We start from the raw sequence: 72,089 nt of genomic DNA on the forward strand, positions 1-72,089 counted from the left end.
CCCTGGCTTCACTAGTTTGTTAGGGTGAAAGTATATAAAGTGATTAACTTGGACATCAACTGGGCGTTCAACTCGAGGCCAACTGGTGCCTACCATGCTTCCTTCCTTCCTTCGTTAGGATAAGATAAAGACTCGTTGTACTCTCAGTGGCTGGCTGCTAACGGTAAGTTGGTTAACTTAAGCCTTTTTCAGATTAGGGCTATGGCCGCATACACATTTGCTTATTGGCAGTCGTTCCAATCATAAGGTAAGTTAAAGAGTGAATATTGCGCTGTACCCGCCCCGATTCCTGGCTAAAGTGTTGGGTATTTTTCATGGGAAAATACCAAAAACCAAACAAAACTAAACACACTCCACAGAGGCAATGCTCTGTTTCATTTCTTCCAGGACCTTTGCACAGCGAAGCTATTAAGACAAATATATTCATAACAGTTCATTACACAGCCATAAAACATTTCTATTGATTTAAAAACAAAACTGTTACAAACTTCATCCTCTGCGCAGAGAGGGATTCACTGGAGAAACTCTGTCTCCTCATTTCTGGTCTTCCACTGCTGTGGGTATTACAACAACAATTTCTTGCTGCTCCTATGTTTTACAATGGCGAATAAAACCATTACATCCCTGTTTTCTTTAACTTCTCGCACTGCTATGCGTTCAATACATTTCCATGAACAAAAAAATTACAGTCCTGTTCTAGTTGAGCCCTTGCACTGTTGTGCATTCTCCATATAAAGAAAACGGGTTTATCACCGCGCGCAGGCATATATCACAATACATTTCCATAAAAAAATACAACACACCACCTTGCGTAGCCACCATACATATCATTGTTCTCTCTTGCGCATCCCATGGGCAGCCTCAATGCACACCAAAAAGATACAACACGCGCAACCACCACTACACATAAAAACTACCGCACGCGGGCTTCTTTTTCTACAACATATAAAAAACATATATATTAAAAAACATATAAAACCATATGCCCATAACCATATTAAAGGGCCTTCACCAAAAACTACGAACAACACTTAATATTCATTAATTCTTCCATCCAGTGGTCAAACCAAAAACTTACATTCCACGCAAAAAATTGATTTGACGTCATGCCGGTGCCACGTGTTGCCACCACAACGCATCAGACCCGGTCGTTAACTTCCGCGCAGGTTTGTGCAGATCTGCGCCTGCTGAGACGATCCGACGCATTTCGCACAACGTCACGGGCAAACGAATCGACCCTTAACATCCGGGGAGCAGGCAGTTTGGCTGTTGTACAGTGGACGCGTGGCGCCTCCTGATTGTGTCGGGGCCCCTCCTGCTGGTACAGCCTTCTGCCAAAGGCGATGCGGGGAGACCGGGCCGGTTTTCCAAAACCGCTGAGCGGTTGAAATTAATATTCCAACACTCCCCTTTAATTTCAACTGCTGGGCATTAGGACATACCCAAACACTTCCTCTCGTAGAGGGATTCCTCAGTACTGCTGTTACAAAGATATCATCCTCACATAGAGGGATTCACCAACTGCTTCTGATGCAGTTCACAAACAAACAAAGTTGTCTTCCTCTTAATAGAGCGATTAACCTGAAACTGTGCTTAAGAGCACCTTCCTCATGACAGAGGGATTCACCATTACAAAGTGCTGAAGAGCACCTTCCTCATGACAGAGGGATTCACCATGTGACTGTGCTTAAGAGCACCTTCCTCATGACAGAGGGGTTCACCATTACAATGTGCTGAAGAGCACCTTCCTCATAACAGAGGGATTTACCTGTTATAAAAAAACATCTTCCTCTTAACAGAGGGATTTACCAAACAATGCTAAAGAGCATCTTCCTCTCAACAGAGGGATTCACCAAATGACTGCTTCAAATGCAGTTCCAAAACAAAAAATCATTGCACTGCTGTGTGTGCAAACTCATTACAATGTTCTTTTATGCTGATGCATATTCTCTGCTGCACTGTTGTGCCATCTTCTTTACTGTGTCTACCCCACACTGCTGTGTCTACACTTGCACTGCTTGTGCACTTTTCAAAGACAAAATACTCTGTCTTTTCTGGAACAATTACACTGCCCCAACTTACAAATTTACACTGTTGTGTGTAAATATTTCTTACATTCATTACAGTTACATATACTGCTGTAAAGAAAAAAATTTCTTTTACATGTGCTGTTGTCCATTACCTTTCATTTCTTCAACAAAACTTCATGCTGCTGCATTTTCTTATTTGCATTGCTGTGTAAAAACACATTTCTTCATTCTCTCTTAGTTCTGGTTTCATTTTCTACGCACTACTGTGCTTCTCCTTCTTGCCATCACGCTGCTGCCTTCTCTTATGCACTGCTGTCCATACCCATAACCATAGACTCTGTCATCCTTGGATTTTTATTTGCTGCTGTGTTGCCTCTGCAATTTGCACTGTGGCTACCTTTTGTTTCATCATACTGCTGTGTGCCCATACACTAACTCTTTACTCTCCATTACTTGCACATAGAGAGAAATCATCCTCATGCTGTTTTGCGCTGCATTCTCCACACAACAAAAAAAATTAACACGGGTTGTTGCCTTTTCTTTTACACCCTTGCTTCACACAATCTTAGTCTTCATTCATTTTTTTATTTACACAATGCACTGCTGTGCAGTTCCTTTCATTTTTCTGCTGCCACACATTATCATTCACCCATGTGAATTAAAAATCTGTTGTCCCTGTTTTTCTTTATGCATTTCTTTGCATGCTGCATTGCATATGAAGAAAAACATTACATTTTTTTTACTGCTGTGTATTGTACTCACTCTCCTGTGAGTATGTTCTCTCACATTACATAGAAGGAAACTACCTTCCATTGCTATGCATTACAATGCATGTGCTCCATAAAAAAATTCAAGCTGCTGTTTTATGTTCTGTCTTCCCACTGCTGTGAGGGTCTCCATGCTTTGCATACTTTTCTTATTGCGCTGCTGCACTTCACATTTGAGGGCTGCCCCTTTTTCTTCTCTGCTTTTATGGCAGATTTAACTTCATATTTTTCCCTTATAGAAGGTCTTCATCAAAGAGTGACTGTTAAGACAGTTCAGCAACAAAAAATTACAAGCTCCCCTTTAATGTGTGCTTGTCTTCTTTTGGCAGACTCTTCTCAAAATAAATTTAGATCAGTTGGGGAGTTCAAGGGGCTTTCACACTGTATTACCTTCCTTCTCCATACTTGTGTAACTTTCTTCTTTTGCATGGGTCTAGCTTGTGTAAGAGCCCATGTCAAGTTACAATCTCGTGCCATATGCCCAATGTTATGACACTTGAAGCATTCAACTTTATTCATGAATAAGAATTCATGATTTCTTCTTGTGAAATTATTCCTTGGAGATTGTCGGGGACCACAACATCTATCTCCATGAAATGCTCTACAGTCTTTTGCCATATGACCAAAGTTTGAGCAAGAATAACAATAACCATAAAATGAACTTTGGTACCTGTGAGATGGAGGTTTCCTTGATGCACTTCTGAAGCCTTGATGCCTTGAGATCCTTTGATGATAACCATTGCCTCTTGCCTCTTTGACATCAGCTGCCTTTCTTCTTGGAGCTGGTTTTCTGCTTGGAGCAGGATTTCTTCTATTGCAGCCTTCATTTTTCTCCTTGCCTTTGCTGGAACTAGGAGCATCACCATCTCTTTCTGGCTTCTTCACATCTCCTTTGCTTAAAGCATCCTCATCCTTGTTTGAGGGTTCACCTACATACCCAAGTCCTGATTTATCAGATGGAGATCTGTGATAGCTGAGCATGTCATCCAAAGCTTGAGAGCTCTTCATGATCTTGTTCATCCCTTCAACCTTCTTCCTGAGGAGGACAATCTCTTCTTCTAACTTTTCACATTCATTATTTTTCTTTGCTAGTTGTCCCTCAGTTTCTTCCTTGCTACGAGTAGCTTCAGCTGCTACTATTTTGAAGGAGATAATATCTGTCTTCATTTTGGAGATTTCTTCATCTTTTGCTTGACTGCTCTTCATTTTCTTTTCAGCTCCTTGTGCCTGCTTCTTGGCTTCTTGTAGTTCGGACTTAAGGGAGGAGACCTCTACCTTGTACTGTCCAATCTCTTCCACAAGCTTAATCACTCTCTTGTGTCTTTGTTCAAGTTGACTTGTCAAGGCATCTGCCTGCTTCTTTGCTTCATTCAGTTGATTTGTCATGGATATGACTTCTTCATGATGTTTCCTCTTGCATTGATCAAGCTCCTTCTTAAGCTTGACTAGCTCTTCATCCCTTTCTTTTACTTGAAGTTTGATGAGGTCAACCTTCTCACATTCAGCTTCTATGATGGGTTCAGAATTTTCTTCTTGACTCATTGTCATGGTCAGTGCTCCCTTTGCATGAAGGTCATGCAGTCTGTCCCATATATCCTTTGCTGATGTATATTTTCCTAGATTCCTCTTCACAGAATCAGGCAGTCCATCCAAGATAGTCTTTGCTGCTTGTGCATCATACTCCATGGATTCTTTATCCATCTTGCTAACATCAATCACTGATTCCCAGATTTCACTCCCTTGAAACTGTAAGAAAGCCCTCATTTTTATTTCCCATATATCAAAGTTCCCATCGAACCTTGGAACCTCAAATACAATGCTTTCAAATAGATTGCCTTCTAGTTTAGTAGAGGAGGGAGACACATTTTTAGCAGGCTTGGAGGCTTTCTTCTTTGACCTTGCCATTCTTATCTAGGCTTTAAATACTTGACTGTTTTTTTTAATCACTGACTGTTTCTATAACAGTATCACAAAGGAAAGCTTGAGGAATACCTTAATCCTTTTCGCTGAGGCTTCACACTACTGGAGAGGTTTGACTGCTGCAACAACACCTTCCTTCAGCTTCTTTAACTTCTTTAAAGAGCCTAAGCCAGCTCTGATACCACTGTTGGGTATTTTTACATGGGAAAATACCAAAAACCAAACAAAACTAAACACACTCCACAAAGGCAATGCTCTGTTTCATTTCTTCCAGGACCTTTGCACAGCGAAGCTATTAAGACAAATATATTCATAACAGTTCATTACACAGCCATAAAACATTTCTATTGATTTAAAAACAAAACTGTTACAAACTTCATCCTCTGCGCAGAGAGGGATTCACTGGAGAAACTCTGTCTCCTCATTTCTGGTCTTCCACTGCTGTGGGTATTACAACAACAATTTCTTGCTGCTCCTATGTTTTACAATGGCGAATAAAACCATTACATCCCTGTTTTCTTTAACTTCTCGCACTGCTATGCGTTCAATACATTTCCATGAACAAAAAAATTACAGTCCTGTTCTAGTTGAGCCCTTGCACTGTTATGCATTCTCCATATAAAGAAAACGGGTTTATCACCGCGCGCAGGCATATATCACAATACATTTCCATAAAAAAATACAACACACCACCGTGCGTAGCCACCATACATATCACTGTTCTCTCTTGCGCATCCCATGGGCAGCCTCAATGCACACCAAAAAGATACAACACGCGCAGCCACCACTACACATAAAAACTACCGCACGCGGGCTTCTTTTTCTACAACATATAAAAAACATATATATTAAAAAACATATAAAACTATATGCCCATAACCATATTAAAGGGCCTTTACCAAAAACTACGAACAACACTTAATATTCATTAATTCTTCCATCCGGCGGTCAAACCAAAAACTTCCATTCCACGCAAAAAATTGATTTGACGTCATGCCGGTGACACGTGTTGCCACCACAATGCATCAGACCCGGTCGTTAACTTCCGCGCAGGTTTGCGCAGATCTGCGCCCGCTGAGACGATCCGACGCATTTTGCACAACGTCACGGGCAAACGAATCGACCCTTAACATCCGGGGAGCAGGCGGTTTGGCTGTTGTACAGTGGACGCGTGGCGCCTCCTGATTGTGTCGGGGCCCCTCCTTGATCCAGGTGGATATTGGTGGCCACCCGCTAATTCTACTTGGATCCCCTCTAGTGCTTCTTACAATTTTTATCAGTTTCCTTAATTATAGCACAGTTTACTATTTTTAGCAGTTTTTCGGGTCCTAAACTTCCGGAGCCGTTTTGAGGCCCTAAACGACGTTTTTTGGGAAATCCACCGCCAGCGATTTTTGTGATAAAAATCATCTTTTCCGTCGTAGTCCTCGGAGAGATCTTTCCAACGGGCTATCATGCACGTCAAACGGAGATAGTATGACCAATTCGCGACCCCGGGAAGTTGATGTACCAACTTACCCAAAAACGGGGCCCACAATTTGGCGTTTCATCTTCTAGGGATTGGTTTTGGAATGTGAAGGGTTTTCCATTGTTTCTCAACAATAAATAGGCCCTCGAGCCTCATTGTAACACAGTTCAAAACAGTTCAGAGGCATGTAGCCACCACATCTCTTCTCAGAGATAAGCTACCATCGCCCTAGCTGGTTCATTTCCATTTCTGTTTGTAAGCATATTTCAGTATTTTACAGTAATGAATTGAGGTATTATTTCCGCTGCATATCTGTCTTTATGGTTATCTCTGTATTTTATTGCGTTCCTGTTTAAATCCGGATCAGTGGTATCAGAGCGGTCTGCTTTTCTTCTTTGTTTTTCTTTGCATGTCCCCAACAAGGTCGGGATATAAGGAGTTAGGGCTTGAACTGGTCGAACCTTTGCAAGACCAGCCTCGCAAATCCCGACGGCCTCCCATGGCGGATGAAAAGAAATACGAGGGGGCAGGAGATCCTATCAAAATCTTGCTCGAAGAAGCCCTCGAGCGACAAAGGAACGCGATGATGGACAACTTTGCCCAAATCCTTCAGCGGCTACCCAGGGGCGACGCATCGGTTTCCAACAGCAACTTTGGAAACGCCACACCATTTAAGGTACAAGTTAATTTTGAAATCCCCATATTCGAGGGCCAGATAGACGCAGATGCCGTCGATAAATGGTTAAATGTGCTAGAGGGTTATTTTTCTGTTCATGATTTTTCCAGTCGGGAAAAGATTATTTTCGCTCTTCTCAAAGCAGCCCCCCACGTCAAGGATTGGTGGGAAACCTACTGCGAACAGAAAGATGAAAGTACAGGTTCACTATTTTCAGTCACACCGACTTGGGATTCATTCCGAGATGCCATCAAGGAGCAGTACTACCCTGTTGGAAGCTATGAGGATCAATACATAAAGTGGACCACGCTACGGCAGGGAAGGGACCAAGACGTACCAGAGTTCACCAATATTTTCCATACCCTTCGCACAAAGTTGGGTATCAAGGATACAGAGCAGCATTTGGTACTCAAATACCGTGGCTGCCTACACAGATACATCCAGGAAGAGATGGAGTTCTTGAACATCTCCTCACTCGGCACAGCATACCGATACGCTGTCAAAATCGAGCAAAAGTTCAAACAGAAGAAGCGAGACTTTGGATCTGCAAATCCAAAGCCCAAAGGACAAAGCCAAGGCGGGGTGACCCAAGACAACCCGTCGAAGCTACAAGAAAAGAACAACACCACGAAGCCGAAGAAGGACACAAGAAAGTGGTGTGAGTTCCACAAGAGTCCCACTCATAACACAAGTGAGTGTCGGACCAAGCAATCGCTGGTGGCCGAGTTGAAGGCTTCCGAATCAGATGCATGTTCCGACTCTGAGTCAGAACCCGACAAGGGGAATGACAAAGGGAAGCAGATTATTGATGCGGATCCCAGCGCCACTGTTGCTACTGCCAAGATCCAGAAAAATGAGCCCGAAGATCCAGAGGAGGGGGAACGTCTTTTCCACTCACAGATGTGGGTGAAGGGTTCGCCGCTGCAATTCGTTGTCGATAGTGGCAGCCAAAAGAACCTCATTTCAGCAGAGGTCGTGAAGCGGTTGGGCCTACCAACTACACCACACCCACAGCCGTACAGTATCGGTTGGCTTCACGAAGGACGAGATCTCAAAGTTCGCCAGCAGTGCCGCCTTCCCTACAGCATCAAGCCCTTCACAGACGAGGTATTGTGTGATGTTACACCTCTGGATGTTTGTGATGTACTATTAGGCCAGCCATACTTGTGGAGGCGACATGCTGTGTATGAGTCAAGGCCTCGCGCTGTCATCATTTCTTTGGATAATTCATTATACAGGATACCGGAGGTAGCCCCACCTACCGCCACCTCTTTGATCACTGCTAAGAAAGGCAGCGAGCTCATCTCACAGACTAGGAAATTTATTTTCTGTCTGGTTCGTTCCTAATGTAAGGGGAAGATCGTTGCTACATCCATGACCCCCGCGAAGGGTTCCTCCACACAGCAGCAGCAACAGAGGGATACAGTCATGACAGAACACAGGAACAACTTTTCGTTACCTGGAGGGGTACCACACAAGTTTCAGGTGGGCGATAAAGTTTGGTTACATCTGCAGAGGGAGCGCCTTACCAGAACCCATCAGAAACTCAGACCACTTCGACATGGTCCTTACACCATTACCAAAGCTATGGGAGACAATGCATTTGAGCTCAGCATTCCCCCATTCCTTGGCCTGCACCCGGTGTTCAATGTCGACCGCCTTCGGCCATACTTTCCACCATTACTAGACACGTCTGACATTGCAGAACAACTCACACCCACAGAGTTAAATCCAGCTTGCATGAAACAAGTTGCAACTGATCGGATCATGGACACACAGATCAAGCACACTCGCCAGCAGAATATCCAACTGTATCAAGTTGTCAAAGCAGGACAACTCCTTCACCAGGGCAAGTGGCTCACCAGGGACCAAGTGCAGTAGAAGTTCCCTCATCTCATGGAGGAACTCAACACAATGGGGATCATTGCTTCCTAAGGGGGGAGGAATGATCCAGGTGGATATTGGTGGCCACCTGCTAATTCCACTTGGATCCCCTCTAGTGCTTCTTACAGTTTTTATCAGTTTCCTTAATTATAGCACAGTTTACTATTTTTAGCATTTTTTCGGGTCCTAAACTTCCGGAGCCGTTTTGAGGCCCTAAACGACGTTTTTTGGGAAATCCATCGGCCAACGATTTTTGTGATAAAAATCGTCTTTTCCGTCGTAGTCCTCGGAGAGATCTTTCCAACGGGCTATCATGCACGTCAAACGGAGATAGTATGACCAATTCGCGACCCCGGGAAGTTGATGTACCAACTTACCCAAAAACGGGGCCCACAATTTGGCGTTTCATCTTCTAGGGATAGGTTTTGGAATGTGAAGGGTTTTCCATTGTTTCTCAACAATAAATAGGCCCTCGAGCCTCATTGTAACACAGTTCAAAATAGTTCAGAGGCATGTAGCCACACATCTCTTCTCAGAGATAAGCTACCATTGCCCTAGCTGGTTCATTTCCATTTCTGTTTGTAAGCATATTTCAGTATTTTACAGTAATGAATTGAGGTATTATTTCTGTTGCATATCTGTCTTTATGGTTATCTCTGTATTTTATTGCGTTCCTGTTTAAATCCGGATCACTCCTGCTGGTACAGCTTTCTGCCAAAGGCGGTGCGGGGAGACCGGGCCGGTTTTCCAAAACCGCTGAGCGGTTGAAATTAATATTCCAACATAAAGCAATAGGTTAGGTAGTGGTCAGATTCTTGTTCCAGAAACACGCGTATTCTGGGTGGTCACGTAGGTTCGATTTGGCCAAACCTGTAGTGTCGATTCAGGCCATAGAAACATGCATATTTAGGCCTTATGCATTAACCATCATCAACATTTTTATCCTACTCGTTTCTGTTACCCTGTTCCATTCGATCAGGTGAGACACTTTCAATTATCGATTTGAACTTTTAAATAAAGGCACTAAAAGATATTTCTATGACATCTGGCTATATTAAACTGTTTTTTCTCATTTATATTATTGTTTCAGTTTTCATCTGCATTTTGACTGCTTTTTCCCAATATCAATTGAGTTGCATTCTTTTCACCTCGAGTACTGGTTCTGCTGTGCAGTACGCAGGATACAGCTCATTCATAGTTTCACTGCGGGAGCAACTTTACATCTATTAACGATGCCGAGGGATAAAGCAAGCTTTCACCCGCAAAGATGTTTGTTCCTTGGAGATTTACTTGCATCGTCGTGTTATAGTTTAGAACTTTTACTCTCTTTCCTTTCACCGGGGACCAGAGGCCTCTGCTTACGCTCCGTGCAGTATAATCAAATTGCATGAGAGGGTTGTCCGGGAAGTCCCCAGAGAACACTCCTTTCATTCCAAAATGTTGAGCTTGAAGAATTGAAGTAGTTGTTGGGAGGACAAAGGATACGCTATTCATACTCGCCGTAAATCTTGCTCCGTTGGGACCTCCACAAGACTGTCCTAGATAGTTAATCAATCCTAGACCGATGGTGTAGAACAGATTCTGGTCCACACTCTGAGGAATGAAGACAGGGTGGTCGTGTGAGGCCAAGCTTCTGAGAGCATTGGCCAACTTAGTGGTAGTCTGAGTGTCATTATAAGCTGGAAGATTAGGCAAAGTTGGAACTGATGTACTGCTAGAACTTCCCTCGTATTCTAAAATCGCAATGGTAGTGGTGTTATCGAAGGGAACTCCTTGGCCACTGGAATATGCTCGAGCAGCCATGTAATATCTACCTGTAGATTGATCAGCAGTGACAAGTACGTCTGTTGTCTGCCCGGGGCCGAGCATCAGAAAATTCGTCTGGAAAGGCTTGGTTCACAACATTGGGGGCAGCTCCTGTTTGGGTTGCTTGGTTCAACAACATCCATAGGATTCCTATTCCACCATTCTCCTTTGAGTGCAAACAGGGCCTGGCATTAAAATCAAACATAATTGAATATTGCCAACTGCAGATTAAAAAATTAGAACCAGTGGTAGTATACCTAGAAGAATGGGAACCTCGCCATTAGGTGTGGGAAAGGGATAAGTAGCAACCGGGCTTGGGGAGATGATTAAGGCTCCATAGACAGTAGCTCGAAGCCATGAACTGTGCGCATGCCACCATAGAGTCCCTTCTTGACTAGTGATGGTGAATCTATAAGTGTAACTACCCCCGGGCAAATGGGGCACTGGGTTATAAATTCAGGCCCATCGGACCACCTAGTGCGGAATTGGTGCACTCCGTGCCTGCAAATACCATATAATCCTTTTCTCTCTTATTCTCTGTAATTAAAACTGTAAAATGCATCTCTGCGCACTTACCATGACATGACTCTGACTAAAATGCTTTAATATATAAATCTTGTTCTCTCTGATTGAGACATACCAGTGGATTGTAGCGTTATATTCGGCATTGTTGTACACTTTGATCATAAGAGTGTCCCCGTTGGTGACATGGAGAGTTGGACCTGGAAACTGACCATTACCGGTGATTATATTGTGTGTCCCACATAGCCTATTTACTGATGTCGATTGGAGCTGAATGTATAGTTAACCACGTCCACAGCATTAGTCTAATGATCAAAGAAGCGTATTTAATATAAATAAAATAAATCATAATTACATAAAATATTCTTAAAACTCTATACAAAACTTTGAAATTATTTTTAAATTCTTTCTTGAATTCAATTAAGATATATAAATCAAGATACAATCAAGAATCCAACTGAGAAAATGCGTAAGTGAAAAATAATGAAGATAAGAAGGCGTACAACGAATGTCTCAGTCATTAGTTTCGCGGAAGCCATAGCAGTTAATAATGTCAGCCACACGGCCATCAAGACATGTTGATTAACATTTCCATTGCAGTTTGATTCACTTACCCACTAGGTATATCCAATAAATGAGCAAACGGAATAGTTTTATTATATTGCACTATTTCGACTTCAACTTCAAACTTCAGAAACTATGTATTGGCTGCGACTGATTTGAGAGAAGAAAATAGACATGGATAACGAAAGTAAGAAGATCAATTATTTATAAAACCCAATTACCAATTGCAATCAGTTTAGTGATTAGTCTACGTTGAAGTTGATAGAGTTTGTTAGAAAAGGTTGAAGTTGGTAAAGTTAGGCATTGATTTGAGTTCCAGAATGATCAAGATACAAACTTCGTACTGGCATTAAACGATCAAAATACAAAGTACTTGACATCGACGGTGACTGGAGAAGAGGTGATATGCAAGCATTTGAACATCACCCAACTAGCTTATGCAAGGATAATACGTTTTTCAAGTGTCTAATGGTCCCCCTAACATCCATTAATATCATTAGTGAAAGTCGACTAAACACTTTAAAGATTGTAGATTCCATAATAGTAAATGTATCATTGTCTCCACTCCACCATAATAATAACAGCGAAACCTATAAATCATGATTCTCTGCCTTGAAACAAATGTTAAAGTTTTGACAAATAATCCAGGCTACATCGCGATTCTTCCCCAGGTTTTTCCGTTGCGTTAAAATGTAGGCATCATTCCGTCGACTTTGTTTGTCAGTTTAATATTTAATCGAAACACCTATTAATTCAACCCACATTTCCAATCTTTTGTATAAAAAGTACTTGCTTGTGGATGAAGGCTTTGGACTTTCACGCCTTACGCTAAGGATTGGGAAAGATTCGTTACAGTTTCAAGCATGGACACCTATGTTCAATGCCTTTATGTTTATCGCAAGCTTAAACGCGACTTCTTGCAAATGCTTGTTCCACAAGATATCGGTAAGATGATTCACCAGCTATCCCTCGTGATTATTGCAGCTCATGTCAAACGTTGTTGCTGAAACCCATAATTATTAATTTCCGTTGATCTCAAGCAATTTCATTACAGCTGCTGAAACACATTATTATTACGGAGTTGTCTATAACGCGACTTTTTGAAAGTGTTTTCGGCGGATTTTTCCGGTCGAAATCCGGCAGGAATTATTGGAATCGCAAGTTTGATAGCTAGTTTCGAAAGCGTCCCAGGGTTTTTCAGGGTGCTGAATCCAAATATGCAGTTAAAAAACCATTTTAACTGCAAGAAATCAAGATTTGACTTCAATTTCTTCGCCGGATTCCGTGGCCGGAATCTTCAAAAAGTCGCATTATAGACAACTCCTTATTATTACTAGTGATTTCAAGCATAACTACTACAGCCACAAATGACGGCAACCAATAAATCCCAGGCTATCGGGCCATAAATGAACGGCGGCTGTATACGCCGACCGTTCGATTTTGCTCAGGCCGAAATCGAACGGTGGGCGTATACCGCCGCCGTTCATTTATGGCCCGATAGCCTGGGAAATATGGCTCGCCCACAAATGACTACTACAGCCACAAATGTTTTGGAAGTTTGTGCGTGTACGTAGCTTTCTCCAATTGCCTCGTTTTAGATAACATTAAATATCTCACGCATGCAATATTCTCTTGCATATATGAAGTGATATTTATGATCGTTTCTAAGTTATTAATTAGTTGGTATTGGTGTAATTTTTCAAATTTCTCTAATTGGTGTAATTTTTCAAATTTCTCTAGTTCACATTACCCTTGATAAATCTTCTGCCAACTAGTTTTCATGTGTTTTAAAATGTCATTTGCATGATGCAGTAGTAAAGAAGATCCCTCACACTCAGCCGTTGAAACACAGAAGATCCCTCACACTCAGCCGTTGAAACACCTGTGCCTCAGAAGGGGGCACTAAAGACGGAGCCCCACTTCGCTCACATGTAAGTACTCCTAGAAATCCCCTCTCAACTAGATTTTGGTATGAATCTATTTATTTAACTGCACATTCACATTCTAATTATTATAGTAATGGCTTGTGATGATTAACTTTCAGACACATTTTTTTCATTCCTTCATGCGATTAGTCTATTTTAACTAACTTGATTCTATTCTTCTACATACTTGTGTAGGTCTGTTCTCTGTAACAACCGAGATAGATTCGGCAAAAGGTTAGTAGTTCCTTGCTTGTATTTCCTATTTATTTCCGTGGCATGGTTGCATCTTCAAGATGGGTTTCTAAGCAAGATGAGTTCTTCTCAAGCGAGCGTGTTTGAAGATATCTACATGGATCTTTGGACATGGTCTTCAATTCTCTAAATTGGCAATTGGCTCCATGGTATGTTTGCATCTTCAAGATAGGTTTTTGAGCAAGATGAGCTCTTCGTTTCGTCATTTTTCTAGGGGAGCATGAATCATTTCTTGATTGCATATCTGCTTCTAATCAGCGGATATGTCTGAATGTCTTCCTTGCCATTTTTATTGGGCAAGTGACAAGACTTCCCGCCATTGCGAGACACAACCTTCGATTATAAAGTAGAGGGCGCATAAAGTACCTTGGCCTATAATGCAAAAACTCTGATCAGATTGCCACTAGGGGAAATCTTAGGCAGATCCTATTTCCAGAACTGGGTTGTCCAATTTTGTTTCGTCGCAGGACAACGTTGCAGCTTTTGAAGTTGACATTCTTCTTTATGTGTGCCAGCATGAAGCCTCCCAAATGAAGGCGGTCTAAGAAGGCCAGAAAAAGGGTCACTATCATGTCTTTAACTGGTCATCGTCTTTATTTTCTTGTTTTTTCAAATGGAAATGATTGGTTTGCGCAATCAAAACTGTGGAAGACTGTGGAACACTGGCGTTTATATTTGCTACTTCTTTACTTTTGAATGGGGATAATGCTCTGGCATTGCAGGGCTGGGTTTTGTTTTTTGTGGTTCTATTATGGCTCATGAATGGATGTGTTTATGGATTGAAATTTAAGGAAAATATGGGTTTACTGTAGCCTATGAATGGGATGCATCCAAGCATTGAAATTTCAGAAGTTGGATTTATTGTGCATATGAAATGGCATGTGTTCATGCTTTTGAAATTTTACTAAGAGAAAAGAAAAGATGGATTTGGTACTGCATATGAATGAGATGTATTCATGCATTGAAATTTCATTGAGAAGACGTAAAAGTTGGTTATTATAGCATCTGGATGGACTTATTCATGCATTGAATGCTCATTAAGAATCGATAGATTGCAGGCTCGGGCATTGCAGGGCTGGGTTTTGTTTTTTGTGGTTCTATTATGGCTCATGAATAGATGTGTTTATGGATTGAAATTTAAGGAAAATATGGGTTTACTGTTCCTTATGAATGAGATGCATCCAAGCATTGAAATTTCAGAAGTTGGGTTTATTGTGCATATGAAATGGCATGTGTTCATGCTTTTGAAATTTTACTCAGAGAAAAGAAAAGATGGATTTGGTACTGCATATGAATGAGATATATTCATGCATTGAAATTTCATTGAGAAGACTTAAAAGTTGGTTATTATAGCATCTGGATGGACTTATTCATGCATTGAATGCTCATTAAGAATCAATAGATGGCAGGTTTGTGACAAGGTGATGCATTTATAATATGGTATTTACCCTAATTACAATGTGTTTATGCATTGAAATTTCAACAGAAGATGGGTATATGAATGAGATGCATAGATGCTTTGGGAATCTTTTGCTACATTTTCCAATGGATTTGAGTCCTAAATGTGTGCTGAAACGGTAAAGTTATAACTATATTATATATATAAAAATTCTGCCCAAGCAAAGTAGGTTGGCTCCTCGGATATCCACTCTTGTCAATATGTTAAACCCTACAAGCAAGCAAGGAGAGCTATGTTTTTCCTCTCCTCGAAAATATAAAAAAAAATATATGTGTGACTGAGACCTAACTTTATTCGTTGTTTGCCCTAATTTGAAAATTAAATGTTGAGGACCAGAAGTCTGACCAGTTCTGTTTCCTCATCTTCTATTTGGTATTTTCCCTAAGGAAGGCAACCAATTCCTGATCTTCTAATCACTATCATTCATAAGTCATTTCTCGAGGACGACCTGGGGAAAATTTCCAGGGATTGTGGTGTCTTTAATGACTATCCTGGTCACTGGCATATTTTCAACATTGTCGGGATAAATTTATTAATTCAGCTTTACATATCTGGCCTTTGAAAATAATAAAAAAAATGACATTCAGTCTTAAAAACTCAATCAATATATCAGATGTTTGAATAATGCAGTAGATTCCTAACTATAATTGCTTGTTAATTTAAATCTTAGATCTGAACAATAATTTGTAAGAAAGATCAGAGAACTAAAATAAACAATAGATTTATTTGGAAAATTACTTGGAAAAACCACTTTAACTTTTATGTTAAATAAAAATTTACAACGATTTACAATTCTGTCAACTCCAATCTTTTTGTCTTGTCAGGGATACATATAATTTTTAATCAATATTATATATAAATAATTAATAATTTAGTCAAATATTATTAACACAGTAGCATGTGCTATGAACCAGTCTCCAACAAGATCAAAACCATCACTATAAACTCTTCCAAAATTTTCAAGAATACATAATATTATATTATTTTTATTTTATTTATTTATTTTTACACATATTAAACACTAGTAAAAGCTTCAAGGAATAGTTTCTATTGTTAAGTTTCTTTCCAATTGAGGAATTACTAAATCAAATCTTTTAGACATCCTTGAGTTAGGTCTAGACAGATAAATCTGCCCAAAATCTTACCCATCAGAAAATCCAAACAAGATTAGGCATTAGGCCTTTGAATAGGCTACAACTTGTTCAGTAGTTTGTCTACGTTCTACACACGCTACATTTGCTTATTATGTTTTGCCTTTCTGAATGCAATATACAATTATGGTTTTCAATGAAATATATTGGTAGGGGATAATCATGGTGGTTATTGCCTTGGTCACTAGCAAGCTTCGTATATGCTTGGCCATCTATAGAGTTTTCTTGATTTTATGTAATTAACTTAACCTCTTGATTTTGGGTAATTAACTTACTCTAAAATGAAATAAGACATTCAATGCGTTCTTTGTAAGATAGATATCCAGTCCAAGAATACAAGGTTTTCCACAAACCAATTAACTCTTCTAGAAAAACTAAACAATTCCAATTTAATAATCCTATCGGCCTCCTCGGCCTCCCTTTGTACCTTTTGGGACAATCACTAATTATATATATATGAGATATACAATCGCATTGATCAGTCCCAATCCATTGCAAATCCCAACCCTCCCACTGAAGCCCAAGATGTCTCACCCCACAACATCGATCATGCCATCTGCCTTTTTAAGTTCTCGTGTAACTAGGATGGTGTGCACAAATATTGTCAGACAAAGCCACGCTAAATTATTTGCGATTAGAGAATCCAGATGCTTAAAAAATTATAGCGCAGCACCCAGATTATACAAATTTCTGCCAGCGGTTTCCTTTTTCAGGTGTTTTGAAAATTGGGTTTTCAATAATAATGTATACTAATGATTACACAAATTGCCGTCAGGGGTTTTGTTTTTCAGGGGTTTTGAAAATTGGGTTTTCAATAATACTGTGTACCAAGGAATGTTGGAGAGTTGTAAAAATGGAAAGGCCAGAACAATGGTTCGGCACAACTCCACATTAATATCGATCTCCCATCTTCCATGTATCTGCCTTCAATCCAATAAACAATTACTTAATTGATTGAGGGGCATCAAAAAACACCACCGTTGAAGGGCAGATCTTTGAGGCAGATTCCTACTCATCATCCCTTCTTTCCACAAGCCAGGATATCCTCGCCACTGTTTAGAGCGCCAAAATTCCTTCGGGTCTCTATTTGACAGCCCACATCTTTACTCAGCACTCCTCTTACACCTTTCAAATTAATCAACAAGACAGTCACTGGGTAGGTCTGTATTTCTATCCTGTTCCAGATAGTAGCTATGATCTTAAATCTACAATATTTTCTATTACAATAAATCGATTCATTCTCTTGCATATATGGAAACAGGTACAGGCCACTGGATCGATCATTAGAATTTCTAGATCGATTCTTGTTCTTCGAATTGATTGAACTCTGATGCCTTAGTTGCATATTTGTTCTACGTTTTCACAGGAAATGCGGCAGTGATTCACCAACAGTTAGGAATTCAGGGTTGAATTTGGATACATTGATGGATCTCTTCAATAGCTCACCCCTGCTAGCAGAGAAAGAGAAGGATCGACGGATGGAGGAGGATCTCATCAATAGCTCGAGTTGAGACCCTTTCCGACAGAAAACCGCGGATATTGAATTCAAGGAAGAAACCATATGGATTGGCTTAATGACTTCTTCTTCTAATTATTTTATATAAAAAGTCCTTATTGTATTTAAGGAATTGCTAAGAAATCAATATTGAACTTGAAAAGAGGAGGGCACCACCACTAGCAGCCATTGATGTATATTAAGCATCAATTTACTTTGCACCTACTCTCGCACCTCCATCAACACCATCACCAGTAGAACCATCGGTGGAACCCTCAATAGAGCAGGCAGCAACAATGGTAGGGCTAGAGATAGAGGCAACTACAAAAACAGAGACAACGGTAGTGTCGATGGACGAAAATCAAGATTGGGATGAAAGGTCAGGTGGTAGGGCCAAAGATAGAGGCAGCTACAAAAACAGAGACAACGGTAGCGTCGATGGACGCAGATCGAGATTGGGATGAAAGGTCGGGTGTTCAATGGGGATATTATTAAGTTCTGGATCGAAAAGAAGAGCCTATTTTTAGTGGCCGGGATAAAGAGTCGAATGCTTGAGCTGAAGAGCCTGATGCGAGTCTGATGCTCCTAAGTGAGATGAATATTCTTATGCTCGTGTAGAGGGCCAAATTTGGATGTTAGTAATAAAGATTGAGATTCTCCAAAGGAAACGAAAAGCCCTGTTTTGGACTTGCCACGAAACATCGATTTGTTCGATGCTTATTTTGGTGAATAAATAGTGAAAGGAAAGATGAGCAGAGAGCACTGGCCAACGAGATGACCCTACAATATTCTCTACTCATTTCTTTCTTATTTCATTTGATAGACTCATCGAAAACATAATTAATTTTGACTATTATTATTTTTTACTATTCCCGTGACAAAGTACACAGTTACAATGAATTACTCGTGCAGATTCACTGACATAAATTCTTACGGAGCTCCAGATATCAGTGTCATAGATGAATAATTGGAAGTGGGTGCATTGATTTCCATGACACAAATCTACTATATCACCAATTCCTCCTACTCCACTACTGTGTTCATGCCTTTTGACGGGCCAATTTTCATAAAATCCATACATTAGTGCTTAAAGGAGTAATAACTTCTCTCTGGTAAGTTCATAAACTTCTAAGAATTTTCTTTTGGCATTTACGTTTCAAAACTTAATGTATTTTGATTTTATATGAAAGTTATGTTCTTGTTGGAGATAGAGTAGATTAAGGAATATTGACTGGTAAAAGTTTATGCCTATTTACTTGCTTGATACCTTTAAATGACTTCATGGAAGTACCTATTCTTTAATAAATACAATATAAAATTGGTACTCATTGGTCACTGGATTAAAGTTAATTGAAGCATGTTTCTATATGTGGACTACATTCAAATGCCTCCTCCACCATGCTTGGAATATTCCCTTAGAGATGTTTTGGGGAAGTAAAATTGTGCTTAGTCACTTATGATGAAGAAAGTGTTATAAAGGACATATGGGCAAATTTTTGCAATGCGTACGATCTCCTTGGTTCTTGTTTTGTATGAAGCATGTTGACCATCAATCCTAGAATGGATGCAGTAGGCATCAAAAACTACAATGGGAACATAACATATTGTTTTGATAATTGTTGGAGGCCAACTTGCAATCTGAACATTGCATGAATTTAGGCTCCAACAGAAACATCAACCCTACATTCTAATCTATTCCAAGTAGCTAAAGCATTTACAATATTGTCACATTGTAACTCTCTTTAGGCTTATTTTGAAAACCCTAAACTCCTTGAACACATGAGGAGGTTGACCTCGATTATATATTTCAGTGAGAATCTAGAGGGAGAAATTTTTATTCTCCCCAAATTTTGCATTGTTGTGATGGTGGCACAACCTATTTTCCACCCTTGTTTTTTTGTGGCATGACTCGTGCCTTATTGCATAAGTTACATTATTCAATAAGCATATTCAAAAATAAAACTAGTGGCATAAATCATAATTCCAATAGGCCATGTTTTCTGACTACTTATGTATTTACACTGTATTCTCTCTTTCTCCAGATCCAGGTGATAATTGGAAGACAGCCAAAACCCAACTATATGTTGGACAATTTGCCTTTGAAAGAGTAGTGTCATTCTGATAAGAGGAGGGAAACATAATTATTCTTCTAGTTATTTGAAGTTTCTAAATAGAAATAGAAAGTACCAAAGTGAGGCCTGCAAGCAAACCATCAAGTCAATATAGATTCATATTCAAGACTAAGGTTATGATCATCATCATGTCTCAACACGCTTTCTTTGACTACCATTTTTACTTTGGAGGGGATGGGATTGAGATTCCTACAACCTACACATACTTGGGGTTCAAGTCTTAGGAGTCTAGTTTAGATTGAGGCATGCTTTCTATCCCCAAATTAATAAGGAATATGTCTTTCTTGGCTCAAGAGATAGTGTTGTAGGACATCTCGTTCAAGATGTACCACTTTGGACATGATCATCAGAGCCATAACCCTTTATGGCTTCAAGGTGTGGGGACCTAGCCTTCTTTGGGTTAATTGGGTTAGGATAGAGAGATTCTAAACCATTATATTACAATGCTTCATCTCCTAAAAACATGCAATTCCTCAGTCTATCATCTAGGTGGAGTTCATGGTATTTCTTCAATAGACCACCCCCCCCTCCCACTTGGTGTAATTGTTGTGGGCTCTTCTTAATTTCTTCAATTATTGGCCATTTCTATCAATCGATTTGCCCTTTTTAGGTAACCTTTAGACACTCTAGGTGATCTCCTACTATCTAAATAAGACTCAACCTAGGAGATTAGAGAGGATATCTACAAGCTACATCCAAATCACTTGAATTTCCCTACTCGAGGGCATTAGCTTGAATATGTCATTTTATTATTTTGAGTGCTTTATGTAGCTAAGTGACCCTTATTGTTAGGCCTATCTATACTAATAGACATTGGATGCACAACCTTATGATTCCCCTTGGTTCATTCAGAGTGGGCTCCCACTAGCTTTGGTTTGAGATAGCTCACCACACCACACACCTCAAAAGGAATTTTCAGCTATGTCACTTACAAGAGATCAAGTTGGAGGATCACATTGTCTTCAATTGTTCCATCTATTAGGAGATAACGTTGTTACATATTTATTTGATCTATTCTTGACTGATAACACTTGTTGTTTGGTTGTTTTCTCATGATTCACATCTTATTCATCAGTTTTCAAGTTTTGTTTGTTTCCTAGAGTCTATAGCCCAAGGACTAGGCACTAGGTCTTTCTTAGCTTTCCATTTTAAATCTTAAAATACAAAAACAATATCATTGTGCAAATCTATTTTTTTAGCATTTAAAGGACAGTTCTGTAGGCTTCTCAGGGATTCCTCCCTTCTGTTGGAGGAGAGTTGGCCTTAAGTGAGAAGGATGATCACCAAGGTGACAATGGGTGATATCCTCAAGTAACTTTGGGGTTTGTAGTTGATAATTGAACTTATTTTTTGAAGCACAGATTTTAGAGGTAACAATGAAGTGCTTTTCTCCTTGGATTGATGGAATGACTTTAAGCACTTACTCCATTTGTTAACAAACCATACTTTGGTTGATGTTATGGCTCTTTTTATTTTGAGAAAGAAGCTGCCATGAGATATTTGAAATCTTCTCTGGCTACATCAAAGGTTAGATCAGAGGAAGAGAGGGAGCCACCCCTCCTCAGAGAAGTCATGGTTGTCCCTAAGAAAAGATAACTTGAGAGAGAAACCCTAGTTTTACATGATGTCATCTGTATTAATTGTAGGATTTGAACAATCAAATCTAGCTTTAACAAGATATGCCAGATCATTTTCGAACATGCTCAATACTCCCAACTGTAGGTGGGAATTATCTCCTTGAAATGTTGTGGGCCTAATTTTCCAAGGGAAAACAATGGCACACAACTATGATTCCAAGGATTTATATTCACAAGCATTTCCCTTTCTAAAAATGCTTGTTTTTCACCTTAATTTTTTTCCTTAAATTTCATTTTTTTACATCTACTTAGAATTGTGGGTGGGCCCCATGGCATGAAACTGGAAATAATGATAAAAAACAAAACAATTAAGCAACTATATTTTTATTTGAAATAAAACTATCCTAAAAACTATGTTCTACCTTCTTTCCTATCATATCATATACAATTGATTTGTGGTCTTTGATTGAACAAAAAACTATATTTTCCCATTTTTTTTCTGGGAACTGCCATGAACCTTGCCATTGAAGCCACTAAACTCTAATGATAATCTTCATCTGACGTTCTTAAGTCATATGACATATAGATGCAACTATGGCTAATATGTGTGTATACATACACACAATTTCCTTGTTTCTTAGGAATTTGAAAATATATTTTAATTTGTACCTTCTGGGAATCTAGATTGTGCATCATTTCCACATTCTAGGTGGTAGGATTGAATTAACCAATAAGTGGTCTAGTTTTTTATATCTGCTAAATAGCTTATCAACTTCTTAAAAACTCAAATTTAAATCGATTTCAAATTGATGAGTTCTATAACCCTAGAATTCCACTACCATGATTTTGGCCCAATCCTTAGCATGTAACCACTACTTACACATCTTCAAGTGAGCTAGTTCTAACAATAAATATAGCAACCTGATTCCAAAATGTGAAGGTGTCACTTGGGACAATTTTTAACAATATCTTCTCTATTTCTCTTAGCCACCTCAAGATCCTTGTAGATAATTAGTCACTTATCTCCAAAATGAAGAAAATAGTACTCATCATAATATGACATGCTTATGCATATGCCAAAGTACACAAATGCAAGTTGAGTTTGTCCTATCTCTTGACAACTCTCTTCTTGATTTGATTAGTGGGCTATAATATCTGATGATCTATTGAACTCTTTTGAGTATGTTATCGATGTCCTTATAAACATCTCCATACAAGACACATTTGTTTCAAGGAATCAAATCATATCCACTACTTTCTCCTAAAAAGAAAAATGGCAATAACACTCAGCAATAATTGTGTTTGATGGCTTTGATAAAACACAAACCATTTATCCTGAAAAGTCTCGTGTTTGTTGTGACATCAGTCTACCATAGTTAGAAGGTAGTTCCTATCTGACTTTCTCAATATGCTAGATAACAAGTTCTTATTGAAATGCTTTGCAAATTTCTAAAGAAGAATACAAATGAAGAAGATTTGTAGGTTTGACTATAATGATCAAAAATTTATTTCTTTGAGTTGTATGAAAAGGATTTTTATGTAGACGTTTCTTTTCAAAGTTTGTAGCTCACTGCCCAATGAGATTGTGAACTTCAACCATTGTTATAGGATGTTGAATTTTGATGAAACATTTGTATTTTTTATATTCTCATCTTTTGCACATCAGCTGTTAATATAGGGGTCCTATAGATTTTTCTATCATATATGAGAGTTGAATTTAATAGATCTTTTATTATTAAATGATCTTAGATTCTCAGGCTTTAGTTAGCTTTGTACTTGCAGGGGAACTACCCTCGAGATTGTTTTCCTTGGTTGCAGAAGAGGTATTGTTGTTTGAATATATTAGTGCATTCTTTGAGATTGCAACAATGTTTTTTTTCCAAATGTTTGACTATGGCAAGGAAAAGTTTTCATATTTCTATTAAAAAGAAGAACAATTGTGTTCTTTTGTTTAGTCAGCATACAAAGTGTAGTTTTTTTAGGTTGCAAATAATATACTTAAAATCTGTGTATTGCTATTAGGATTCAGGAAATTTACATAAGAATGATTCACAATATATGGTGGAACGCATTACAACACTTGTAAATTAAAGAATTTATAATTATGGTACCTATGATATTTCTCCATTAACAACAGGAGATGTGCTTGCAATGATAGATAGAGGTAAATCTAAATGAGGGCCCCATGGTTGGCACTAGGTTTTAGAACCCATTGAAGGGACAAAGGGGCAACAGAATGTGACAAGAACCTGCAATGTTATTTGTCTAGATTGTAAGTCCTTACCTTTTCTTTTGTAAATGTGGTTGCATCTTTTCTCTTGGTCACCAAACCAACTTTTCTCTTCATGTTTGCCTGCTATTTTTTCCCTTCCTGTCTCTATTTTTTTATGTTGCAAGGAGAAACCTTGTAGTAACTATATGAAATGTTCATACCTTTGTTAGTTGTTATTATTTAAGTTGCACTAATTTCCTATGAATCAATGTCTACTATATGTTTCCTACTTGCATCAACTAATCAACCTACATAGATCCATCGTAACTATGGATTTTTAAGGACTAGGTGGGACCAAAAAGGATTTAAAATGCAAATCTCTTTGTGCTTCAAAGATCTAGAGTTAAGATGGATCTGTGCTAGAATCTATCTCTCTATATATCAGTTTTTAAAAGTAATCCAAAACAACTCAGACTTGGTTAACTTGGATGAGTTGACTGCCGACCATATCAACTTGGCCATATATTTAGTTTGGAGGCCCAGTTGGTGTCGAACCAGTCAAAGCATGGCTCAGCCAGTTTGGAAACAAACTGACCCTAGTCAACCAAGTAAAGGGACCTACCCCACCCATCCATTTGCATCAGACCTCCCTTAATGAGCATGTGGAGTTTTGGAGCAACATTGAAGAGCAGTGATCTGTCCCAGCCAGGTATACCCTAAGTTTCATACTTTCAACCCATTACCAATTTGAACTTTAAATTTTTTAGTATGAAATTTGCATAATTAGAAGTTAAGATAGGGTTTTCAATGTTGCATATTTGAATTTGCAGATTGGAATTTTACCATGCCCCCAACAGTCAAAGACCTTGCATGGATACATGTTGATCTTGCCGATGAGTATTATATTGCAATAAATGCATTGATAGGTGGGGGAGACTAGTTGCAAGAATTCTTGGCTAGTATAAGAGGTTAAGTTTCCCCGAGCATTGCCCCATTAGAGGCGTTTGGACAAATTAGATTGGATCTACAAAATCAACTTGTGAAATTTAATGAAGATAATGCTAGGAAAAAAGAGATGGATGTAGTATGTTTTTTAGATTTTAGAGTCTAGATGGAATTTAGGGCCCCATTCATCAATAATTATGTATTTTTTTGTTGACATATATTTTGCTTAGTGCCATTTTGAAATTTTGTGAGATATTCAAACTCTATATGGTATGTGCATGAGAAAACTTCATATATTTTTTCTCTAATGGCTTAGAATCTTTAAAAATGATTTTTAATCAATACCTAAGTATTTTAAGTACTTTTTAGTAATTAGATCAACTTGAGTCAATTTGAGTCTAAGTGGGAGTCCAAGTTGACCCATGAATGATTCCAAGTCTAAGTCTGAGTTGGAGTCCAAGTTGACACTTGACTGATTCTGAGTTTGAAAACATTGATCTATACACACACATAAATATATTTTTGGTATTTTATTTAAATTTTCTTTTTTACTTTATGAATTTTAATTTTATTTTTGTTTTAATTTACATGTGTTACCCATGGATGTTATAATCTCATACCCACTGGGCTGTAGAATGCACCTAACTTCTCTCAGTGTTATAATTCATTTCTAGTGAAGCTTCTACAATTGGTGTACATTTCTTATTCCAGTTTTTAGTGTACTGCAATATGTGAGCCATTCCACATTTCCAACACTTTTTCATGTTACAGCCTTTTGCAATTTTGATTAATAAGACCAGCCTATTTTTCAGATTTCTTAGAGGAGACCAATTGTAGCTTTGGGTTTATTGGATGAAGGAAAAGTTCTTTTGGGTGTGTTGGCCTGCCCAAATTTTCCCTAGACATCTATTAGCATCAATGCTCACCCTTCAAATTATCCAATTGGTTTTCTTTTTTTTTTGCAAGAAAATGAGCTGGCACTACTGTGAATACATTGGATGGTTATATATAACGTAAAAGGGTGGGTAACACATTCATTTTTAGCCAAGAATAATCTTTTGTTGGGATTGATATTAACACCATAGTTGATATTTTGGCTTTATTTCCATCTGATATTCAAAGTTGATTTAATGTACTTTTTCATAGGTGTATGTTGCACAAAATATTGTCACCATGACATTTTGCAATCAGTGTGAGTCTATCACCACTCATACTTTCCTCCTTTGCAAGTATTAAACCTCAGCTCTTTATGTCGAGCCTTGAAAAATAAGAGAAAGCCCTTAAAAATCTCTAAAACTCTGGTTCCGCACTTTCTCTTAGAATTACTTGCGGTCTCGCACCCCTTGGTCATGTCCCCTGTGGACCTGCCCGCTCTGTTTCTGTGTAATGGGTGCAGACCCCTGTAAAAGTAAAAAAGGTGCAAGTACATTCTTAAAAACTCACTTTGGGTTAATTATGGAAGCTTCTAGAGGGAATCTTGAGGTGGCAAGTTTGCTCCTTTGATGTTCATGCATCCCATAACTAAAGGAGCTAACCCCTTGATGTGAGGAGCTTATCCCTTTGAAGGAGGACTCTATCCCTTCATAGGTGGACCTGTAACTTCCTTCCTCTGCACTATAAAATGAGGCATTGGGCTGGTTACTAAGAAGGTTGAAAGCTGAATATTTTTGAGGGTAAATGCTATTGGAATTTAGACTTCCTAATTGAGCTTGAGAGGAGAGATTACATACCTTTTGACCTCATTGGGAAGAGTGTGAAGCTTGTCAAAGTAGAGGAGATTCTTGCTTGGACCCTGGGAGGAGCTTGTACAACATCAAGGCACCAAGGTTATAAAGTTCTTCTTTGTTTAAAGTTAATACAATCAAGTTTATCTTTCTCAATAAGTCGTCTCTTATGGTTTATTTCATGGATTCCTTGATCACCATGATGAATATGATTTATTATATTGTCTATGCAGGTGTTATTTGATGTGTGCTTGTTTGTGTTTGCAGGTTCTCAAAAGGAAAATCGTTTAGATGGTCGAAGCGTGGCTGCCACAAACTAGTGTTGGACTAAAGGTAGGGTCTAAAACACCTCTTGGTTTTTATTTATAAATCACAATATTTAGAGAAAGGTAGAATTTGCTTGTTTTGCTTGTCGCTAAATCTCTGTAGATACTAGGGAGATCAGTCTTGTCTGCAAGAACGATTTATCTGGCCGACAGTGTATGTAAGTGCCATATAAAAGTCTGAAGAAGCACCTTTCTTTGAATCATACAAGGAAACACATTCAATGCATGACTTGACAACTGCAATAGCGAAGGTATTTTTCCATCAAGTTCAAGATCTTGTGATATTCCTTTTTGCAGTTGGCAAATGGAACTTTGTTAATGAGTTGGGATCTACCTTTTCTTAGAGGCCATGATGAAGAGGTATCTCTTCCATTAAATTCATCCAATACTTGCATCTTTCCTCCTTTGTTGAGATAGGCCACAACCATGGGTCATCAAAGTTGCTAGGACTTCCACCCACTTTTGGATGGGGTAGATAACTCCATTGGCCACATTAATTCAGTAACATGTCTTCAGGTAGTTTTGAACCTGGTTTTGTGCACTGAAAGTTCTTTGATTTAACCACTTGACCATAACCCACCTGAGAGGATTTTGAGTAGTTTTCTTCAATTGTTTTAATATAGAGTTTAGCAGTTTATTTACTATATAAAATGTGAGATTCATATGAAAATATCCTTGACAGATCCTAGGTGTAAAAGCACCACGAGTTAGAGTAAATAGTCAGGAGGAAAAATATGGAGCAATGACAAGGGGTGATGGAGAAATATATCTTCACTTTCCTAATCTAGTCTATAGTGAAAAGATTTGGGATCATGCAGTTGGTTGCATTGTAATCCAAGGTGATTCTAGAAATTTTATTCTTTCTAAGCATTTTTTGAATTGTTCCTTTTCAGCTACTTATTCCCATGTGGTACGTTCAAATTGCAACCATGTTTTTTTTCCAAATGTTTGCCTATGGCAAGGAAAAGTTTTCATATTTCTATTAAAAAGAAGAACAATTATGTTCTTTTCTTTAGTCAGCATACAAAATGTAATTTTTTTAAGTTGCAAATAATATACTTAAAATCTGTGTATTTCTATTAGGATTTAGGAGATTTACAGAAGAATGATGCACAAGATATGGTGGAACGCATTACAACACTTGTAAATTAAAAAATTTCTAATGATGGTACCTATGATATTTCTCCATTAACAACAGGAGATGTGCTTGCAATGATAGATATAGGTAAATCTAAAGGAGGGCCCCATGGTTGGCACTAGGTTTTAGACCCCATTGATGGGACAAATGGGTAAGCCATGAGAATGTGATAGGGACCTATAATGTGCTTTATCTAGATTGTAAGTCCTTACCTTTTCTTTTGTAAATGTGGTTGCAAGTTTTCTCTTGGTCACCAAACCAGCTTTTCTCTTTGTGTCTACCTGTTGTATGTTCCCTTCTGTCTCTATTTTTTTTATGTTGCAAGGAGAAACCTTGTAGTCACTATATGAAATATTCATACCTTTGTTAGTTGTTATTATTAAAGTTGCAATAATTTCCTATGAATCAATGTTTAAAATATGTTGCTACTTGCTTCAACTAATAAACCTGCATATATCCATCCTAACTCTAGATTGTTAAGGACTAGGTGGGGCCAAAAATGATTTAAAATGAAAATCTCTTTGTGCTTCAAAGACCTAGAGTTAAGATGGATTTGTGCTAGAATCTATCTCTCTATATATCATTTTTTAAAAGCAGTCCAAGTCAACTCAAACTTGGTTAACTTGGATGAGTTGATTGTCGACCATATCAACTTAGCCATATATTTAGTTTGGAGGCCCAGTTGGTGCCGAACCAGTCAAAGCATGGCTCAACCAGTCTGGCAGAAAACTGACCCTAGTCAACCAAGTAAAGAGACCTTCCCCACCCCTCCATTTGCATCAAACCTCTCTTATTGAGCATGTGGAGTTTTGGAGCAACGTTGAAGAGTAGTGATTTGTCCTAGTCAGGTATACCCTAAGTTTCATACTTTCAACCCATTACCAATTTGAACTTTAAAGTTTTCAGTACGAAATTTGCATAATTAGAAGTTAATATAGGGTTTTCAATGTTACATATTTGAATTTGCATATTGGAATTTTACCATGCCCCCAAGAGTCAAAGACCCTGCATGGATCCATGTTGATCTTGTCGATGAGTATTTTATTGCAATAAATGCATTGGGGGGTGGGGTGGGGGAGACTAGTTGCAAGAATTCTTGGCTAGTATAGGAGGCCAAGTTTCCCCAAGCATAGCCCCATTAGAGGAGACTGAACAAATTATATTGGAACTACAAAATCAACTTGTGAAATTTAAGGAAGACAAGACTAGGAAAACAGAGATGGATGTAGTATGTTTTTCAGATTTTAGAGTATAGAGGGAATTTAGAGCCCCATTCATCAATAATGATGTATTTTGTTGTTGACATGTATTTTGATCAATGCCATTTTGAAATTTTTTGAGATATTCAAACTTTACATGTTATGTGCATGAACAAACTTTATATATTTTTTCTCTAATGGCTTGGAATCTTTAAAAATGATTTTTAATCAGTGCCTAAGTATTTTAAGTATTTTTTAGTAAACCAAGTCAATTAAATCAAATCAGCTTGAGTCAATCTGAGTTTGAGTGGGAGTCCAAGTTGACCCACGACTGGTTCCAAGTCTGAGTCTGAGTTGGAGTCCAAGTTGACACTTGACTGATTATGAGTTTGAAAACATTGATTTATACACACATAAATATATTTTTGGTATTTTATGTAAATTTTCTTTTTGACATTATGAATTTTAATTTTATTTTTTGTTTTAATTTACATGTGTTACCCATGGATGTTATAATCTCATACACACTGGGTTGTAGAATGCACCTAGCTTCTCCTAGTGTTATAATGCATTTCTAGTGAAGCTTTTACAATTGGTCTACATTTCTTATTCCAGTTTCTAGTGTACTGCAATATGTCAGCCATTGCACATTTTCGACACTTTTTCATGTTACAACTTTTGCTATTTTGATTAAGGATACCAACCTATTTTGCAGATTTCTTAGAGGAGACCAATATGTTGTAGCCTTGGGCTTATTGGATGAAGGAAAAGTTATTTTGGGTGTGTTGGCCTGCCCAAATTTTCTCTGGACATCTGTTAGCATCAATTCTCACCCTTCAAATGATCCAATTGGTTTTCTTTTTTATCTACAAGAAAAGGAGATGGCACTACTGTGAAATCATTGGATGGTTCTATACAACCTAAAAGGGTGTGTAACACTTTCATTTTTAGCCAAGAATAATCTTTTGTTGGGACTGATATTAACACCATAGTTGATATTTTAGCTTTATTTCCATCTGATATTCAAAGTTGATTTAATGTACTTTTGCATAGGTGTATGTAAGTGCCATAGAAAAGTTTGGAGAAGCATCTTTCTTTGAATCATACGAGGCAACACATTCCATGCATGACTTAACAACTGCAATAGTGAAGGTATTTTTCCATCAAGTTCAAGATCTTGTGATATTCCTTTTTGCAGTTGGAAAATGACCCTTTGTTAATGAGTTGGGATCTACCTTTTCTTAGAGGCCATGACCAAGGGGCATCTCTTCCATTAAATTCATCCAATACTTGCATCTTTCCTCTTCTGTTGAGTTAGGCCACAACCATGGGCCATCAATGTTGCTAGGACTTCCACCCACATTTGGATGGGGTAGATAACTCCATTCGCCACATTAATTCAGTAACATGTCTTTAGGTAGTTTTGAACCTAGTTTTGTGCACTAAAAGTTCTTTGATTTAACCACATGACCACAACCCGCCTGAGAGGATTTTGAGTCGTTTTCTTCAATTTGTTTTAATATAGAGTTTAGCAGTTTATTTACTAGATAAAATGTGAGATTCCTATGAAAATATCCTTGACAGATCCTGGGTGTAAAAGCACCATCAATTAGAATAGATAGTTAGGAAAAATATGGAGCAATGACAAGGGGTGATGGAGAATTATATCTTCACTTTCCCAATCCAGGCTATAGTGAAAATATTTGGGATCATGTAGTTGGTTGCATTATAATCTAAGGTGATTCTAGAATTTTTATTCTTTCTAGGAATTTTTTGAATTGTTCTTTTTCAACTACTTATTCCCATGTGGTACTTTCATTGAATGATAATTGTGTTCTATGATTTTCTTTATTGCAGCATGATTGGATCAAATTGTTAAAATGATATACATTTCAAGCCAATAAATATGTTATTGTGATGAATGTTTATTGTTATTGTGTAAGGTTAGATGACAAATCTGTTTCATGTAATTATTGATTAATGATGAAATTATTGGGTAGTTCTATCTACCAACTCATAAATTATGTAATCTTTTTAACAATGTGATAGGAATTGATCTTGACATGTGTTTATTGAGATTGTGTTCCATATTATTGTTCCTTGGCCAGGCTACAAGCCCCTATCTACTGTGGTAGTATTGGTAAGTTTTGTGAGAGTGTACTGTGTTTCTCAAGGGGACTAAAAGGCCCTGTGCACCATGTAATATTTCCAAGCTTTATCATTATGTTAGTAGGAGATTTACTTCCTCTAGACCCTAAGGATCATGACATATTGGGGCATGTTACCCACCCACATGTACGGGTAACCATAAGAGATTTTTTCTTTTATGATGCAATTTGCTAGCTAGTTGTCATACATTATTTATTATATGTTGTCTTTTTGTTTCCATATTTTTTCACAAGTTATCTACAACTTGAGTTTTTTAGCATGTAACTTAGTTGGCATGATTGTTCCTAGGCTTTTCTTGAAGGTTGAATATTAATTTCCTAAGGTGTTCTTTTCTATGGTGACATTTTATTTTCTTTTTTTATATAGGTCATTTGGTCACATAGTGGTCACTATTACCCAACTGAAGAAACATGTTCGAATTTCTTGCATTTCTGGGGAAAAATGGCGGACATTGCTGATGTTGAGGTATATTTGTATAAATCCTATATAGTCTACTTCGGTTTATATTTCATCGTTCATCACATTGTATCTTATACTCTCCATTGTATCTTCTTTCATTTTCAGAAGAGGAACTCAGTATTGATGGTAAGCGGGAATTGAAGAAAGAGGAGAACAATAGCACTAGAGTGACAAATATAGAAAGAGAGAGAGAAGAGAACTAGTCTAGTGATACCCTTAAAGCCAATATCCCGCATGAGACACACACATACAAACTGATGGTCAAGTCTTTAGAGTTGGTGAATTCACCTGCAATGCCTTGGCAACATAATGATAATGTTTTGAAGTGATGAAACAATATTTTATGTGTAAATGTTTGTCCAACCAATATTAAGTTGTAAACTCATATTGTAATACTTGACATTTCATATAATATACTTGTGGTTGAAATTATTTATAGTTGTACTTGTAGATATCATTTAGTATTGTAATTAACATATATAACTTTGTGTTTTCATATTAGATGAACATGCACATTGTAGGATTTTTTTTTTTTAATTTAGTCGCAAAATCATACTAATTAATTTATGTTGATTAATAATGAACACATAAAATCAATCTAAAACTACTAAATTAGTAGTTCATATTGATTAATGATGAATACAAATAAAATGAAAATACGACTAAATTAGTCATTTATAATGATTATTAATGAAAGTAAATGGAATGAATATAAACTACTAAATCAGTCATGTATATAATGAATATGAAGCTACCAAGAAAAGATAAATGACTGTTGTGAATGATAAATTTGTGATTACAAATGAAGATTAAATTTTGCATATATATGACTATTAGTGGCTAATTTACAATATCTTATAACATGACTGAAATTTAGTCATATTTCTTTGGTCATTAATTGGTTTCAAACAATGACTAAAATTTGTATATATATTACTATTAGTAGCTAATTTATAGTATCTTATAACACAACTAACATTTTGGTCATATTTCCTTGGTCATTAATTGATTTTCTTGGGTGATCATGTAGTAGTATATTTTGTTGTGTATTTGGTCATTAATTATGACAATTAATGACCAAATCAATGACTAAATTAATGACCAAATTTATGACTAAATATACCACTAAATGATAAAATTGAGACACCGAATTAATGACTAAGCTAAATATGAATAAAAGTTGGTCGCGTTATAAGATACTGTAAATTACCCACTATTGGTCACCGATTAAAAAATGGTTGTTCATATGCAAATTTTAGTCATTTTTTTAGTAACTAATTAGCCATTTTGTACTAGTGTGTGCTCGTCTACATCTATCATTGCATCCTTGAAGACATCAGCATTGACCATGAAATGTAGTATCTATTGATCATCATAAAAAACACGTAAATTAGTGATGTTATCAGGGATAGATGGCTTATACAAAATTTCAACAGAAAATCTATCCCTAAGCGATGTCATCCTAGCAGCTGAATTTGCTAGAGCATTTGTAGTTGCATTACGCATTCTTGGTACAAAAATAATATTGAAGGCTTAGAAGTTAGAGATAAGTCGCCATACATCTTGTTGGTAACTCTTAAGACAGGGTGAAACATGGTGCATGGTGTTACGTACCCACCATACCACGATCTCTTAATCAACTACCACTTTAAACACAACAATGTTGAAGCTGATGACTTTCTGTAAGCCCAAAACAAGTGCTTCATACTTAGCAGTGTTGTTCGTGCACTCAAACTCTAAGCAGCTTGATATTAAGTGTTTCCTTTGCAACAGGTCCGTCAAAACACAACTAGCTCTAGAGCCCTCTTATGTCTTGGATCCATCAAAGTGTAGGGTCCACATATTATCTGTACAAGGACTACTTGTTGTGCTAGTACTACTGTCACTACTATTGTTACTGTTACAATCTATGGTACAAGTTTCATTTTCGCCAGTTGGGCAAGGAAGGAGACCTAACTATGTGTCTGGTGGGGTTGGGTTTGGTTGTGCGAGATAACACCGCAGTTGTGTTTCCAGAAAGAAATTTCCAAACATGACTTCTGCAAAAGACAATGGTTCATTTTGACCATCCAAGGGAGTAATGTTGTGCTTCATGTATCTTTCTGAAAACACCTGGATATGGTTGATTTTTCCCTTGTGCAGAAGCCATAAGTGTGACCAGTCCATAGAAAACTATCCTTGCAACTTGTTGGACCAGTCTTTCCTGAGAAATAAGCCATATGCTTGTGGGATGTCCACAATCACAATGTTAATGCACTAGTGAACTCGTTTGCCAAACAATAACTAGATGATCACATGCCAAAGTTCAAAAATGGTTGTCACACATGTTCTTTCAAGTTGGATGATCTGCACAATTGAACTACTCCATTTAAAATTGATCTCTTTAGCAATAGAGAGTGGCATGACATTGATTGACGGGCTAGAATCAACCAAACAATTGTGAAAATTGAAGTTGAATATTTCAAATGACAACATAAATGGTGGGTAGAGCGAGTTCACTTCCTCCATGCGAAGCACATTGAGCATAGATGCAGGTGAGTTGGGATACTTTCTTGGTCCCTTGCTGGAAGAGGAAACATTATCTGTTGAGGTTTTCCCCAGTGCACGCAAAAGCATATCTCGTTGATCCATGATCTTGGTTAACTCATAAAGAGAGATGTTCGCATGGGTCATTTTCATGTCTTCAATAATGTTTTAATCCATAGCAAGAAGACTCACTGAGATGTCCAGGGGTAGACTTGCGTTCATGTTGTTTGGTGGGCTTCCTTTGTCTTTGTTGCTCATGGATGTACTATTAGTTGTAGTTGTATTTCTGGACTTGCCTTGTGTTTTTTTTGTTGATCTGACCAGTGGATCAACTTTTATGAGAAAATTTTGTCTTAATTTTTATCTCAGTATCTCAAAAATAGTGGTGGCCCCTTGAATCCTCAAACTGTATCAACTATTTTTCTTTGGGGCCAGACGGTCACTTAGAGGCTCCTTCTCGGTGGTCATCTTCTAGGCAGTGTTAGCACATTGATACATGTTGATTACATGTCCAACACTTGGAGCTTCATCAGATGCAACATCCTCCTCTTCATCTTCATATCAGGCTGAGTCTGTTCACTGGCTACAAATTTATCAGTCAACTGTGTAGATAGAGTGCTTGTTTCTTGGTTCCATCCTAGGCAAGTCTTCTTTGAATGTTGTTCGCCATGTAAATTGCAATAATGATCTGTTGTGATTGCATCCAGGCCAAGCACAAGGCTAGAGATGTATGCAGTTTTGGTTGGGTCACTTTTGCTACTGCCTGAAGTTGATTTCTTCTTTTGTGCAAATCAGGGAAGCCTAGTGTTCATGGTTGTCTCGCTCGTCCACTGCTTGAGTTCAGAAACTTTGGTTTTCAAGGACTTGACGAGATGAGTAAGGCTCTTAATTTCACTTGCTTCCTTTTCCTTTGGCTTCCTCACAGTAGTTTGACACCTCCTGCCCATGTCTTTGGATTCCTTAGCTGATTCATCATCTACAATGACTCTAATAGCACTAAGGTCTTTCTCCACAAAAATTGCCTCTTGGAAATTTTACAGAAGTGTTGGTTTTGCAGCTCGCTTGACGAACTGCACAATGTTGGTTGACAGTGTAGACGTTAAGTAGTCCACTGTGATGGATTCGTGAGGTTTGGTGTCTACAGTGAACTTGTTCAAGATATGGTTAAACTTGTGGTTAAAATCATTCACTTTTTCTTTCTGCTCCATATTGACACTGCCCAACTCTTTTAGCAACACGATAGGGTATTTGTCTTTAGCAAACTTTTCAATGAAAATTTCCTTGAACAGCCCCCAGTTTTGAATAGAGTTGACAGGAAGGCTCTAGTACCATACAACTGCTCGACCATCCAAGTTACATGGAAATAGTCTACATGCAACGTTGTCATAACATACCTCGAGTGTTTGTAGATGTAGTTACAACGTGACTAGATGATCCTCCACCTTCATTGCTCTGTCAGGGTCATACTTTGTTAATAGTTTATATGTGTGTCTTGGAACCTTGTGCAAGACACTCGAGAGTGAAAATAGGCCCTATGTCATCCATCCCATATTTTGGTTAGCCATGTTGTCCTCTTCTTCGTCCTCCTCTTCTTCTTCTAAATCTGATGGTTCAACCTTTGAATTTGTTGTTTCGTCTCCGCCTTCGCCTCCTCTACTGGCTTCCCCTCTGCTGCCTCCACCAGAACCTGATCCCAAGAGTAAGAGGTTATCTTCTTCTCCTTCTAATAAAAGTGGAGGTTCCTCTTCATTTTCAACAACTTTTGCCAGCTCTTCAAGAGCGGCGAGGGTTGCTTCTTCAACAGATGAGACTATCACTCCTATGAGAGTAGTCTTTTACTTCCTCTGCGAATAGGGAAGAGTGTGCACTCCTGGAATTAGTCCAACAACTTTAGAAAAATAATGGGTGATGGGACGGACAACATGGATGTGATGATATGAAATTTCTTTTTCGGGTCTGGGAGGTGAGGAATAACCAAATTTAGAGTTGCACGTGGGAGAGAGGCAGTTTGTGTTATTGGCTTGACGAGATGATAGATAAGTGGTGTTGGTAGGGCATTCATCCATAAAATTTTGGCGGCCCTCCTTCTAGTGCTAGAGATTTTGACGTTGTTGGACCCGCCAAAATTCATGGAATCTTGTCGATATGAAGTCCCAACTAGAACTCACACCGTTTGGTGTAGGAGTCCCATCTTGTGCGATGGCCCGGTTCCCATTATCTTAGAAATTTTCCTTAGCTCTTGTTTTTCAGCGCATGAGAGTGTTATGCTTGTATTTTCAAAAAGCGAGGTGATTATTCTTGGTGAGTGCGTAATGTAACTTATGTCCGGGTTCTCTTACTATAAAGGAGAGGGTCTAACCCAGGGAGAGACACACGCGAAACAACAAGGGTCTGACCAGCATCCAACGGGGTAGTCTACAACGGATGCAATAGTTGTTAAAACCAAAGTGCAAGGGAAATCATGTACACAATCCAACAAAGTAGTCCACATGGAGGTGACGGTATTTATAACCAAGAAAACAAGAATGGTATGTTCAATGTCATGCGGAGTAGTCCACACGGATGAGACAACAACGATAAACAATACAACACATCCTCAACCATGTAAGTACTAAAATAACCAAAGTAGTTCAACTATCTTAGTAAAGGTTAAGAAAACGTGCACTACAAATGTTTAAATAGCAGTCTTACAAACATCTACAAAACATGAGTGAAAACGTTCTGGCCTAAAACATGCTTCTGAATTAAGCAAAATTCCCAAGGCACATTTGTACACCATACATCACTAGTCCTAGTAGTGAGACATTAGAGCCACTCCTCACTCCTCAATGAATAGACTACAGACTCTCAAGGCTATGTGGGAGGAGCCAAGGTGAAAAATAATTTTATCATACAATGGGAGGGGTATATATAGCCAAGGGTGATGCTTGACCCTTGTGACTCTTGGACTACCCTTGTGACTATTCAACTTCCCATGAATTTTCAACTGAGATGACTCTTCAAATTTTGTGTGCATCCGCTGGACTTCACTTTAAATAACATTCAATTACAATGTATTGGGACCATAATGGTGATGTGGCCGAGACAACTCATGACACAACTTGACATGACACTTCTAACATGTACCGGTTGATTGTGGTGTCCATGTCAAGCTGCTAAGTGATGGATGTACTCTTGGTGTGCTTTGTCTTCTCCTCTGCCTATAATAGTGCTGTGTGGTCTTCGATGGTCTTGGTCTTGATGGTTCAATACATGTGTTCCTTTTTCTTTTTGCTCGATATGCTTCATACGCCCATCCAGCTGCAAACCAGTCTTCTAGCATGTGCGCTCCTTTTTCATCCTGTTTGTCATCTCACCATGATCAACTAGTGTACCTGTTCTTGGAATTCACTCATGATGAGACAACATCAAATCCAAAATCTCCTTGTCTAGCATGATGCATTGTTCTCATGTTCTGAGTGACAGGGAGGGAGGAAAGCTGACTCAGACAGTGTTGAGCATAGCTCAAGCTAGAATGAGGGATTCTGAGAGGACAACCCATATTGTTGGGAAAAACTATGTTGTGATCACTCGGAGGTAGGATTGCATGGTGAGAGTCACTAGTGTCAGCTGTAAGGTGGGACCCTAAGGGGGGGAAGCTTCTGTACAATTTTCAGAGGGAAGACAGAGTAGGCTACAAAGGGACTGCTAGTCATGACTGCGCAATCTCTGGGAATAGTGTATGACATTCAACAGGGGAGTTTCCAGTCATGTCTGCATAATTTCTAGAGGCAAGGCAGAGCAAGGGTCATCTAGGCAGCTCTACACAATTTTTGGGGAGAGTGTAGAGAAAGGCAGTAGATGACGAACTGGGCATGTCTACGCAAATTTGAGGAATAGTGCAGACCAAGGTCTTAGAGAAGTATAGGCTCCCACTAGGCAAGAAGGAGGGTTAATTATTATGCTTGAGAAATGTGCAGTTTTGTTATATAGGGGGGGAGTTTCTGCGCAATTCTTGGAGGCAGACAAGAATTTCACCTCTAGGATTGTGCAGTGTAGCTGAACTGGAGGACAACCTCAAGCACTGTGCAGTTCCAAGAAGTAGAGCAGATACACTTAGGGATGAGACTGCGCAGTTCAACTCAATCGGGGACCGCTGGAAGAGGGTTGTCTAGTCGGGTAGATTTTCAGGAAAATGGTTAAGTGTTGAAAGCAAGAAAACTTGTGCAGACTGACATTGTGAACATACACTTAGAATACTCAAGAATATGACAACATAGACCACCATGACAATAATACAAAACATGCCCTTAGTGAGACTGTCTTGGAGTGGAGAGCAACAAGTGCGACACTTGTGAAAGATCTTTCGACGACCGTGACGACACTTGCGCGACATTGTTTACAACTTTGTGTGTGAGTACAACAAATGTTTATATAGCGAAGACAACCCAAACACACAAAGACAGAACTTCAAACTCACTATAATTAGATCACAAGCATGGAAAAGTGATCAACATGCCGAAAGACGATCATTGGTCAAACAATAAAAAAGGTGGAAATACTTCACAAGAGCTCATGGGGTGAGCTCGAGTGTTTGCAATCATCAAAGGAAAAATCAAGGAAGGCTCCGAAATTTTGGAGGGTGTTTCAGCTGCTAGAACACTCTCATGGAAATGATCATAGATGAATGACTTACTTAATGTAGTTGAATCACAAAAAAATGATATCTAATTTAATTCTATGATTTTTTTTTATTTTTTTTCCTAGAAAAATAATTCTAAAGGTGTTGTATACAACGAAATAGATGGAATAGGAAGTTACATGCATGGCCATTTGGGTTTTTAAAGATTCATATTATCAGAGGTTTAGATGAAACTATTGAATTTTCGAAAGGAAATATATCATCTTGTTTATCAATACTCTCTACTTCTATCTTTTTTGTGACATTCGAGGAAACATTGGCCTTCTGTTGAATATTGTTACTATTTTTTTTCATGAATGCAACACAATATATTTCATGCCAAAAGTGTTTACATAATACCTATATTTATATATCAAGAAATAATTATAAGGGAGTGGCATTTCTTGATGCATATATTTTATATATTATGTAAATGTCACAAAATAATATAAAGGTGTGAGATTTTGTGATGCAATGAATGGCATCGCAAAATAATTTTTTTATTGAGTGTGTTTTTTCATGAATTACATTAAAAAGAGTTCATGCTTGTGCGGAAGAAGTGTTGTGTGGGATGGAGGTGTGCGGAAGAAGTGTGTAAAGGTAGGAATGTGTGTGGAGGTGCAGAAGGGGAAGTATTGTGTGCCCATAACATGCTTCAAATTCTCTAACGACCCCAAATGTTCAACACCTTGGTTTTTAATTTGTCATATATTTAGTTTTTAGTAATTTAATACAATTCAATTTTCCAAAATAAATTTAATTTTTTATATTTAATAATTTAATTTTGTGTTTTTCTAATGAATTTAATGGTTAAAATGGTGTATTTTTTAAAAATATATATAACCTTAAAAATATATATAACCTTAAAACTATTATTATTATTAATTATCTATTTAAGTAAATAAATTAGACTTAACTTCAAATATAAAAAAGTTTTCATGCATTGTATTACAAAGAATTTTACGTGTGTGCGGAAGAAGTGTTGTGTGGGATGGAGGTGTGCAGATGAAGTGCACGGAGGTGCAGAAGTGGGGATCTGTGCAAAAGGAGAAACATGCCAAAGGGGAAGTGTTGTGTGGCAGTCAGATGTCTTCAACTTCTTCAGTAACCCCAAATGTTCAACACCCCACTTTTTAATTTGTCAAATGTTTACTTTTTAGTAAGTTAATACAATTCAATTTTCAAAAATCAATATATATATATATATATATGTTTAATGATTGAATTTTGTGTTTTCTGAATCAATTCAATTATTAAAATGATGTCTTTCTTACTTAAGAATTAAAAAATTAAATAAGGAAAAATTATATATATCCTTAAAATTATTATAATTAATTATTATCTATTTAAGTAAAATAAACTAGATTTAATTTCAAAACATAAAACATTATCATCTCATAAAAAATAAAGATGAAAAAACAATGTCCTATATTCATTAATTGTAAGTAAGTAGCATACCCACAATGTGGGGAAAGGAAACACCAAAGTTAATCATGGTAATTATGTTATTCAAAGATTAAGGGATTTTGCTTTTGGATGGAAAATAAATGCTTCAAAAGGTATTATAGTAGAGGTAAACATTAATATATATATGATGGTAGGATGTCAATTTAGAGGTTGTGAAATACCAATTCATCACTAAATTAACCTCAATTGGTGATTCTAGTTTCCGAAGGAAAATTGGAATATAAGAAAATGGAGGGCATTTTCATTGGTCATTGTTACAACTCAATTAGAGGTTGGAAACCATTGGTTAAATTGAGATCCATGATCATTTATGTGATGTTACTCCCATGTCACCACCCCATCCTACAATAGAAACATGTGAATTCCCATTATTCACCAGCCTTGACAAAATAACAATGAATATCTTGCAATCCCGCTTTAAAGAACTCTTGAAACTTTTGGGTTTGCTTGTTCAAGATTGTAAAATTTAGTTAACTCAATAGCATATAAATTTGTGTCACGACCTTTGTACTATGCTACAATCAATGATATATTAAGTTTATATAAAGTCTAAACTTGATGGCCAATTTATTTCCATGTATCTATTTGTTTAACTTCACCAATAATCCAAGCCTTCACTATTAAGTTTCTAGAGATTGCAAATGAAGAATAATGCATATAAGAGAACCAATTACATAGATAAAAGGAAGAATGATTGAAAATATTTTGTTTACTAGCTAACTATTTAGAGACAATGCCTAAATACACCTCTTGAATAATTTGAAATTACATCTTTTTTGCTTCAAACATTATCACAATGTGAAGTACCATAGAATCCTTACCATCAAACTTGTCTAGGTCCATTTCCATAGAAAATTAAAAAAGAGTGACTCAATTGAATTAATTATGAGCCTATCACAATAATTATGTGAAGGTCCCACTAATTATTTATGGGGAAGATTTACACATATGTGAGTCGGAAGGAGTTATAAGGTGAAGAACTTTTTGAATTTGGAAGTCTAGCCTCCTCATTCTATTTATGATTTCTAAATATTGTAAGGCCTAAGCTATTACATTGTCTATTCCTTATGTTTGGAGTATAATTCACTTTTAAATGAAGTTAGCCCATGAGGAATAATGGTTTATGGTTACTTTTGGATGTAATGGTCATGTCATGTTGATTAAAGAATTTTTTAATAATTTAATAGTTCAGAGAGCTAGTCTAATTAGTGTTTATGGATTTCACTTAGAGAAATTGAAGCCTTGTTGGCTACCTACATTACAAAGTGTTGACAAAATCAATTTTAGTTGTCATTTCTATGGGCATGCGCCCATGTTGATTAACCCAAAATATACTATTTATATTATGATTGTATATTTACTTTCTCTAAATCTATAAAAAATATTGGAACAAGTGTAGAACACATTAAATGTAATAATCTAATCTTAGGTTTTGATAGGTGATGTGTTCCTTGGTTTTCTATTAGTATATTACTTTTTTCCTTCCTTGTGTTCTTGTTGACAGTGCTAGAAATTCTGCCAACAATAGGGGATCACCTCCGTATAAAGGCTCAATTAGGTTCTACACCCATTGGAGTGGGAGTCCCATCTGGAATGATGGCTCAACTGTCATTTTACTTAATTTATAATGATATGCCTTGAAAAATTCAACAACATATTATAGAACCAAAATCACTTTTGAGACATGCAAGTAATGTTAGCTTTGTGGAATGTGCAAGTATAATGTGCATAAAATAGTTCCGCGAATAAAATAAATAACATGATCCTTTAAAAGAACATTGATAACACTACTCTAATCAAGACGCATATAAGAAAAGAATCGCTAATTGATTGGAAAATAGTTTTCAATCAAACATGAACATGAAAGCGTAATGACATACAATTTCAATTGAGATTTTTATTAAAGACAACAAAATAGTTTGTCCCCTTCAACACATGTGAATACAAACACATACAATAACACTACAAGAAAAGTATTACAATGCATTTGATATAGTCCGACTCAAAGAACTTTTGATGATTATGTAGAAGTATGAAGATGCACAATTACAAAGAGACTTGACTTGATCCAATAGTGGAACATGGAAGCCACTACTTTCTTCTAAAAAGAACAATATCTCTCTCATATGCTAACAAGAGAAGCCAAGGCTAAAGGTCCATTTTCTTTTTTTCCCTAAGGAAAAATTGTAAATTTGTTAGAAAACAAAATTACATGTTGCATATGCTTCAAGAGCCTTCAATCATACCAGTGAATATTGGTGCCCATAAAAATAGTGACATAAAGTATTGAACATAAAATAGTAAAAAATAACATTGGGACTAAGTAAAAATGCTTAGTTACCCTTTTCTACCTTTCTTCTTTTACATGTTATGCCAACCTCCTAGATTAGGAGTGGCATTTACAATTTCTAGTTGGTTTTCTTCTACTACCATCAAGTTTTTCTTGTCTAAGTTAGAGCTCTCAGATATATGAGTTCATTTGTAACCTCCCATATCCTTTTCAATGAGAAAATTCTCCTTCTATATTATTGGGATTGAAATTCTTGCTGCTTCTTGACCGGTCAGAATCAGTACCATTATTCCTTCTTGTTTTCATCCTCTATTTGATATTATTTCTTGTGGATTTTGATTGACCTCGGGTATTGGATTACCCACTTCCCCTTCATACTCTTCTTTTGAGAGTTGTTGCTCTAGAAACTGCCATTCCTTGGGACTTTTTCTTGTTTATTTTTCCTTCTTCAATCTTTCTTTGCTTAGGGGCACGAATCTTGTAAATTACATGTTTGTAGGAAAATTCATTATCTAAATATCATATTCTCAAAATAGAAAAATTGGGCCCAACACTTTTTGTCGTGTGAAAAATGAATGAGATTAGGTAAGATTGTACTAAGGTCTACCCCCACACAAATTCTCTTGAAAGTAAATATTTCCTCTTTGGTTCTTTGTGTATCTCTCTTTATGTACTTTCCCAACTTATTTCCAATTCCTTCTAGTACTTTACGCTGCCAAAAAAGAATAGGGATATTATGCAATGCGACCCACACCGAAATTTTGGATACCGCCATTGTATTAGGATCAAAATACGGGAACCACGGGGTTATAAAAAGACTTGTAGATCCCCAAAACCATGGCCCCTCTCTCGATACAAATTCCTTGTCCTTCAATGTTTCAAATTTTAAAATGAAACAACCCCTGAAACATAGATGAATATCACAATTTACTGTCCAGGTAGTAAAAATCCACTGGAAAAGGTCACTTGGTTTTGGATAGAAGACATTAAATGTACATATAATAACCTAAGATTGGAAATTTTTACTGATAACATTATAAAAGATATATTGCCATTTCCAGGACCTGATTAAGTTGTTCCACAATGTAGGGGCAAAAAATATTAAGAATCTGATATGATTTGACTAGAACTTTAGTCTTTCATTTAAGGGAATTTTTGAATGATGTGGATTCATTAGGTTTATTTGAGTTTAGATTAGATAATCCTCCTCTCAACCTCAAGATCAAAGTAATAGTGGAGGCCTTTCCAACTCCATAATCTTCCGATGGAGATAGGTCTTGAAGCACCTTGTCCTCATATTTGAGTACCTAAAACGTTGTTGGGATACCCATATGGGACTAGATAGAATACTTCAAAATTTCCATAAGATCTCCTTCCAAAATACAATAAATAGAGGATTTTCAATTTATGTTTTTTAATAAAAAATTGAAAATTTTCCTTCCTCTGTTTCCCCATCTTGAGATCTGCCAAATTTGAGGTTATTTTTGTTAGATCTATAGTTGAAAATTTTAGATCTAAGAATTGAAAGCTCCTTTATATATGTTTTATCCCCATATTAGTACCAATGTAGCATATCCGATGTCGAGGGACACCAAACTGACCCTGAAAATGATTTCCTTGATGATTTAACTCCTACATGAGCCACTCCTCCTCTATAAATAGATCCAAAATGGGAGAATGTAGGTATATGCATGTGAAACTAGAACCATAAGAGACTATGAAAGGATAGTTCAAGAGTGTTAGTGCCTTCACGTTCTCCCACACGATATCCATACCCTCTACAACCCGATAAAAAATGACATGCTTTCCATCCAGACATGAGATCTATGTGATATAGTCGAAGACTTTTGATTCTTTAGTGTTAGGGCCATCGTTGGCCATGGAAAGGATCTTGAGCCCCACACATGTCTTACAAACTTCTCATTGACAGACTTCTTGCCATATTTCGACTCCCCATTGGTGCCATTGCCCCGTGTCAAGTCACCACCCTAGCACATGAAACCTGGGATCACGTGATGGCATATTGAAGCCTTATAATGTAGGGGTTGACCAGATCGACATGAACCTTTCATGCCTAAACATAACACACAAAATTTCTTAGCCATATTCAACACAACTAGAGAAGCCCGCACTATCAATCTTCAATCCTACACTTTCTTTCCACTAAAGGTCCATTTTCTTTAGCTATGAGAGTCTATATATAAGAAGTGAGGTGACCCTCCACCTCCCTTGTGACTTTTTGACTCCCCTCATGTGATGCAGGAGCATCCAGCGCAAGAAAACTCATTGTATTCTAGTAGACATAGGGGTATTGTGTTTTCAAGGAAGTTGGGTTCTGTTGTGGCCAGCAACAACCCCCCTCGTTCAATCTAGTATCAGCCACGATACTGAATGAATGGGGACCCTTAGTTAATTTTTAGGAAAAGCAAGGATTTATTTTTGAAGTTACAACCATACGCTCAGAAAAGGTTTCTTGAATGTCCTAAGCCTAAGCCTGTGTTCATGAAAGAAAATCTTTAAAGTCGCACCACATAAGGATAAGAAACACCTTCGTTTCCCTTCTAAAGACCAATATGCGCGCCGCCCCAGTGTTAATAACAACATCGCATCGCAACATACTAGCATCCATAAATAAAAGCTTACAAATCCGCCGATATGCGATATCGCGATCGCGCGATCGCATATCGCAGAAATGAGGCAGGCGAAGTTTGGCAAACATTGAATTATTGCGATCTACGATATTGCGATCGCTGTGATTTGCGATTGAGCGACATGCAAGGGTATGCTAGCAAATCATAAAGCACCTTAGTACGAATCCTTCGGGCACGTCACCCAAAGAAAAGCCACTTACTATAACCTGACTTGAAATTATGCGCTTTTAATGATAGTAATAAATTAGTTGTCAGTTATTAAGTGGAATAAAGACGCGTGCCTTGATGCGGATTTGCTTCACGTAAGGTGGCATATCTGATTATCTCTTGCATTTAAAACTCTCCCATCACCTTTCTGATCAGTCTTTCCATTTCACTCGTAACTTGCAGGAGCAAAGTGCGAAGGCAAATCAGACAGAAGCGCAAGGCGAAATGGGAAAGAAGAACAAAGCTCGAGGCTCCGAAACAAGAGAAAAAACCAAGGAGATGGCGCCCCTGTACACAGATACAGCCTGCAACAGAGATGCAGGTATCTCAACATGGGAAGGCATGTATAAGCTGTTAGAAGAAGAGAACCCTAGAATAATGAAGGTAACTGCTGCTGTCACGGGTGCATCACGTCCTTCGGAGGCATCCCTGGAAGACCTAGCGTGTTCTTTCCTCCATAGAATAGCGGCAAGGCCGAAGATCCTACCATATACAGACATGATCAAGTGGATTCTAGATGATGCGGAGTTGGCAAATAGGCAATTCAAAATCCAGGGACATGGGCTCGTGGGATTGTTTGCTGCTCAAGACCTGAAGCTCATGTATCATCTTCCTGAACTGCAAGCGACCTATAATGAACAGTTTGTTAGGAAGTTCGCAGTAGAAAATCCGGATCTATCAGACACCAGCAAAGAATGGTCAAGAAGAGATGAGCCGTTGAAAAAGGATAAAAACGGTATGTACAGCACTGGTTCCCTTACCTCTCCATATTGTTTTGCTGCAGCCACGCTCTGTAGATTATTTGGTATGCCCGATATCAATAAGTTTTCATCTGAATGGCTACCATTAGTCGACGCCGCGACTAACTCCGAGATAGTAGATTGGGCCAAAATCCTTTCTGATACTCTATACACGGCGGTTGTCAAATACCGTTCTAAGAGATCCTTCTCCCAAAGGGTCTATCCTCATTTTTATTTGTCTGCCTATATAATGGGCTATGTTTGTCTTGTATCAAATTTTCCTACCATGGGTTGGAAATGGACTACCCAAGACCCATTGCCAATCCATGTTTATCATAAAGTCTTATGGGATTGCCAGTTTGCCCCTCATTTTTACCAGATTTGCCATGGGCTCATATTGCCCATACATAGAATAATATATGATAAGGATCCCCCAAGGTGTTCTCCCGAGGCCCAAATTGACATCATCCCCATCGCGAGATGGTTCGGGGAAGAATGGTTTAACTACATTCGAGTTTTTGGAAGCACTGTACCTCCACATGTCCTACCCTTGTATGTCCCTGATAAACTGTTGGCCCGGGAAATCGCTTATCAAACTTGTTCTGAAGGCGGCTTAACCAAGGAACTAAAGGACAAAAAGAAGGCCATTTGGCCTCAATTTCCCGTCACTTGTGGGGCCTTCTCTTTGTTCAATGTGGGACACGCTTTTGACGAGGTGGAGAACGTGACATGTCTTCAATTATTTAAGTTCTCATCAAAACCTTTCGACCCAAATAAAGTGGCCCAGGAATTTACAATCAACGTCAAGATAAGAGTGTTCTCTGGGATGAAAGATCTGTTTGATGATCTCTTTCAGAGTAAAAGCTCGCTCAAAGAGATTTTGCAAGAAGCTCAGTCGAGGTTGTCTCCAGACGACCTCCGGAAATTCACGTTATATAGAGAGAGAAGGCTGGCTAGTATTCCACTAGAAGGGCTGGGAGTAGCTACTAGAGAACCGACTCCGAGCATCAGCCTCAGTGAAAAGTCCGGCACTTCCAGATCTAAGTCCAGCGCCGCAAGAGAAATATCTGAGCATCCTAAAGAGTCTGTGCACGACAAAGAAAAGAATGAAGAAACAACCAAAGACACAACTCAGTCAAGTACGATGGCTCAACAGCAAGTTATCGCCTCACCACCAAGAAACGTTCCCCCTCCTGTCGTCGAAACACCTCTTGTCACAACAGAGTTGGATAAAGAGTGGGAAACCTTCAATGAGTTAATTAATCTTGAAGGGAAAGTCCCGAAGACACCTGTGGGCAATACACAGGTGGTGCAAGAGGTTGTCTTGAACATAGTCAGTAGCACCGCAGAAGCAGAACACCTTCCTATCGCTCCATCCTCAGAACTTCTACTCAACGTAGAAGAAATTCCTCCACTGGACGTATTCTACAGTCCCCAGCATAAAGCAGTTGTAAGGAGACAAAGAAAGAAGAGAAAGCTTGAGAATGCACTGTCTCAAGATGCTGAACATCTAGACGTCTTGTGGAAAGACCCAAATAATAATCCAACCGAGAATCTCACGAAGCTGTCTCAGATTGCAGGAGCATATGCTTCTGCAACTATTGACAAGGCCTCTGAAGTTCAACAACTCCTAAAAGAACATGAAAATAAAATACACCTGCTACAACAACAGTTGCAACAAGCCAGCGCAAACACTGAAGCTTCCAGATAGCTCGAAAAGCTAGAGGAAGACTTTCGCCAGATGCAGGTAAGCTATCAAAGAAGTCTTGAAGAAAAAGAAAGCCAACTGCAGACGGTGCGAGAAATGCATAAAGACGAACCTAAGCTGGCAGAGTTTATTTCAGAGTCCATCGGCTTGAACGAGAAACTATCACAGCAACAGGAAGATATGGTACGTAGAATATCACAGTGGAGGCACTTTTGTGAACTAAGCGACAGGATCACCAGCCAGGTGGTGGAATTGCAGAGCGACTATGATCAGAACAACAAAAGAGTAACAGAATATTTGACTTGGCAAGATGATGAGGAAGGGAAAAGAGCAGGGGCACCCAGGATTAATGAGAATCACAAGGAGCTGCTCTTTAACAAATGGGACGAACAAATCACACAGGTGGAGCAAGCAGCAGAGACAGCGGCGACACAAGCGAGCATTCTTATCGACTGTGTAAATGAAAATTTACACAGAGCCAATTTGATTTTAAAGACCACCCCGGGATACCTACCAAGCAAGTTGCAACTGGAGACAGAATGGAGGCAGAAAGCGCAGGCAAACGGGAAAGCAATCCAGGCATTGGCTATACTAAATTGGGAAAGTTACTGGACATACTTAGTTAAACCGCACAGCCAATGCATGACAGTAAGATGCATCATGAATGCAGCTGAAAAGGTAGCGCCGGCTCTTATGGATGCCGTTTTCGCAGCCCAGCTAAGCACAAAAATCAGCCAGCCTACTCTTCTCAAGCCTATGCTTGACAGCTGCAACTTCAAAGACCAAGTTCACAAGTAATTTCATTTAGAATGTTGTTTTTTCCTTTTTAACTAAATTAGAAAAAGGGCGGTCATTTGAGAACCGTATCCTCAATTTTGTAATAATACTATTATTAGAATTAGGAAGTAGTATTTTAACCCTTCTCATTGCATTGGAGAAGGGTCCAGAAATTTGTCAAAAACTTGTCCTCGGAACATGCACTTCTGCACCCTCAGAGGAGGTTTTGATGAATGGAAGGATCGAGATTTATTTATGTTTGCATTTTAATGTCTGCTACTGATGTTGCACTACTGTACTCTTAGTAGATATTAGAACAAGTAGAGATAAATCGTTATTGCTTGAAGTCTGTGAGTAAAAATTAGTCATAAATGGTACTTTTATCTCTTGACGAATTTCTGCTTATATTCTTAGAGTGATATGCAGCTGATATTGTTTATATGTTAATGTATGAGCATATGGGTTATCATTTGGCACTTTTGTACGGTGGACTCATTTATTTATGCTTGACATGTGAATGATTTATTTGTGCGATATGCTTTTCACAACTGTTTTATTTAACTTCTTATGCAGAATGGTTCACCTTAAATGGTTTATATTCTTGTGATAGCTGAATGATCTTTATTACCAGTTATTATATGAAATATTTCTAAATCGCATAATGGAAAAGATATATCCCGGGTTAGTGTAGATCACATATGTTGTTTTCATTAGATTACTGTAGCTTAGAATCAGTTTGCGAGTTAGATTTAAATTAGTTTTAGAATGCTTCCAGAATCAACATAATCAAACTCTACACACACACACATCCCATGCATCAGGAAGCTGGTCCCGTTACCCCCAGTCGGACCCGCTACATCAAATGGGCAAGGAGCCGCCAACCAGGTTCCGGACAGGGTGGGTATCCCCTTTGTTGTTGACCCGATTTCGGGGCCCTCAACATATTTGGTGCTAGAAGGAGGGCCTGAGCATATTGTCTGTTGGAATATTTTTAAATTAGAAATCTTGAAACAGGATGGCTGCTCATAGAATTCCTATTTGGAGTTGCATCCATGTTCCTGCCTCTTCCAACACTCCACCAGATGTGGTAAGGCTATTGTCTCAGGTAAAATTCAATGGTAAGAATAATTCATTCAAAGAGTTTCGAGTTCTAATACTCAGAAAATTGACGAAGGCGTTTTGTGCAGGATTTTTACTCTTACATTCACAGCGGAAGCTAGAAAATGGTGCAGAAACCTCCCAGTTGCATCAATCCACAGCTGGGACCAATTCGTTAGGACTTTCATCTTGGAATTTGATTGCTATGAATACGACCAGGTCTATGATGAAATCGACTATCTGCGGAAACAAGACGAACCCGTAAGGGATTTCAATATGCGATTTCATCTTAAATGTCTACAATATGACCTCGAGAATGAGCTCACAGATGAAGAATCTTCAGATTGTGACGAGTATTTCCTACCTCCTATATCTGACCAAACAGAGATTAGCCTAGGAGTCTTGCATGCTATAGTACCAGAAAACAAAGACGAAAATACTGAAAGGGAGACTACCTTGGAACCAGAAGATGACTTTGACATAGAGTCAGACAATATCATTTCAAATCAACAAATGCTGATCCCAAGGTTAGATCCACCAACTGTTTCTCTTTCAAAAAATATCGGCACAAAAAGGTATGATCTAAAGCCCGATGCTTATAGTGAATCTGATGAACAAAATTTATTTGATGTTTCTAAATGCATTATTCTAGATTCGCATTTTTCTCTTTACCCCAATGTTTTTAGTGATGACGATTTTTCCCCTCATAATATCAAGCATATCTCAACAGACACAGAGGGTTATTCAAACAAATCATCATTGGGTTTTCAAAATAAAGAGACCACTTTAGCACAGCCTTTGATCAATATCAAACGAGAGCTACCTTACCTCCCTTTTCTGAAAACATATAACGAAAAAGAGGAACCTAGGGAAAACTGTAAAGTCTTTCGGGATAGTTGCTTTGACAATTGTGATGATGTTGGGTTATCACAAGTAACTCATCTAGGGTCAGTTAATAAGGAACATCTTAGATTAGGGATTATTCCATCTAACCCTCATCTCAAAGTAAAAGCTCATTTGAATAATTCTACTATCCAAGACAATACTCCGATCTATGATTCATATCAAGAGGAAAGCTCCATCCCTGTTCGCAATCATGACTTAGTTCCTGATTCACAAAACCTGGCCAGTTCTTGTGAAAAGAAAAAAGTTGCAAGTAACTCCCAGTTGTGCGATAACACTATTTGTATAAATACCCAATCATTTCCTTCTCACTTGCATTCATTTTGTGCAAAATCGGATTTCTTTTTAAATTTTCGAATTTTTGATAGATTATATTTTAGCGATTTATATATGAGAACTTTCACTATCGCTAAAGGCTCAACGTCAACAAGCAACGGGTTACAAGCCATCGAAACTGAAAAACCCTTTTCGCAATTTGACTCGTTATCCCTCCTATTGAAAGATCACCAATTCACATCAGAAATTCACCCTAATTTTTATGATCCAATAGGTACTCAGTTGGAAAAAACTTCTTATGAGAAAAGAAAATCAGACAGAATTCCAATTGAGGTTGTAGGTTCTTATTCCCTAGCCAACAATTTCGATCCAAGGAAAATTCGGTTCTTTTTACTGATGCTTGGAAGATTCATACGGCTAGGAATAATAATGAATCGTTGGTTCCATTGGAAATATCATTTTACTTAGTTATTTCTTGTATATAGTTAGAATAGGAGTAGGAGTAATTTAGCTAGGTTGTTAGTTTTGCTTTCAATAAGTGATAGGCAAAGTTATTTGTATTCTCTACATGACCCTAGGGAATGTTTGCCTCTCTCAAATAATGTTTGTTCTGGCTAAACGACATTTGACGTTTACTAAAGACACCTTGTCTCTGTTAAAGATTTTGGACTTCGGCTCCTATAAACAGCAAATCTTTTGAGAATTTGATCTTTATTATCGATAGAACTTTGACCCAGAAATGATGATAGTTTCAACTCCAAAAAATTAAAAGAAAGCTATCTCAGTGAAGAATTTGTTTTAGGTCAGCACAATGAAAGGTATCAATATTAAAATAAAGATTCTCTGTGAAAGCAGCCATTACCAAAAGCAGCCCTATCATTGTCGTCCAGAACTTTCTTAAGGAAAGAAAATTTGACTTCCTCCCTGCTGAAGGAAAACACAACATTCAGAGGAATGACCTAAAAAAGATGCTATATCTCAAAGAATAAGAGGTCTCATCACGAGCCGACTTATCATGATCACAGATATTATAACTTGCTGACTTTGCCAAGACTGTCTACCAAAACAGGGCAATGACTCAAGATTGTTGCAATCAAAAGACAAGGGGTCTCATCACGAGCCAGCTTGCTCAGCAAAAGTGTAAATCAGGTGAATGACTGTGTCATAATTTGGCCACCAAACCAAGACATTGTTCTTTAGAGAATAAAAAAGGAAAAAGCATCAAGAAAGGGATTCTTTCTGAAAAAGTTGTAAATAACCTGAGGCAGGATAAAGGATCATTCCTGGATAATAGGTAACCCTGTCGAGGCTATGGACGCCTGCTGGCAGCAATGGCTCTACCTGCGACAAAGGAGCATATTTAAGAAGGACTGATACATAGAGAACACTTATTTTTATGTTTTACAAGACCAAGTAATGACTGATTTAAATTCGAATACAATCTGGGGATGCAAGTAATTGAGCTAGAATGGAGCTGAAACAAAACATCATTGACGCTTTGAAGTATCATTTGTTTTTTATCTTTTTATAATAAAGTTCAAATTTCTTGAGAAATTTTTTTTTTAGAAGTTTGAAAACGTCAATAGAAAAAGAGCAGAGATAACTGGTTCTCCCAAGTGAATCGCCAATTGTTGTGGCCAGCAACAACCCCCCTCGTTCAATCTAGTATCAGCCACGATACTGAATGAATGGGGACCCTTAGTTAATTTTTAGGAAAAGCAAGGATTTCTTTTTGAAGTTACAACCATACGCTCAGAAAAGGTTTCTTGAATGTCCTAAGCCTAAGCCTGTGTTCATGAAAGCAAATCTTTAAAGTCGCACCACATAAGGATAAGAAACACCTTCGTTTCCCTTCTAAAGACCAATATGCGCGCCGCCCCAGTGTTAATAACAACATCGCATCGCAACATACTAGCATCCATAAAGAAAAGCTTACAAATCCGCCGATATGCGATATCGCGATCGCGCGATCGCATATCGCAGAAATGAGGCAGGCGAAGTTTGGCAAACATTGAATTATTGCGATCTGCGATATTGCGATCGCTGCGATTTGCGATTGCGCGACATGCAAGGGTACGTTAGCAAATCATAAAGCACCTTAGTACGAATCCTTCGGGCACGTCACCCAAAGAAAAGCCACTTACTATAACCTGACTTGAAATTATGCGCTTTTAATGATAGTAATAAATTAGTTGTCAGTTATTAAGTGGAATAAAGACGCGTGCCTTGATGCGGATTTGCTTCACGTAAGGTGGCATATCTGATTATCTCTTGCATTTAAAACTCTCCCATCACCTTTCTGATCAGTCTTTCCATTTCACTCGTAACCTATAGGAGCAAGGTGCGAAGGAAAATTAGACAGAAGCGCAAGGCGAAATGGGAAAGAAGAACAAAGCTCGAGGCTCTGAAACAAGAGAAAAAACCAAGGAGATGGCGCCCCTGTACACAGATACAGCCTACAACAGAGATGCAGGTATCTCAACATGGGAAGGCATGTATAGGCTGTTAGAAGAAGAGAACCCTAGAATAATGAAGGTAACTGCTGCTGTCGCGGGTGCATCACGTCCTTTGGAGGCATCCCTAAAAGACCTAGCGTGTTCTTTCCTCCATAGAATAGCGGCAAGGCCGAAGATCCTACCATATACAGACATGATCAAGTGGATTCTAGATGATGCGGAGTTGGCAAATAGGCAATTCAAAGTCCAGGGACATGGGCTCGTGGGATCGTTTGCTGCTCAAGACCTGAAGCTCATGTATCATCTTCCTGAACCGCAAGCGACCTATAATGAACAGTTTGTTAGGAAGTTCGCAGTAGAAAATCCGGATCTATCAGACACCACCAAAGAATGGTCAAGAAGAGATGAGCCGTTGAAAAAGGATAAAAACGGTATGTACAACACTGGTTCCCTTACCTCTCCATATTGTTTTGCTGCAGCCATTCTCTGTAGATTATTTGGTATGCCCGATATCAATAAGTTTTCATCTGAATGGATACCATTAGTCGACGCCGCGACTAACTCCGAGATAGTAGATTGGGCCAAAATCCTTTCTGATACTCTATACACGGCGGTTGTCAAATACTGTTCTAAGAGATCCTTCTCCCAAAGGGTCTATCCTCCTTTTTATTTGTCTGCCTATATAATGGACTATGTTTGTCTTGTATCAAATTTTCCTACCATGGGTTGGAAATGGACTACCCAAGACCCATTGCCCATCCATGTTTATCCTAAAGTCTTATGGGATTCCCAGTTTGCCCCTCATTTTTACCAGATTTTCCATGGGCTCATATTGCCCATACATAGAATAATATATGATAAGGATCCCCCAAGGTGTTCTCCCGAGGCCCAAATTGACATCATCCCCATCGCGAGATGGTTCGGGGAAGAATGGTTTACCTACATTCAAGTTTTTGGAAGCACTGTACCTCCACATGTCCTACCCTTGTATGTCCCTGATAAACTGTTGGCCCGGGAAATCGCTTATCAAACTTGTTCTGAAGGCGGCTTAACCAAGGAACTAAAGGACAAAAAGAAGGCCATTTGGCCTCAATTTCCCGTCACTTGTGGGGCCTTCTCTTTGTTCGATGTGGGACACGCTTTTGACGAGGTGGAGAACGTGACATGTCTTCAATTATTTAAGTTCTCATCAAGACCTTTCGACCCAAATAAAGTGGCCCAGGAATTTACAATCAACGTCAAGATAAGAGTGTTCTCTGGGATGAAAGATCTGTTTGATGATCTCTTTCAGAGTAAAAGCTCGCTCAAAGAGATTTTGCAAGAAGCTCAGTCGAGGTTGTCTCCAGACAACCTCCGGAAATTCACGTTATATAGAGAGAGAAGGCTGGCTAGTATTCCACTAGAAGGGCTGGGAGTAGCTACTAGAGAACCGACTCCGAGCATCAGCCTCAGTGAAAAGTCCGGCACTTCCAGATCTAAGTCCAGTGCCGCAAGAGAAATATCTGAGCATCCTGAAGAGTCTGTGCACGACAAAGAAAAGAACGAAGAAACAACCAAAGACACAGCTCAGTCAAGTACGATGGCTCAACAACAAGTTATCGCCTCACCACCAAGAAATGTTCCCCCTCCTGTCGTCAAAACACCTCTTGTCACAACAGAATTGGATAAAGAGTGGGAAACCTTCAATGAGTTAATTAATCTTGAAGGGCAAGTCCCGAAGACACCTGTGGGCAATACACAGGTGGTGCAAGAGGTTGTCTCGAACATAGTCAGTAGCGCCGCAGAAGCAGAACACCTTCCTATCGCTCCATCCTCAGAACTTCTACTCAACGTAGAAGAAATTCCTCCACTGGACGTATTCTACAGTCCCCAACATAAAGCAGTTGTAAGGAGACAAAGAAAGAAGAGAAAGCTTGAGAATGCACTGTCTCAAGATGCTGAACATCTAGACGTCTTGTGGAAAGACCCAAATAATAATCCAACCGAGAATCTCACGAAGCTGTCTCAGATTGCAGGAGCATATTCTTCTGCAACTATCGACAAGGCCTCTGAAGTTCAGCAACTCCTAAAAGAACATGAAAATCAAATACACCTGCTACAACAACAGTTGCAACAAGCCAGTGCAAACACTGAAGCTTCCAGACAGCTCGAAAAGCTAGAGGAAGACTTTCGCCAGATGCAGGTAAGCTATCAAAGAAATCTTGAAGAAAAAGAAAGCCAACTGCAGACGGTGCGAGAAATGCATAAAGACGAACCTAAGTTGGCAGAGTTTATTTCAGAGTCCATCGGCTTGAACGAGCAACTATCACAGCAACAGGATGATATGGTACGTAGAATATCACAGTGGAGGCACTTTTGTGAACTAAGCGACAAGATCACCAGCCAGGTGGTGGAATTGCGGAGCGACTATGATCAGAACAACAAAAGAGTAACAAAATATTTGACTTGGCAAGATGATGAGGAAGGGAAAAGTGCAGGGGCACCCAGGATTAATGAGAATCACAAGGAGATGCTCTTTAACAAATGGGACGAACAAATCACACAGGCGGAGCAAGCAGCAGAGACAGCGGCGACACAAGCGAGCATTCTTATCGACTGTGTAAATGAAAATTTTCACAGAGCCAATTTGATTTCAGAGACCACCCCGGGATACCTACAAAGCAAGTTGCAACTGGAGACAGAATGGAGGCAGAAAGCGCAGGCAAACGGGAAAGCAATCCAGGCATTGGCTAGACTAAATTGGGAAAGTTACTGGACATACTTAGTTAAACCGCACAGCCAATACATGACAGTAAGATGCATCATGAACGCAGCCGAAAAGGTAGTGCCGGCTCTTATGGATGCCGTTTTCGCAGCCCAGCTGTAGAGCCTCTACTTTGCACCTGATTATCCATCATTACCTACAGTTTTCCCTCACTCATTTCTCTCTTTTGCCTCATTTTCCTTGCAAACCTACCCAGATCATTACATTTAATGTCTTTAAGCATGATTTAGTGAACTTTGCTAATGTGTGACTGTTTTGTTTAGAATTTGACATATTTACAGAGATTCCGCAGCTGTCTGGCAATTCCGCAGCCATTCAGCGATTTCGCAGCCATCTGATGATTCCGCAGCCTTTTTGTTAATCTCAAGGTTCCACGTGTCATTTTGCAAAACGAGCCACATGGGCACTTAGGAATAAAGGTGCTCAAGGTTCCTGTGCTATTGGTTCGATCAGCCACATCATCTACACCTCCGGTCAATGAGGGTCAAGCCATGGTCAACAAATGCAGCTTAACGGTGTTGCGTAAGCTGTTGGGTCACGTCAATGCAACTGGTGATTTGTCCGTGTTACGCAGGTTGTGGGAAACATAATCCAACTCTGGATTCAATTCCCATAACGACCAGAACCTCCAGCTCATCCACGAGGCTTATGACGTGTTGTTGAACCTTTATTACGCATGACAGATTAGTTAATTTTCAGTTTCTAGCTTTACGCATTAGGCAATCGTTTAGATGCCTATAAAAACTAGCGTTTGCATACGTTTAATGTTACTTTTTAGTTGCTGTGTTTTATGAACCTGTTATAATTTTAGTGCATTTCAAGACTCTGTTTTGATAGTGCTGTTCTAGCACTCTTGACTGTAATTTTCTGCATATGGAGTAATAGAAGCAGTGCTGTTCTGACGTTTTCAATTCCTTGAGTCTTCTTTGGGTTGTATGAATGGAGGGCCCCTGTTCATGACTGCCCTTGTATAGTATTTTATGTTCATATTCTTGCTATTTCCTTATTTTCTATTCAACATTTCCTTTTCTTTGAAACATGTACAGCTTGATTTATTTTCATTGTCATTTCATTTGCAGCATTCACTTAAACTGATCAGTATTGTTCTTTTGCAGGTTTTTAACCCGGGATTGTTTTTGTCTTTATGTATTTGCTTTATATCTGATGGCATTTTCAGTTGACAGATTCAAAGTTGATGCCTTTACTTTATTTTCATAGCTGATTTCTAGTTTAGTTTCTCAAAGTTGTCTGCTAACATATTGATGGTCTCTTTATCACAAATTGTTCATCTTTTAGAGATCAGAATACTAATAAATTACAGCTGGCTTTGAGTACTTTTTAGACTAATCTTTAACTACTTTCTAATCGTGCTTTACATAGTACCATATGTTAGAAGCAGAGAGTTAGAAAGAGCTGAACATTATAACTAGTCTTTAAAGTAGATTTTTCTCATTTTTGATCACTTTTTAAACTCATCTTTAGCTACTTCCTAATCGTGTTTTACACAGTACTATGTGTTAGAAGCAGAGAGTTAGGAAGAGATAAACATTATCATTGGTTTCTAAAGTGATTTTCTTACCTTTTATTTGCAGCAGCATGAATGGTGTCTAGTGCCATTAGAAAGTGGTTCTTTGCTTTCAGTTTATTTCAAGTTATTTATTTCTTTTAAGCTTTTCCTTTTCAGCAAGTAGTTAGAAATCACCTTACACACACACTCACTCATCTGTTTATAAAAACTCCATTCCATCTTAGGAAGATAAATTGCCCATAAACAACACCCCCAAAACAACAAAAAGCTCTAAGAGGTTGCTTAAGTACATATAGTACACCTTCACTTCATCAGCTTACGAGCCCCGGGTTGACAATTAATGACATCAATTTAGGAACACTAAATTGACTAAACATTTTGGCGCCGTTGCCGGGGAAGTGAAATTAAGTAGCCATATTCTTAGAAAAAAAAACATAAAATTTCAAGGAAAGAAGTTGATAACCTATCAAAGTATGCTCTCCTCTTGCACTGCAAGGTGATCTGGAGGATCAGAAAAGAGAAAGTTATTGATTTGGTAGTTTCTTGAGTATGCTCTCTTCTTGCACCTAGAGTGAACTGGAAGATCAGAAAAAGAACTATTGACTTGACTTGAAGAAAATTATAAAAAATGACATGCATAGAGCTAGAGATTCTAGAGGAAGGTTTTTAGCTAGAGCTCGAAGTTCAATTTTTACAAGTCCATCTGCTTCAAGGGATAGAAAAGAGACACCCCCCTTATCTCCAACCGACACTCCTAGTCCTAGAATTCCTGGAATTCAAGAGCCAAGAGTTGACTCTCCTACACCTTCTATTGAATTTGAACCAGGAAGAGACCCTTCTCTTTCTCCTACAGAAAGACCAATTGTAATTGAGGAAGTGGAATCATCTGAAGAAGAAGGAGAAATCTCTTCTCATTCACCTTTTGTAGAGGAACCAGAAGATTTTGAAATCCCTAGGAGAATCATCATGGCAGAAGAAGAAGGAGGTGGTAGGGGTAGAGGTAGAGGTAGAGGAGGAGGAGGAAACAACAATAACAATAATGGAGGTAGAGGTCCCCTTGGAGGAGGAAATAGAGATGGGGATAATTCATTTGGGTTCCCCATTGTTAATGAGGATTCCCGAGCCACTATGAAAAACATATCACCATCTGTCCTCCCAAATTTCCATGGGTTAAGGACTGAGGACCCTGAAAAATTCTTATTTGAGTTTGAAGTGGTGTGTCGAACTTATGACTACCTGGATGATTCTCAGAAACTCAAATTGTTCCCTTCAACACTGAAGGATCAAGCCTTGAAATGGTTCATGGGGTTACTCACTCAATCCATTAGGACTTGGGATGAAATGAAACAGACATTTTTGGATAGGTATTTGGACTATTGTATGCCTACTAATCACAAGGAAGAGGTTTTTAAAATGATACAAAAAGAAGATGAGAGCTTAGAAGATTTACTTGAAAGATTTCAATATAACTTGAAAAGAGCAAAAATGAGTACCTTGGATGAAGAGACCTTAAAAGCCCTCTTATTAAAAGCCATTAGGGATGAATGGATAGATATCTTAAACATGATGGGGAAAGGGGATATTTCTCAACTTTCACTCAATGATATAGCAGAACTTTGTATCCATCTCTCAAGAGGCAAATCAAAAACTCAAAAAGGGCCTAGAGATCCTTCTCTCCTTAGGGCAAATAAATCTGCAACAGGATTAGTAAGTAGGGATGAAATCGGCAATATGCTTGATGAATTTAAAACTGACATCTTAGGGAGTCTTAGTGAACAACTAGATACCCTTAAGATTCACAATAAACAAAAAGCAGAAGCTGAGGCTTTGGCTATCTTTTGCCCGAAATGTAGAAAGAAACATGCTTTAAGGGAATGTCCCTTAGATGCACACGCTGTAGAAACATGTGTAATTTGCTCAGAAACTCATGAGACCAAGGATTGTCCTTCAATTCCTGGCCTCAAAGCAGTCTTTCAAGAGGATCCAGATACACTTGAATCTCTCTGTTTTATTGCAAGGAGACCTTGGCAAGGACAACAGAATCAAGGGTTTAACAACTCTATGAATTCTCAATCCCAACCAAACTGGAATCCTTGGCAACAACCTTGGCCTCAACCTCAAAATGCTTTTCAAGCATGGATGCAAAGCATGCAAAATCCTTATGGGAGATTTGCTCAATTCTATCAATATCCTCCATCATTTCAGAATCAGCAGGCTCCACAACTTCCAAATCAAGGTCAACAACTATCATTGCCATATCCTCAACAACAACAACCTCCTCCACAAAATCAAAATTCTCAATTATCGCTTCAATCCCAGCAGAAATCAAATCAACTTCCCTCTCAGCCATTACCAAATCCAAATAATAGGAACCCTCAAAATGCTTACATGATGGAAGGTCAACCATTCCCTACCTATATGGTTGTTCCTCTCAATGAAGTACAACTCAGATTAGGTAGAATCTTAGATCAACCTTCTACAAGTGTTCAACAACCAAGCATTTCTGAGGAAGAATCTCTCAAAGTCAATAAAGGTTCTGAAGTATCACTTCAAAACCAAAATATCCAAAAAGGAAAAGAAAAAGAATCAACCTCCACAACTCCCATAGTTGAGCAACCTACACCTTTAGCTACACCTCCTTTTCCTGAAAGATTACAAATTGACAAAGGAGTGGAAAAGCAAATATGGGTGCCTGACTATAGTTTTCTAGATGAATTGAAGAATGTCTGTATCAAGATCCCCTTGTTACAAGCCATTAAAGAAATTCCCATTCTAGCGAAGACAATAAAGGAGTTGAGTTTGAAGAAAACAGGAAAGAGAACCAGAGATACCAAAAGGATACATCTAGTTGGAAAAATTGCAGACATAATGATGGGTAAGATTACCATGCAAAAGTATGTGGATCCCGGTAGCCCTATTTTCAAAACTCATATTAATGGGGTTGAAATCCCAAATACTTTGATTGACTTAGGAGCCGCGATCAACATCATGAGTAGACAGACCATGGATCAGTTAAAGCTTCCTAACCTTCTCTTTACACCTACTTTACTGCAACTTGCAGATAGATCAATCATTAAACCTGATGGTGTATTGGAAGACATTCCAGTCTCCCTAGACTCTTGGGAATATCCAGTTGATTTTATGATTTTAACTCCCAAGAACAATCTAGGAGGACATCCTCTTATTTTAGGAAGACCTTGGCTGGCCACAGCTGATGCTTTCATAAGTTGTAGGTCTGGGGACATGTATATATCAGATGGTAATTCCACCAAGAAATTCAACTTGTATCCTCCAGCAAAGGCAATAACAGAAATAGGAGAAGATGAGTGGGTTGATGATGAGGATACTATTCAACCTGTTCTAACCATCTCTGAAATCAGTGAGGATAGTCAAATTCTAAATACATTAGAAAATTTTGAAATACCTTTAGAATATGACTCTACACAGTTTCAGTTAGATGCAGACATTGAATATCTCTCCTCTAGACAGATGTCTCTCTTCTCAATGGAAGAGTTTGGTAGTTCTACAGTTGAAATCCTTCCAGGAAAGACATTGAACATTAACAAAAACTTGGAAAGACCACAACAAGAAGAATTAACTAAACTGTTGCAAAAACATTCCACTGCCTTTGCATGGGAATACACTGACATGAAAGGAATCGATCCTAAGACTTGTATTCATCACATCTATATTGAAGAAAACAGCAGACCTATTAGGCAACCACAAAGAAGGATGAATCCAAACCTTAGGGAAATCGTGAAAGAAGAACTCCAGAAATTGCTCAAGGTAAACTTCATTTACCCCATTTCAGATAGCCAATGGGTTTCTCCCTTGGTTATAGTTCCCAAAAAGAATGGTAAATGGAGAGTTTGCATTGATTATCGAGAATTGAACAAGGCAACCTTAAAGGATCATTTCCCTCTACCTTTTATTGATCAAGTACTAGACACTTTAGCAGGTAAAAAGTATTTCTCATTCTTGGATGGTTTTAGTGGGTATAATCAAATTCAGGTAGCACCTGAAGATCAAGACAAAACCACATTTACTTGTCCTTGGGGAACTTTTGCCTACCGAGTACTCCCTTTTGGATTGTGCAATGCACCCGCTACATTTCAAAGGGCTGTACTAGGAATCTTTTCAGATCTGATTCATGATTGTGTAGAGGTATACATGGACGATTTCACAGTTTATGGTAACACATTTGAAGAAACTTTGGAAAATTTGGAAAAAGTACTGGTAAGATGTAAGGAAACAAATCTTTCTTTAAGTCATGAAAAGTGTTTTATGATGTTTACTGAAGGGATTGTTTTAGGACATCATATTTCAGGAGATGGGATTAAGGTTGATAGATCCAAAGTTGAAGTCATCTCTAAGTTACCTATTCCAAATTGCCAGAAGGATGTTAGAAGTTTTCTTGGGTTTACTGGGTATTACAGAAGGTTTATTGAAAACTTCACTAAGATAGCATCCCCTCTTTTCAAATTGCTTACCAAGGACTGTGAGTTCAAATGGGATCCTGAGTGTCAATCTGCCTTTGAAGCTTTAAAGACTAGAATATCTGAAGCACCCATCTTAAGGGGGCCAAACTGGAAACTCCCTTTCCACATTTCTACTGATGCTTCAGATACAGCTCTAGGAGCTGTTTTGGGACAAAAGGATTTGATCCCTTATGCCATTTATTACACAAGTAAGAATTTGACTCCCACTGAGTTAAATTATACTGTTACAGAAAAAGAGTTCTTAGCTGTGGTACATGCGATTAATAAGTTTAGACACTACATAACCAGCTATGAAACCTTTGTCCATACTGATCACTCTGCCATAAGATATTTAATGAACAAACCTGTCACTAATGGTAGAGTTACAAGATGGCTTTTGCTTTTACAAGAATTCAACATTACTGTGTTAGATAGACCTGGAAAACAAAACACAGTAGCTGATTTCTTGTCTAGAATCCAAAACACTAATGAAGATTCTCCAGTAGAAGATAAGTTTCCAGATGAATACTTGTTTGCAGTAACTACCAAGACTCCTTGGTATGCAGATATGGCTAATTATCTAGTTACAGGGAAGCTTCCTCTACACTTATTTCCTAATGAGAAAAGGAAAATCATTCAGGAGAGTTCACATTTTTCTTGGATTTCTAATGAATTGTTCAAAACAGGGCCAGATTGTATAATCAGAAGGTGTGTTCGGGAAGATGAAATGCCTGACATCCTTAAGGCATGTCATGATGAACCATGCGGCGGGCACTTTGCTGACAAGAGGACAGCCTATAAAATCCTTTCTCTGGGATATTATTGGCCTTCTCTCTTTAAGGATGCAAAGCAGTATGTTAGAAGGTGTGACAGCTGCCAAAGAGTTGGGAAACCAACTCCTTCAAATGAAATGCCTCTACAGCCTCAGGTATGCATCGAACCCTTTGAGAAATGGGCTCTAGATTTCGTTGGACCAATTAATCCACCATCAAAGCAAAAGAAGTATATACTGGTTTGTACTGATTATGTTACTAAGTGGGTAGAAGCGAAAGCATTGCCTTCTGCCACTGAAAATTCAGTTGTTCAATTTCTTTTTGAGGATATTTTCACTCGTTTTGGTGTCCCAAGGGAAATTGTAACAGATCAGGGCAGCCAGTTTACATCTAAATTGATGGAGAAGCTGATGGAGGAATATAAGATCAAGCACAGAACATCTACTCCCTACCATCCGCAATCCAATGGCCAAGTAGAATCTACCAATAAAGTTCTTGAAGGCATTATCACCAAGACTGTTCATCTTCATAGAAGAGATTGGGCGGAAAGGCTCCCTGAAGCCTTATGGGCCTATAGAACTACATGGAAGAACACAACAGGACATTCTCCCTATGAACTTGTTTATGGGAAGGAAGTCCTACTCCCCATTGAGTTCCAAATCAAGACCTTCAAGATGGCAGTCCAATTGGGAATGAGCCTCTCAGAAGCCCAAAGACACAGAATGGACCAGCTAAATGAGCTAGATGAAATAAGGCAAGATGCAATTCTAAGGACCGATCTAGTTCAGCACCAAAGATCTAAATGGCATGATCGTCATATCAAAGAAAGAAAGTTTCAGAAAGGAGATTGGGCTCTATTGTTTGATTCAAAGTTCAAAGACTTCAAAGGAAAGTTTCAAACTCATTGGCTTGGGCCATATGAGATTGATGAAGTCTTTAGCAATGGAGCAGTTCGAGTGAAAACTATTGATGAATTTCATACTCCTCTTATTGTGAATGGCCATCGTTTGAAAATCTACCAAAATCCATTCTCAAAAGAAGAGTTTGTCAAGTTGTTTAAAGAAGATTCTGCAATCAGGTTGGTGGAGAAGGATTCTTCTCCTCCATCAGCCTAATCTTTGGTTTTTGAAAAAAAAAAAAAAAGAATAAATGTATGAGCCTGAAAACCAATCTCTGATTGGCAGTCTCATGCAGAAAACCTGAGGTGAAAATCAGGGTCACCTGACACCTCATGTTTTCCAAAAAAAAAATCTCTCTCTCTTCCATCTCATTTCGCCATTCCATTCACTTCATTCACCATCTCATTCATTTAATCACTCTCACTCCACCTCATTTCTTTCCATCCATCCATCCATTCATTACATTTCATTCCATCAATAAAGTTATTTTTTTAGATAACTAAAGTTGTTTTGTGCAGCCGGAGGGTACCAATGCAGTTTCCGCAGCTGTTTGGAAATTCTGCAGCCATTCAGCGATTCCGCAGCCCTCTGCACCTGCATAAAAAACACAGTCTGTTTGAAAAGAAATTTACAGTTCCGAAGTCATCAACAATAAGTGGAAAAGAGTCATGCAACAGCAATAAAACAATGAAGGGTTAGTGGCAAATGATCAAAGGCAATCCAAGCGCGGATATGAGGTATGATCTAAATCCTAAACTTACGGTTATCTCATTTTGCAAAGTTTCCGGGGTTATGTTTCTTGCCATTTAATGTAATGATTACCAGTCTTTCCCATCATGCGACCAAAAATCCACGTATCCCCCATACTTATCGGTCCTGTTCATCACGATTTTGAAACTCAATTGCGGCTGCTCCTCCATTAAAGTTTTTGTACCTAAGTGACGTAGACTACTGTACTACGTCTCTCTACGTCATAATCCCGCAGCCAAGTGTAAATCTATGACCGAAGCCAAAGGACCTAACCGTTCCTACCCATCATTTCATAACCCTCCTACGCTCGTATCATTCCATTCACGCTGTTTCATTTCCACAGTTTCCTTATTCCGCTGTGCTCACTACGCTGCTACCTTAGCCATACTCTGTTTTACTTCTTCCTCTCTGCTAATTCTGATTATCAGTGAAAGTATGTTACGGCTGTTACATTAGAGCCGTAAATTTACTGTGTTAAGGCCACTGTTGAAGCCGTGTAACCTTTTTCCCAAAAGTTTTAGAACAGAGCCGTAGAGCCAATGGGTAAACTCTTAAGAGCAGAACCAGAGGGTTCAAAATTTCTGGAGGGATATCCTCAAGTTAAAGAGGCTTTGCAGAAAGCAAACTGGCTCCAATGCATCCAGAAATTCAGAGGTTACCACAAAGAGGTTACGAAGGCCTTTGCACGTTCCTTCAGAGACAAAGACAATCAAGTGGAGATAGGGGACCTAAAGTTTACAGTCACTGAGAGCAGTATAGCACAGGCCACTTCACTCCCACAAACTGGAGAAAGATGGTTCAAAAACAGATCAGTACAAGACCAACAGTGGAAGCAAATCTTAAAGAATCCAGGTATGGATACCAGCATTTTTACAAAAGGGATTCCTGTTACTTATGTCAAGGAAGAATGGACAACTTTACTTTTATTAGTGCAAAAATTCTTTACTTGTGAGGGAAGGTTTGGAGTTTTATATGTTTACCATGCCAAAGTCATGATGCATTTCTTAGGAGATGATATTAACCTTCCATATTTTCTACTCTCAAGTCTTAGAAAAATGTGTTCAATTGTCCAAAGGAACCCAAGAAACATTGAACCGCATCTATATCATCATGGTCTTGTTAAGATGCTAGTTGAGGAACAGTTGAAAGCAAAAAGAGATACCTGGGAGAGATTTCTTGTGAGAAACCATTTTGAAGAAGCAGGAGAAACCTCTGTGCCTAGAAAGAGTAGAAGAAAAAGAGAAGAGGCTACCCCTGAAACTGTTGTCCAAGAGGAAACTGCCCAAGAACAGATTGAAGAAGAAACTGATGTACATCATTCTGAACATGAAATTGACCCTGAACCTGCTGTGGACATTGATCAAACAGCCCAAAGAATCATCACAGAAACCCTTTCAGAACTTGCCCAAGAAGTTGCTCAAAAGAGAAAAGAGAGTAGGAAGAAACAAAAGAAAGATAAAGGCAAAGCTGCAGCCCAAGAAACTTACCTTACTCCTGAGAATTCTAGTGAAGAAGATACTCAGCCCTTAGCACAAAGGTTGGCCCAACTCCATGAAACTGCCCTTTCCAAGAAGGTGGAAAAAAAAAAGCAAAAAGCACAAAAAGAAAAGCAGAACATCACCACCGTGAGAAGGAGCAGAAGGATACAAGACAAAGTGGGGGCCACAAAGGGTAAAAAGTCACTCATCATTGACTTGAGCACACCTGAAAAGGTTGCTACAAGACCTGACTTTGAGAAAATCCCTCCACACGCTGAGTATGTTGAGACCAGTCCTCCACGTGAGGAAAGTCCTTTTGAGCATGAGCCTGAATTTGAACATGAACCTGAATTTGAGCATGAGCCTAGCCCAAAGAGGTCACCAGAGGTTGACCCAGATCAGCAGAAAGTTTATAATTACCTGGAAACGTTGGAACAAGCAGCTGCTAGTCCAAGCACTGTTCAACCTTTGGAGCAGCAAGTTCAATCACTGAAGCAAGAAGTATTTGAGCTGGAGGTACTAAATCGCCACATCAAACAAGAAAATGAAAGACTGAAGGAACAGAGCAATGTGGACAAGATGGTCCAAGATAACACCATGCTTCATATGGGCCTTTGGAAAAAGGAAAACAAAAAGCTCAAGAAGAGATGCAGGAAGTTAAACAGAGCTTTGATCAATCTAAAATTCAGATGTTTGATGAAAAGACCAAGAGTCAATGTGGCCACACAGAGGAAGAAGAGAATGCTAGATGTCTTAGCAGAGGCATCTCAGTGGGTGGATTGAACAATGTTTTCGTTGCATGAGGACATGCAACACCCTCGTAGTGGGGGTATGTAGAGCCTCTACTTTGCACCTGATTATCCATCATTACCTACAGTTTTCCCTCACTCATTTCTCTCTTTTGCCTCATTTTCCTTGCAAACCTACCCAGATCATTACATTTAATGTCTTTAAGCATGATTTAGTGAACTTTGCTAATGTGTGACTGTTTTGTTTAGATTTTGACATATTTACAGAGATTCCGCAGCTGTCTGGCAATTCCGCAGCCATTCAGCGATTCCGCAGCCATCTGATGATTCCGCAGCCTTTTTGTTAATCTCAAGGTTCCACGTGTCATTTTGCAAAACGAGCCACATGGGCACTTAGGAATAAAGGTGCTCAAGGTTCCTGTGCTATTGGTTCGATCAGCCACATCATCTACACCTCCGGTCAACGAGGGTCAAGCCACGGTCAACAAAGGCAGCTTAACGGTGTTGCGTAAGCTGTTGGGTCACGTCAATGCAACTGGTGATTTGTCCGTGTTACGCAGGTTGTGGGAAACATAATCCAACTCTGGATTCAATTCCCATAACGACCAGAACCTCCAGCTCATCCACGAGGCTTATGACGTGTTGCTGAACCTTTATTACGCATGACAGATTAGTTAATTTTCAGTTTCTAGCTTTACGCATTAGGCAATCGTTTAGATGCCTATAAAAACTAGCGTTTGCATACGCTTAATGTTACTTTTTAGTTGCTGTGTTTTATGAACCTGTTATAATTTTAGTGCATTTCAAGACTCTGTTTTGATAGTGCTGTTCTAGCACTCTTGACTGTAATTTTCTGCATATGGAGTAATAGAAGCAGTGCTGTTCTGACGTTTTCAATTCCTTGAGTCTTCTTTGGGTTGTATGAATGGAGGGCCCCTGTTCATGACTGCCCTTGTATAGTATTTTATGTTCATATTCTTGCTATTTCCTTATTTTCTATTCAGCATTTCCTTTTCTTTGAAACATGTACAGCTTGATTTATTTTCATTGTCATTTCATTTGCAGCATTCACTTAAACTGATCAGTATTGTTCTTTTGCAGGTTTTTAACCCGGGATTGTTTTTGTCTTTATGTATTTGCTTTATATCTGATGGCATTTTCAGTTGACAGATTCAAAGTTGCTGCCTTTACTTTATTTTCATAGCTGATTTCTAGTTTAGTTTCTCAAAGTTGTCTGCTAACATATTGATGGTCTCTTTATCACAAATTGTTCATCTTTTAGAGATCAGAATACTAATAAATTACAGCTGGCTTTGAGTACTTTTTAGACTAATCTTTAACTACTTTCTAATCGTGCTTTACATAGTACCATATGTTAGAAGCAGAGAGTTAGAAAGAGCTGAACATTATAACTAGTCTTTAAAGTAGATTTTTCTCATTTTTGATCACTTTTTAAACTCATCTTTAGCTACTTCCTAATCGTGTTTTACACAGTACTATGTGTTAGAAGCAGAGAGTTAGGAAGAGATAAACATTATCATTGGTTTCTAAAGTGATTTTCTTACCTTTTATTTGCAGCAGCATGAATGGTGTCTAGTGCCATTAGAAAGTGGTTCTTTGCTTTCAGTTTATTTCAAGTTATTTATTTCTTTTAAGCTTTTCCTTTTCAGCAAGTAGTTAGAAATCACCTTACACACACACTCACTCATCTGTTTATAAAAACTCCATTCCATCTTAGGAAGATAAATTGCCCATAAACAACACCCCCAAAACAACAAAAAGCTCTAAGAGGTTGCTTAAGTACATATAGTACACCTTCACTTCATCAGCTTATGAGCCCCGGGTTGACAATTAATGACATCAATTTAGGAACACTAAATTGACTAAACACCAGCTAAGCACAGAAATCAGCCAGCCTACTCTTCTCAAGCCTATGCTTGACAGCTGCAACTTCAAAGACCAAGTTCACAAGTAATTTCATTTAGAATGTTGTTTTTTCCTTTTTAACTAAATTAGAAAAAGGGCAGTCATTTGAGAACCGTATCCTCAATTTTGTAATAATACTATTATTAGAATTAGGAAGTAGTATTTTAACCCTTCTCATTGCATTGGAGAAGGGTCCAAAAATTTGTCAAAAACTTGTCCTCGGAACATGCACTTCTGCACCCTCAGAGGAGGTTTTGATGAATGGAAGGATCGAGATTTATTTATGTTTGCATTTTAATGTCTGCTACTGATGTTGCACTACTGTACTCTTAGTAGATATTAGAACAAGTAGAGATAAATCGTTATTGCTTGAAGTCTGTGAGTAAAAATCAGTCATAAATGGTACTTTTATCTCTTGACGAATTTCTGCTTATATTCTTAGAGTGATATGCAGTTGATATTGTTTATATGTTAATGTATGAGCATATGGGTTATCATTTGGCACTTTTGTACGGTGGACTCATTTATTTATGCTTGACATGTGAATGATTTATTTATGCGATATGCTTTTCACAACTGTTTTGTTTAACTTCTTATGCAGAATGGTTCATCTTAAATGGTTTATATTCTTGTGATGGCTGAATGATCTTTATTACCAGTTATTATATGAAATCTTTCTAAATCGCATAATGGAAAAGATATATCCCGGGTTAGTGTAGATCACATATGTTGTTTTCATTAGATTACTGTAGCTTAGAATCAGTTTGCGAGTTAGATTTAAACTAGTTTTAGAATGCTTCCAGAATCAACATAATCAAACTCTACACACACACACATCCCATGCATCGGGAAGCTGGTCCCCTTACCCCCAGTCGGACCCGCTACATCAAACGGGCAAGGAGCCGCCAACCAGGTTCCGGACCGGGTGGGTATCCCCTTTGTTGTTGACCCAATTTCGGGGCCCTCAACAGGTTCCTAAGAGTGAATTAAATGTAATTATTAATGTTTTGAGTGATTTTAATGAGAGAAGCTAGAGTAGGGAATTAATTGAATATTGTGAGGCTTTATTGTAAATGTTATCGAATGTAGGAGAACATGAGATATTTAGGATAGTTGAGAGATTGAGGGATTGAGAATTGATTGTAAATCCTAGATTAGGAGTCAGTTCATGATTTTAGGGTTAGAGAGGTTAGAGAGGTTAGATATTTGGAGTGATTGTAAGCCTACGGGAAGAGTTGGAATAGAGGCCATTGATATTAGAAAATCAGGCCAGAGAGACAGAGATCTCATTCTGTAATTAATTGTTTGTATTTATATATATACGAAGATTGATTAAATCTGTATAAATGCGTGATTGAGTGTTGAATGATAGATTGCATGCATCATAGAATTGCATATGTATATTTATTGATACAGGTGGATGTTGGTGGCCACCCACCTATCCCATTTGGACCCCCATAACTGTCTCCTTCAGTTTTTTCAGTTTCCTAAATTGTAGCACAGTTTACTATTTTTAGCGGTTTTTTGGGTCCTGAACTTCCGGAGCCGTTTTGAGGCCCTAAAAGACGTTTTTTTGGGAATATGGGGCAACATGGGTCCATGGACCGATGTTGCCTCCCAAAGTGGTAGTACTCGGATAGATCTTTCTAACGAGCTATCGTACGCGTCAAACGGAGATCGTATGCCAAATTTACGACCCCGGGAAATTGATGTACCAATTTACCCAAACGGGGCCCACAATTTGGAGGTTCATCTTCTAGGGCTAGGTTTCGGGATGTGAAGGGTTTTCCATTGTTTCTCAACAATAAATAGGCCTTCGAGCCTCATTGTAACACAGTTCAGAACAGTTCAAAGGAATGTAGCCGCCACATCTCTTCTCAGAGATAAGCTACCATCGCCCTAGCTGGTTTATTTCCATTTCTGGTTGTAAGCATATTTCAGTATTTTCCATTAATGAAATGAAGTATTATTTTCGCTGCATCTCTGTATTTATGGTTATCGCATCTCTGTATTTATGGTTATCTCTGTAATTTATTGCGTTCTGCTTAAATCCGAATCAGTGGTATCAGAGCGGTCTGCTTTTTCTCTGTTTTTCTTTGCATGTTCCCAACGAGGTCGGGATATAAGGAGTTAGGGCTTGAACTGGTCGAACCTTTGCAAGACCAGCCTCGCAAATCCTGACGGCCTCCCATGGCGGATGAGAAGAAAGACGAGGGGGCAGGAGATCCTATGAAAATCTTTCTCGAAGAAGCGCTCGAGCAGCAAAGGAACGCGATGATGGATAGCTTTGCGCAGATCCTTCAGCGGCTACCCAGAGGCGACGCATCGGCTTCCAACAGCGACTCTGGAAACGACACACCATTTAAGGTACAAGTTAATTTTGAAATTCCCATCTTCGAGGGTCAAATAGACGCAGATGCTGTAGATAAATGGTTAAATCTGCTAGATGGGTATTTTTTTGTTCATGAATTTTCAAGTTGGGAAAAGATTGTTTTCGCTCTTCTCAAAGCAGCCCCCCACGTCAAGGACTGGTGGGAAACCTACTGCGAGCAGAAGGATGAAAGTACAGGCTCACTATTTTCAGCCGCACCCACTTGGAATGACTTCCGGGATGCCATCAAGGAGCAGTACTACCCTGTCGGAAGCTATGAGGACAAATACATCAAATGGACCACACTGCGGCAGGGACGAGACCAAGATGTGCCGGAGTTCACAAACATTTTTCATACCCTTCGCACACAGTTGGGTATCAAATATTCTGAGCTACATCTAGTACTCAAATACCGTGGTTGCCTGCACAAATACATCCAGGAAGAGATGGTATTCTTGAAAATCTCCTCACTCGGCACAACATACCGATACGCTGTCAAAATCGAGCAAAAGTTCAAACAGAAGAAGCGAGACTTTGGATCTGCAAATTCGAAGCCCAAAGGACAAAGCCAAGGCGGGGTGACCCAAGACAACCCATCGAAGCAGCAAGAAAAGAACAACACCACGAAGCCGAAGAAGGACACAGGAAAGTGGTGTGAGTTCCACAAGAGTCCCACTCATAACACAAGTGAGTGTCGGACCAAGCAGTCGCTGGTGGCCGAGTTGAAGGCTTCTGAATCAGATGCATGTTCCGATCCTGAGCCAGAACCCGACAAGGGGAATGGAAAAGGGAAGCAGATCATTGATGCGGATCC

At 38.6% G+C, this 72,089-nt stretch overlaps 2 pseudogenes; one reads left to right on the forward strand and one right to left on the reverse strand.

Annotated features, from left to right (window-relative positions):
- Positions 1–9,945: 9,945 nt before the first annotated feature.
- LOC149168111 (putative laccase-17 pseudogene) lies at positions 9,946–11,219 on the reverse strand (annotated as a pseudogene).
- A 1,824-nt stretch (positions 11,220–13,043) lies between these two features.
- LOC149168112 (uncharacterized) lies at positions 13,044–30,909 on the forward strand (annotated as a pseudogene).
- The last annotated feature ends 41,180 nt before the right edge of the window (positions 30,910–72,089 follow it).

Source organism: Pinus tabuliformis, chromosome 4_2 (assembly GCF_031772625.1).
Source record: "Pinus tabuliformis cultivar Carrire ecotype Pingquan chromosome 4_2, CPIR1, whole genome shotgun sequence".
In the NCBI taxonomy this organism is placed as follows: Eukaryota; Viridiplantae; Streptophyta; class Pinopsida; order Pinales; family Pinaceae; genus Pinus; species Pinus tabuliformis.